Here is a 71,926-nt window from a genome sequence, read left to right as displayed (position 1 = left end):
AAAAGTGTAACAATCATTAGGGGACCACATAGTTGAGTTGTTTTGGCTGTGTTATATACTATGTGTCGGTGCACGCATATCTCTCACCGCGTTAACCAATTATATCAAATTCGGAACATTAATACAACGTTTCCCTCTTTATTATTACACTTTACAACACTACAAATCACACACTTTTCAATAAATTAGACACACAAATTTACCAAAAACAATAAACAATTGAGAAACTCAATTAGAAATTGACGAAAGAAATCATTGTGATTCCAAATCCAAAAGTGCTTCAAAGGAGTTTGTTTGCACAATCATTTGACTTTCTTTGTTTGTTTCTCTTTGGTTTTAGTAATTTGCATAATGCCATATTGAAATTGCTTGAAACCAAGCTAACTCACCCAAAGAAACACATTGTTTATTTAAAACAATGAGTCGTGTTTCCAATGTCATCAATTTTCCTTAAACTTTAATTTATCTTTTCTTATTGGAATAAAGTATTCTTCTATGGATAACAAACAAAAAATTTTATGAAAATTGTACATACAAAGCGTTGAATATCTATCATGAATAAGTTTTAGGAATCAAAATTTGAGTTTTAAGAACATCTACTTTATGGGTAAAAGTTTTTTTTACTTCAAGTCGATAAAATAATAAATTTAATGTAATTTCAGAAAAAAAAAACTATTATAAAAAATAAGCAGTCTCTATCGATTCTATAGAATGTTTTTATTTGACGATCTAAATATGAATGACCCTTATAATAATTATTTAGTTTTTACAACAATTATTTTACAAGTCAAACTTATTATATAATATTTTAAAATTTTATCTTTACATAGATTAAATTTTACGATAGAAACAAAAGATATTATCTAATGGTAATTCTGGGTACAAATTATATTTATAGGAATTTGTGATTAATGGCAATGTAAAAGAGATTTTTTTAACCATCCATTTGATTTTTTTTAAAGATTTTGTGATATTAGTATTAATTTCTCAATTCGTTTCACCTTAAAATTTTGTTAAGAATCTCACCAGGAAGAAAAAATAAAAAATTATATGGTTTACATTAATAAAAAAAAAAGGAAAGAAAGAAGTTAAATAACAAGAAATTGGAAACTCCCATATTTTGCATTGCAGAAATGGTGTTTGTGTGGAATAAAGTCAAATTCCTGTAGAAGCTTAAAAGGATGAAAAAGAAAGAAACCCATTTTCTTATTTATATTTTCCTCTGAAATCAAAATAAAAATCTGACTCCAATAACCAAGCTTCCGTCTATTGTTTCTTTCCTCTATCCATATTCAACTTTCCTTTTCTTCTTCCAAGATCACATTTTTCTTTGACCCTTTTGCTCCCTCTCTGAAATTCCCTTCTTCACCCACTTCCCCTTTAAGTCAATTTCATGTTTCTCTGTCTTAGATCGTAGATCTTGCTGTCGGTGGGTTGATCGGAGTAGATGTCGCCGTCAAACGGGTTGCAGAACGGCGGCGGCGGAGGCGGCGGTAATGGGTTGAGTTACATAGAACACCAGGTTTCAAAGTTTGACACTCTTGCTGGTGTGGCGATCAAGTACGGTGTTGAGGTAATTTCTTCTATGTGCTTGTTTTGGGTTCGGACTTCGAATTGGTTCAGGCATGGTAAAGTTGGTTGCTTTTTATATTTGTTGTTTTGGGTCATGTAGTTTCTTTTCTTCTTTTTTTCTAGGTGTGCTAAATTGTATTTTTTTAGTTTAAGGGTTTTAGATGTATATGAACAAGAATACAAGATAAAGATTTCGTGTGTTATGATTTAGTTTTCAAGATTCTCTGTATTTTTTGGAGGGATTGAGGTTTGTGTTTGTGTTTTGTTTTTTACCCTTTGGGGGTAAGCTAATCTGACACAACCTTCGGAGTCAAGTGCCTCAGTTTTTCCTCTAATCATTAGTAATGCCAATAGGGAGAGTGTGTTAAAGGGGGTAAACCTTATACTGTGTATGGTTCTTCGTTATTTGGGAGTATTTAATCCGCGATTACTTCGTGGTGTTTCACTCTCCACTTTTAGGATGTTTTTGGTGATAAATTGAAGATTATGGATAGGAAAATAAGGACAGGAATGAATGGTTCTCAGTTTTGACAGCTGTTTTATGGGAGAAAAGTTGGGAAATTGGGAACAAAGAATTTATCCCCTATCATCTTATGAATGCTTTCATTTGTTCTTTGCATTGGTTAGATCTTTACATAGTTATAGTTTGCCAAACACTATATGAACGTAATGCATTCTCTTTTAGAAATGTCTTTATAAGAGACACAGGTGATATTGTATGGCATGGAAAATCACAATTGTATTGACTGTTTTTTGAGATGCCTACACCTCACTCTGAATTACATTAATGCTCTCTGATAAAATGGTACTGAAATCTTCTGATAAAATTTCCTTGTAATGATTTAGGTAGCTGACATCAAAAGGATGAATGGCTTAGCCACAGATCTTCAAATGTTTGCACTGAAGACATTGAAAATTCCATTACCAGGACGTCATCCACCATCTCCTGCTCCTGGTCCACAAGATGAACCTGCCAAGTCGGGGTACTTTAGTTGTACTCATTTCAGTTTTTTTTTTTCCTTGTCAATTGCAATATTTAAATGCTTTTGTAATAACTTTGCAATATCTTCTATGATATATCTTGCAATTACAATATATCTTCCTTCCCTGATTTGTTAATGTAGCATGTTGTGTATATTATAGAACAATCTACTCCTTTTAGATTTTGACAGCAGTCCTTGCCCCAAACTTGAAATTACAAGTGCTAATATTTTAAGTGCAGTGAATGAAATAGCTGAATAGTCTAGATTGATTCTTAGAATTTGTTGCAGATAACATAGCTTCACCAGCCAGTAACTTTGATTTATATTTAAGACCCTGTGCTGGATTATGGAAACTCATTTTTAACTGAAACGCATTGCAGAGATTCTAGCGTTGAGAGGAAACCCGTACGCATCGGTCAATCTGCCATGAAGGAACCTCTCCTGTCCTTACGACTGAAACCTCCTCAACCAAATATTTCTCCAGCTATGAGCATTTTACAGAAATTCTATGGCCTCAAATCTTCAGATTCTAAAGACACATTCAATGGAACAGAAATGGCAGTTTATACACCCGTGAGTTCTGATCATTCTAGAGGGGAATGGCTTCCCAAAGCTTCTCCAATTTCAGACCTTTCATCAGCAACAAGTGATTACCCCAAGTCAACAAATTTAGTCTATGATCTACTGACAGGGGATGGTGATTACACTCCTCTTGCAGAAATTGTGGACGGGGGATCTGAGAAGTCTGATGAGAAATCTGTCCGAAGACGTCAGAAAGCTGAAGTTGATAATGGAGCCAGTACCCCAGAAAAGCTTTTGAAAGAAGGAAATGGCAATGGATCAAATGGTTTTTCTTCAACCGGAAAAACATTAGCCATGAGGCCGAAATCGGCTAGCCGAGCAGCACTGTTTCCTGATTCAGAATCAGGATGGTTAGATTCAATTCCAGTGGGGTTGGGAGAATCTATATTCACCGATGCCCTTTCTGGTGTGCGCAAATCATCCAGTGCATCAAGCCTCAGAGAGCAGGAAAGGATCAACTCAGCAACAGTCTGGCCGCCGGCAATATGGAACTTGAAACCAGACTTGCAAGCAGCCATTTCCAAGCCTATCTTTGATGGTTTGCCTATTCCAATCACTGGCCGCAGAAGCAAAGCTGCCCTTGATTAGTGTAAATTGATTCCCTTTTGAGCAAATTATTTTTTGACATTACATGAACATAAATTGCAACAGATGCACAACTGCTTCAGGTTAGTAAGCCTGAACAGAAGGTAAAGAAGAAAAAAAAAAGGAAGAAAAAACAAGATTACACAACTAGGATATTTATTTATTCCAGGCCTAGGAAGGGGTAGATGACCTCCTAAGGAGAAAAGTTTCAGCAGTAAGAAACTGAGTAAAAGGTGCTTGAAAATGCTAAGCAACTGGTTTTTCATGTGTACCAATAATGTAAATCGGTCAATCCCACCTGGGTTATAAAGAGTTATTTACATATTGATAATTTCCTTTGTTAAAGTGAAAGTCACTCTGTTCAGTGATTAACTGTATCATGTTATTATTATTGAATACATTATGTAAGTATTTATCATATTTTTTCTTCAGACCATTATACTGCAATAGGATTTAATTTGTTTAAACCATGTTTACAGGGTTACTTTACTGCAATAGGATTAGTTCTTTTACCCTGATTCATATATCTAACATGTGGGGTGTATTCTGTTATCTGTTATAAACAATGAAGCTCTTCATCTTTTGTTGATTATTTGATTCTGTGATTCTGCTATTTCAAAATGTATATGATGAAAATATAAAGCTCCATGAAGTGGTCCATCCAATTATGGGCACATGGTACAAGATCTGTTATCGCGTTCATACGCAAAGTATGGTGGTTGCGTTTTTCACATAAATGTACATTATTAAAGTTGTGATGAAACGAGTAAAGAAAAAGAGTTGAATTGAAATTAAACAACGTGTGATGAAGGGATTAATTAAGTCACATGCGTGTTCCCACTTTCTATTACACAAGATAATGACAGAGGCACATGGCCTAATCACATTACCGACACGCACACAAATATTATCATTGCTGAAGTTTAAAATGGGTGGCTATGATTTTTTTGATTTTGTTTTTTCGTAGGAAATGTATTACAAAGATTCTGTGTCAAACAAGCCATCACATTCCATGTCTCTAATCCTTTCACTCCCTCGATTCCTTTACTTTCCAGTGTATATTTGACAAACATCTCAGATTAATTTATTATAGGAATTTCTAGTTTATAGATTTAAAATGCTTGACATATCTTCTAATTTTAGCTTATCTAAATTTTCTCATTATTGTCCTATATATTTTAATACATTTTTTATTGTTTTTAACAATTTATATATTATTAATTTTAAGTTTACAGATACAATTAATTAATGTAGTATTTATACTATTTATTGATTACCGTTTAAGTTTTACGCCGTTCAAATTAAAAAAAAAAAGTCTAACTCTAAATTTTATTTCATAATGCTACATGAAAACTAAATACAAAAAATATTAAAAAAAGGATTAATTTAAATAAAAATTAAATTTAAAAAATATCTGTTGGATTAATTCATTTAAACAAAATGAATTACGCAAATAAAAAAAATAGACAACTTTCATGGTAAATATTTTATCGTAAGAAAATATAAACAAAAATTTAGTTATTTTAAACGGAACTAAAGTTGTGATTATATAAATATGTACTTTTTCAAAAAAAACATACAATTTTCATTTATATTTATCATCTAATTCATCCGTTAATTTACTAAACATTTATAATCTATCAAATTAACTTACTAATTTGAAACTTATAACCTATAAGCTTATTAACACTACTCAGCATAACAGCCACCAATTAGCTTAACAGTTAACTTTGCCACGTTAAACCTGAAAGGGGGGAAAACATCAACTCACGATCTATTATTTTAAAAATGAAAGTTTACATTATCCTGTTTCCTTCATACAACGTAGTATTTATATATTTGAAACTAAATATTAGGCTATTAACCATAGCAGAATGATTAATTTGGCTCGGTTCTAAAAGTGGTATTACGGCAATATTGTATAATCTGTGGCAAACATGTGACAACAAGCCAATAAGTTAAGTTGGCAGTAAGTCATAAACTGCAGTAAAGAGAAACAAAATCCACAAAATGAGCTCAACTAATTCTACATACTTCAAAAATGGTCCAGAATCTGTAAACAGATTTTCAACGCTCAAGTTCACTAGAAAGCTATCATTTCCCGCGGAGAAAACAGTCTTTGTTTTTTGCATTTTTGGGCATTTGGGGATGGGAGATTAGAGTTACCATCTGTTTTTAGGAGGTTTCACTTTATAAATACGAACTATCCAATTCTGTGTAGTGAATGCCTCTTCCAAGTACTCCAGCTTTATGTCCTTATTTCCAATTTCAACACCTCTAGCGCGATCATATCTGTCATTGCATCAAACAGAACATATTTACACGCATACACACAATATTATAACATAATCTTAACCTACATTGGATGAGTAAATTATAAAAAAGTAAATAGACTTATCAAAGTCCAAAATCTTAAAACATAATTTGGATATTTTTAACGAGTGTAATTTCCATATAGCTAACTAATCAGAGTAGCTTAGCTTCTTCATTCCCATTGTCAAAACCACTAATGTAAGGACACCTAGATTTTTTGGAGTCTTTGTAAATATTGTACAAACAAGAGCCATGGAACTTACCCAGGTGGCTTTCCATATTCTGTTGTCAACTCCCCAAACCGATAATAGGATAGCTTGTACCTAAGAATCATAGATAAGAAAAATATAATTAAATTCAACAAGTATTAATTCATCAAGTGCCTTTACATACGATGCAAATACCAGCAAATATTATCCTGAACTTCTGAAGAATATCCTTTCTCCACTCTTTTTAATGTGCTTAAAAGAACCTGATTCGCACTGGGGAAACAATAGGGTAGCATTTTCCCTTACTTTTACTTTAAATATTACTAATTGAAAACAGTTTGACAGTTACTTGGGGTTTTGGGATTCTAAACAAAAAATTAAAAAAAAAAACACTCCTTTTATGGTAAGAGCCTCTACAAAACATTGTTTTGCACAACTTCTCTTTTTAAGGAAAAGAGAACCCAAAATAAGGTAAATCAAATAATACCTAGGCAAACCCAAATTCCCTGGTCATAGACTGTTTACAAATTCCAACCTATAAACTTCTGTGGCCCTAGAGGACACGTGTCAACACTTAATTTTACTCCATGATTTCATCTCGTCAATTTTAGTCCATAATCCTCTATTTTTCACCAGAACCCAAACACAGACTTGTAGTGCTAAACTAGTAATGCTACAAAACTTACATGAGACAGTTCAACATCTTCGGAGCAGCTCCTTTATCTACTCGATATTCTCCATTCACAAGGTAATCAGGTTCCTTTATCACAGGGAAAACTCCGCCACCAATTCTCACCATCCAAAGAAATCTACACAAAATTTAGGAATATGTTTTAAAAGTATTGAAAGTGTTATTGCAGAGAAGATAGAGAAATACTAACACTGTACAAATTAAAATAAGAAACATAAAAATCAGAAGAAAAACTGCAATGTTAATATTTGGGACATACTGAATAAGTGTATATACTTACATCTTCAGACAGGAATAAAATTTTATAACAGAAAAATCTAATAACATACTATCTAAGTTCGACCAGTGAAACCATTACAAACCTAGAAATATTTGTGCATGCCAAAACAGGAAAAGAATTAAAGCCATAATTGGAAATATATATGAATCAAGTTTTCCTAGTTCATGTTTCAATCAAAATGGGCAGCCAATCTGCACAAACTTCATGATGGTGTATATAATTTTTTATTTTCTAGAACATATGAAGGCTAGTACGCACTACTGCTATGAAAGGGGAAGGTAAGACCCACAATAAAGAATAAGGACAGCCTAAAGGCACCAACTATTAAGTCTGAAAAATAGAGGAGTAATGCTACCTACAAAATACGGGTGGCTTGAGCTAGAGTGACAACACTTAAAACATCTATATGGTTTATTAGCTTTATCCCAAAAAAGAGGTGAATGCACACTTTATAAAAAAACTCCAAGTAACTGTTTTATGCTTAAGCATATATATACTCAACAACTCTAATGAAGCCACCTGTATGAGAAAACCTCTGAATGCAAGAATTTTCTATTTAGTGTTTTTCATGAAAAAATGGGCACACACATTATGTAAACATGGATGCAAAAGCAAAACAAAATACTTCATATGGTCTTACTTATTAATATCATCTGAAGAATAACCAGTAACACCACCAAACACGACTAATACATAGTCCACATCAAGCGATCTCATTATCTCATAAGCCTCATCCTCATAGGATGACATTGCTCGCCCGACAGTAGCTATGTGAGTGTTGTTCCAGGTGTTATTGTCAACAATTACAGTTCTGTTCCCCATGGCAGTGATTTGATAACCGTAATCCCACCACGACATCACTTTGGCATCTGGTGGAGTGTTCTGTCGAAGCCAAAAGTATGCTTCACGATAATCATCAAAGATGACCCTTTGGCCATGAGCACCCCTCGCAGCCAAGACAATTGAAGGAGATGAGTAAGCCTCTGATGTGACCCAAGTGCAGTGAATAGCATATCTACTCAGCAAATAGAAAGCACCAAGGAGTAACACAATTGCACCATTCCTTTGGAAAGGCTGGGAGTTGTCAACTACACCCTAAACAACAGCAATTATACACCTATTATTAAGTAGTCACATCAACATTCACTGTAACATTAAGAGACAAAAATACCATTTCATACAGTATTTAATATCAATCTGAAAAAAGATAAACAGGTGAAGTTACATTTAGTTTTTGTGAAAGAACATAGCAATTACCATACCAGCTGTCTGGTGCACATTGCCATTTTAGTAATTATTTTGGTTGAAATATACCAAACGACAACAGGTTCTTCTTTCTTGTAATTAAAGAAATGACAGCAAGTGGATAAATTAGAAGGACAGGTACACTCTGTACTGGATTAGCATGTGAAAATAAAGGAGAGAGACTTTCAACACAATGGAATGCAACTCGTCTGAAGAAGCCTTTCACTAAATGAGCTACGAAAAGAATCTAACCTTAGAAGAACTTTTTGCAGTGCTAGTTCCTTTAGTAGATCCACTTTGAACAGCTGGGCTCTTGGCCCTCACCACCCGTGTTAAATTTTTTATTGTGGCAGAAACGGCAATAGCACTAATGAGGCACACAGCAGGGGTAGCAACAAGAATCAACCGAACCATAACCCCAGCAAAATACATGCTTGTAAGACCATACATAACTAAAAAGATTGTGGCATCAGACAAGCGCTTGAAACAAAAATAGAGACCAGAAGGGAAAAGGAACAGCAAGATATGGAAATCAAACATGAAGGATGACCAAGCAGTTGGTTGATGCTCAGAGACAGATGCTATAATCGGAATGTGATCCTTGGCATAAGTTGGATCAAGCAAGGAGTAAAACCTCCCAGTCCATGGAGAAATATAACCAGACGCCATGCCCACTCCCAAAGCCACAGCACCAACAGCAACCGCACTGGTCACAGTGATCTTCAAAAAAGACTGAAAGAGCTTGGTGTCACTAAGCAAATGCCTCACCCAATCCAGGAAGAAAAACACCTGCAAAAGACAACCAAAGTTAGACACTAAGAGAAAAACAACTCCCATGAAAGCACAAAACTTAAGCACAGTTCCTAATGTGCTTTCACTCGTGTTCTTTAATCAAGAACTAAAGCATCAATTTAGCCATCTACATTGGACATTAATGCAAATATTTACTATGTTACCAAAATTGAAATTCTAATTTTTAATGAAGAAAAAGTTTTAAATTTTGGTCACAACTCCATCATGAACCTTGATATTGCAGGAAAATGAAGCCATAATTGAGGGGACAATTCCCTTGTAATCCTATATTGCAGGAAATTGCAGAGAAATGCAGCATCATTCCCAAAAACTTTGATATTGTGGTTGAAATTGCAGTCACAAATTCCAAAAAAAACCTAGGCATTGCAGCTGAAATCGCAATTGCGGACCATCAATTGTAGCACTCAATCCCAAAAACCTTGACATTGCAAATGAAATCGTGGTTACAAACATTCTTCTAAAACCTCATCAAAACTAACTAAAGAGCTGCATCTAAATTTTGTCCAGGATAAAATCCTACACACATTTGTCCGCAATTTCCTCTAACATGAAGTATCCCATCAAAACTGTCATCACAATTTAAAACCTTGGTGGCGCTTACACTCAGAAACCTGGACATTGCAGCTGAAACCACAGCTACACATCGCCAATTATGGTGCAGTAGTCCAAATAAGAAAATAAAACCTTGACATTGTGGCCAATTCGCGAACCCGGACCCGGACCCGGACCCTTTTTTCCAAAACTACCCAAACAACTGCCTCTATTTTTTGTCCCAGATAAAATCCTAAACACACATACACGGAAAGAGAAAAGAAACCAACCTGCAGCAAGAAAAACACACCCATTGACGCCATGTGCTCCCCGGACTGCACATGCTGGAACCCCACAAATCTAATCTGCATTGCCAGCAGCATCCCCAAGACATACATGCAGTTATACGCCACATACAACCTCAACGAGTACCTCCCAGTCACAAGCAGCACCAGCACATAAAGCGGCACCAAATTGATTATAAAAACGTAACCTCCCCACGCGGACACCATGTAGAAGTACCCAAACGCCGAACCCAAAGCCCACGCCAGCGACCCAGTGTTCACGGCCTTCACAAAGAGGTAAAAGGTCAGCAACAGCGCGAAGATCGCCACGCCCTCGTTGTCGTAAGAGCCAGCGACGGAGCGCGAGATGTACCCAGGACAGATCGCGATGAGCGCCGCGGCAACAATGCCGGCGCCGGAGTCCCAGACCTCCTTGGCAAAGAAATACGCGACGAGAGTGGTATTGGAGGCGAAGAAAGGGGCCGTGAGGACGCAGACCTCCCGGATGTGAACGAAGAGGCGGAGGAAGCGGAGTAAGGAGTGAATGGCAGCGGCGGTGAGCATGAGGCCGGGGTAAAGCGTGCCGCCGATGATGCGGCCGAGCGGGTACCAGGACTCGGAGTCGAACCAGTTCCAGAACTCGGCGAAGCCATTGCGAGTGAGGAAGAGCGTGGTGCGGTAGTTGAAGTAGGGGTCGAACTCGTGAATCATGGACTCATAGCGGAGGACGCTGAAGAGGCGCGTGATGAAGGCGAGGACGTAGATGAGGGCGAGTGTGGCGACGCGGATGAGGAGCTCCTGCTGCTTGGTCTTGAGCTTTAGGGTTTTGGGGAGCGAGAAGGAGCTGATGGAGGGTTTGAGATCTTGAGCCATTGTTGAAGATTTGAAGGTGAACAACAATGGTGGAATTAGGGTTTCATGGAGAAATTGGAAATGGAATGACAGTGGATCTGAATCTTGTGACGATGGAATGAAGAAGAGTCAGAGTCAACGGTTTGTTGGAATGAAATCCAGAGTAGGGATTGGCAAAGAACAGATTCCAAACACTACCTTTGGGTTTGGATCCAAACTACACTGCACACACACATACACTCTCTTTCTCTCCGGTGTCACTGTCCACGACACTCTAACATATAACACGTGTTTTTTTAAAAGAAAAACCTAGGATTTTTTATTTTGGTACTTTGAGGTTGTTTACTCATTAATACACTGTTTTCTAACATAAAACACTCATTAAACTGAATGTGTGAAACTGGTTTTCTTTTTTCTTTTATAATATACACTGTTTATTTTATATTTATGAATGATTATCATTATTAAAATGGATTTTTTTTTATATTTATACTGTTTTCGCTTTCCGAATTTAAGCATAATTTATTGTGTTTGTTAACTATCTTTTACGTGAAGATGTTTCTAAGAAGGCAACGTAGAATATGTTGGTGATACAAATGAAGAGAATCAAATTACTAGCAACACATTAAATATATCAATGATTAAGTGATCGATTGGATTTTCCATTTGCAAAGTTAAAATTAATTATGCTTAATTGTGATTGTTTAAGGTAAAAATGTGTAAAAACTCTATAAAATGTATACCATGTTAAATATGATTCCTTAATCACAAGTTAATAACATTACACAACCATTAAAGCATGGAACATCCCAAAAATATAACGCTAAACTATACTTAAGGTCATTACATTTACAATAAAATAAAACATACTTAAGGTCATTACATTTACAATAAAATAAAACAGTTACAGGAAGATAAAATTAATTTACAATTATTCTAAAATAATCATAAATTAAAAATTTTACAGAAACCTACACTAATACAACCCATAAAAGCAGACCGATCGGTCATACCAGAGGTGTATCATTCGAACGATCCTTCAAACATTGTATTACACCGAACGGTCCTATACGAAATGCAAAAACAAGTACAAGACCGAACGGTCTTACTCTTAGTGGAAACCTTCCTCTCCTGCCAGCACCTACTCCAGAATATCATCTGCACACTCTGCTCACACCCAAAGGGTGATCATTGCAAGGACAAGGACAACTGAATGGTCGACATGACAAGATCGAAAAATAAGGGTAAGCTAGTGTAATTTAATTAACTATGTAAACAGATAACTCACATAAATCTAATATAAATCAATAAGTCCATCTTGCAACAATCAATCATACATTTCCAACCATAATCATACAACAATGCATGCAATGACTGTTCACTTTACTCTGACTGTCCGGACTGTATGAATTATGTAGCTACGACATTCTTGCACTCGTGGACCATTAGAATGTCAGGATGAACGACAACTTAGTCTGACCATATTCATACTTTACAATTCCATAACCATTTCTGAGATATTCCTCCTTGGAACACTTGTTCATATCCATATAATACAAATCACATCATACTTCTTCATATTCATACTATTTCATTCATATCACATTTTAAATACCATACCTCATTAACCACATATTTCCTCACACATCACATCTTTAAATAAATATCACACATAATAGTAAAACAATAATCCCACCTTTGAACAAGACCTAACGTGAAAGATCAACATAACCTATGAATAAGACCGAACGAGAGAGCACTCCCAATATGAGAACATGACCGAGCAGTCATTTAGAGAATAAGACTCAAGCAGGAGTAGAACACTTGAACTTATATCATGCACTTATGATTTAGAACGAACAATATTGGTTTAGACCGAACACTATTAACTTAGTACAAGTACGATATTAAGCACTGGTATGAGAACGAGCGCTCATAAGAGACCACACAACTCAATAATATTGATCGCTAACACTATCATAAATATTAGTGCAAAACTGAGCACTATATCGAATAAGCGCTGGTCTAAGACCAAGCACTTACCAAGACAATACATGACCGAGCACTATCACTAGCATAACGGCTAGTACAAGACCGAGCGTTATCACTAGCCTAACGGCTAGTACAAGACCGAGTACTTAGTGCATCACCGAGCACTAATAAGACCAAGTATTGGAATCTGACCGAGCACTACCGAGATCGAGCGATCAATAACAGTTACAACCTATGACAGACTGAACGCTATATTAAATAAGAAAAATCAACACTAGACCGAGCGGTCATAACTGAGAATACACAATAGCATAACTCAATTAAGTCCTAACACCAGAGAAAAGTCGAACGGTCAATTAAAGACCTTCAGCAAACTACCTAATTCTGCAGAATATCTGCAGAATTATAATCAACACCCAACCCTTACCAATTTCACTCGACCACTGAACCAGAATCATACAGAAACCCCAAACCTCATGAACATATCATATAACAGTCCACACCCAAAATTATCGAACATCAAACAATTCAATTTCACATACATGCAACATCATCAAACAACCGTTCATACATCAAAACTAAGTAATTAATTTATCTAGCTTTCCTTACCTCTTAACCGGACCGAACAGCTCTACCACTTCAGAAATTTGCTCCTAACACCAGAATTCTCAAAAACCTACAGTTCACTGATTTTCGGTAACGGACCAACCCAAAATACCAGAAAAGTGATCAGAAATCAGAAGAAGAAGCTGATGAACACATGCAACCAGAAATGTGACTTGCATGTGTCAGACAGTTTCAGAATCCTACAAGAACCCAGAGATTGAGACTTACCCGTTCTAAACGAGACGTTGATCAGTGAAAATTGAAGTTCTTGATACCAGGGTGATTGAGTGTGGTCCGATGATTGAAAAGATGAAATGAGATAAAGATTTTCTAGAGAGAATGAGGAGAAAAGAAGAGGTTTGAGTTTTTAGAGAGATGCAGATTCTAAGAAAATGGGATGAGCTGTGCTTTGAGAAAATTGTATAAAATGCTTAAACTCTTTTAGTTGAGACATTTGTCTCTCTCTTTCAAATGTCCTCTCTTTTACAGAAGTTGTACTTGTAATATGGAATTTTAATTTTCTTTTATTTTATTTACTTACATAGGCATAACTAATTGTGTTAATAAATTTGAAAATAAATGAAATGGTTAAAACTCTGTTTCTCGTATTTGTGTAGTATGAGCTAAACTTTTTGTTAGGATTCTTGCTTCATCTTATAAAGAGAAAATCATTCTAACTTTTGTCACAATCAACTCGATTTATCAAATATTATTACAGACTTATGAAATATAATTGTTTATGACGTTTTTTTTTTCTATTATTATTATGATATCTTATCCTTATAGTCTTTTAACAAACTCTTAAAATTTAGTCTTATTATTCGTGTTAGTTTCTTGATTTTGATTCGAATAAATTCAGATTATATTTTTCAAAATACTACATATCTTTTGATAATTTATATACTTAAATTAAATTTTAGAAATGTGAGCAAATCACTAAATTTGAATTTCTGAGTTTAGGTCGATATATAACTACTAACTAATACACATTATTTAAATTTGGTTATAATATTAATTTAGTTTCTATTTTTTTTATTTTTGTAAATTTAATTCTATTTTTTAATAACGTTTTAATTTTTGTCAATTTAATTTAATTTAATTTTGTTTTTGACGTCGTTTAAATAATTAATGGGCTTAAACATTGTATGTTATATGTTAGTTTATAATTTATAATTTTTATTTAAAATTAATTTTATTTTCTATTTTTTTAATTTAAAAAAATAAATAATTATTTGTCAAGTCAGTATTATAAAAAGTAAGTGACATGTGTCATGGTTAATGTCATGTTTAATTTTTTATATTCAATTTAAATTTTATATTTATGATTTTTATTCAATCCAATTCTAAATTCACTTTATATAAAAATTAAATTTCATCTTAAATTAAATATAAGATACGTGATACTACTACTGTCATGACACAATACTAGTGTAATACGTGAATTTTCTTTTAAATTAAGAAAAATTTTAAAAAGTTAAAAATATATTTAAAAAAAAAATAAAAATCACAAACTAATCCACTTTAGGTTAATTATTCAAATTGTGTTAACCAATAAAATATATTAAAATTGAATTGACAAAATGTAACAAATTTAGTCTCTAAATTTTTTGTTGAATGGATTTAGATACACCATTCAAGAATTCCAGTAAGATAATTTTATCAATTGACATGAATCTTCACGAGGATAATATTGTTTAGCAATCAACACGCATCTACCTCTAGAGAAGATAAGTTCGTCATCACAGCGTAAATAGAGCCGTGGATGAGGGAGTTGCTCCCTCCACCCCCACACGTCTCTTCCTCCACCTCCCCAATTTTCTAAATTGCCAATTATATCCTTCTAAAATGACAATTATATCCTCACAAGTTAAAATTTTTTATTTTTATTATTTTAATATTTTAATTTATTTAAAACTTCTGATTTACTTCCCTCTGCACCTCTTCCTCTCTTCCATTTCCGTTTACCTTTCTCTCTTCCGTCAAGCTTCTTCTCCATTTCTCCATTTTCGTTTATCATTTTCTCTTCAAGCCTCATCAACCTTTCACTTCTATTTCTCCATTTCTTTCTTCTTACCATATATAACATTTAAAATTATAAATTTAAATATAAATTACTGTAAATAAAATAAACAAATAAAATAAAAACGAAACGTAAAAGGAACACTGCCTCTGGACGGATGACATCCTTCAACGGATGTCAACATCCGTTTAAGGCAAAACGGATGTCGACATCCGTTTCGCCTTAAACGGATGTTGACATCCGTTGAAGGATGTCATCCGTCCAGAGGCAGTGTTCCTTTTAGGTTTCGTTTTTATTTTACTACGTTTTGCGGCTCATGCAAGGATTATAGGCTTGGATATTCAAAGGATTATTGGAAGTATGGGAAGGGTTTAGGGTTTAGAATTATAGGAAGGATTATGACTACGTACCTGGAGAGGAACCACGACAAGGACACTACACCATAAACGCACTGCACCACGTATTGCACCGAGAACAAGAGAAAGATTGCTTGATAATTCTTTTCACAATCACCAAGCTTTGCAGAAAAATATTTTACTCATACAAGGAACTACGTAGGTTATCAGTGAAATATGTTATAAATGAATAAAATTAAAAAACAATAATTTTAAAAATAAAATTTTACTGAAGGGCAAAATAGTAAAAGAAAGGTGGAGGAAGGGGCAAAAAAGTAAAGGGGAGGTGAAGGAAGAGATGTGTGGGAGTGGAGGGAGCAACTCCCCGTGGATGATTATAAAAGGAGCCCAAAAATGCATTGAGTTTCTTCTTGTATGATTCACACAAAATTGGCTAATTTTCTAATTTAAAAATGTTTTATAAATTAAAATTTTAAACGATACTAATTCTTTGTTTTAGTAACATGTTTAAGTATAGGTAAAATAATAGAATGTAATATATTTGTTAAGCATGAATAGAAAGTAAACCTATTACAAAATTTCGAAAACTAACTCAGATGGTCTAAAATGCAACATCAAAGTGATCATTTGGTGATGTTACCTGTTAGTGGATATTTAAGTCTAACTCTAATGTCTGTCATCGTAACAAAAGTGTCTCTATAACAACGCTACCACAAATTCACACAATTTTATCATAGGACATAACTGACCCCCAGGTTATAGACTAGACATTTAATTTTAAGTCAATTTAGTTGCCCGAAATTCATTGGCAGAGGGTACGCGTTTACAAATCAAAGCAACGAAAACCGGAATTCAAAGAGGACGTTTCAAACTTCCGCAAATATAAAGCATCTTGAATTTTATTTTGGTGCACCTCTTCGTAACTTCCAAAACTAAAAAAGGGAAAAATAGCCCATCATTACCAATGGGAATCAAGAAATTTTGAACATGTTATAAATAATGTGCCCCAAAATGATTTGATGAAATTAAATCAACCCAAACTATTGCACCAAGCCCCTCTGCTTGAAAACGTCTAGCATGGCAGCTCCAATTTTGGCGGGGGATTCCACGACTGTCACCCCAGCTTCTCTGAGGGTTTTAATTTTGTCTTGTGCAGTGCCCTTGCCGCCCGACACAATAGCTATTTGTCATAGAAATGAAACACAGAATAAATTAAAAGGTGATACTGCTTAACGGTTCCACTAAACATGTAATTTCCCATGCTAATTTCACTTTCAAAATGTAATGATATTTTTAACGAGACCTAGAGACGATTAATCACTCGAGGACCATTCAACCTACATGGTTATCATGCTGCCACTCGTGACATATCAAACACAGTTTTTCGAACAAGTGAAACAGAAAGAAGGTTACTATCAACAAAAACAGTTGCTTGCATACCAAACTAACAAATGCCACATTATCTAACAATTAGATCTACTTTCCATCAGTTAGAACCAAAAAATTGGGATTTCAAATTGAAATTTAGATAGAATAAAAGTAGCGTGAGAATTACAATTTTAATATTTGAATTATACAATATGTGTGTATTTAAATTGGATAATTAGCCATCTCTTTGATTTGCATTCCAGAACTATCGCAGGCCCCAAGGTGATTAAAAGAGTGGACAAAACTCCCAATTAGTTCACAAAATACTATCTACCGCTCACGGCATAAAGCTAATGGAAACACTCAAAAAATACAATAAAAAGTTACAATACAATTTTAGTCAGCATTATTTGATTATTTGAAAATACCAACCCAAACTACAAACTGAAAAATTGGAAACCAAATGAGCAAGAAACAAAACATGTCCAAAAAGCTTGTCGCCTAATCATGATGAGTAAAGCAACATGCCAGAATGATATTTTCTCTCAGAAGCTATCAATTCCAAAAATGAAATCTTACCTCCAGCATGACCCATTCGACGGCCAGGAGGGGCAGTCAAACCAGCAATAAATGCAACAACAGGCTTCTCAGTGCCGCTTTCCTGTTCAGCCATTCATAAAATCAATTTAAAAACTCACAAATAGCCCTTTAGACAAAAAAGATAACAAGGAGCACGTTTTACTGCTTTCTCTATAAAATGGGGTATTTAACATAAATATCACCAAGTAACTACTAGTAAGTAATAACCATTTAACATCTTGTCACCCAAAATAGGAGATTCACATCTACCAAGATAAGAATTTGAGCTTTTTTTAATAAGCAAATTTGATTTTTTTTTTCTTTACATAGAAATGGTACATGGAATCAATGCATATCCTCTAATGATCTCTTTGCCCAGGTGTAGCTTTATCCATCCATGTACAGTTAAATATTTTTAATATGCTCCATCATCTCGACTTACATTGTCCACAATATATGATCAAATAAATAATTTTATACCTAATGACAGTTGAATTGATTGAGGGTCGGGTCCCTTCCCCACAAGACAGACAAAGTTATTTTGATTTATAGGATACAGATAAGTACTAAAAGAAATGAATCTATGCATCAGTAACAGTTAAAAAGGAACCTTAATTAGTGCAGCAGCATCCTCTTCCGCAGTTCCTCCTATCTCTCCTATAAGAATTATACCTGACTTGCACAAACAAAGAGTAACGATAAATTACAATGTCCCATTAACCTTACTAGAACACTTGATAGGAAAATAAACTATGGATGGACAGAAGACAAAAGTAGTTTATAAACAGAACACACGTTAATATTTTGACAAGATAAATTATGACAAAATACCTTCTGTTTGAGGATCAGCTAGAAACTTCCTAAGGCAGTCAACGAAGTTTGTTCCATTAAAGGGGTCTCCTCCTATACCCACACAAGTGGATTGTCCAAGGCCAACAGCAGTTGTTTGGAAAACCTGAATAGTTAAGAACAAATATATGGTTTATCCACCGGTAATAAAAGGAAATTCAATTTTCAAATGGTAGTAAATCCCAGGCACAATTATATTACTCAGTAATAGACAAGCATCATTTTTTTCATTATCTAAATGCTACACAATTAAAATTTGAAAAGATGTTTGAAAGGTTGGAATTTCTTCAAACTCGTCATAATGACAGTAAAATGTTCCAGAGAAAATAAGCAAGTTGCTTATTATGCCAAACACACCTGAGGGAAATAATCAAGACATGAATTATAATAACATCACAAGTGGAACAAAAGATTCACAGAACGCAGTCAGTGAAAAGTAGAATAATAGACAGAAATTATTCTAGTACAATGGTTCTATATTTTTTATATGTCACCAACACATCATTATTCATCAGCAGGGGTGCATCAATTTATAGTTTTTATTCTAATCACCATACATACAGCATAATCAATATCCCACACTGTTGCAATAAAAGAAATACTCTCCCTGCATGAAAACAAATACTCACTGCTTCATACGTCAAGGTACCAGAACGAGAGACAATTCCTATGCGACCGGGCTTGTGAATATATCCTGGCATGATTCCAATTTTACATTCCCCAGGCTTGATAATACCAGGGCAGTTTGGTCCTATCAGACGAGTCTTGGACTGCCTGTTAAGTGCTGCCTTAACTCGCACCTGCAATAGAAAAAAATATCAACTACAGTCATTATACTCAACTCAGCAGCATTGATCCAAAAGTAAAGTACACAAGGCATTTCAAACTAGCCCATTGTTGGATCTGATTTGTCTAAAGCAAGCAACTCACATTAAAGGGTAAGGTATGTAATCTCAACATGTTCGAATAAACTTCTCCATGAAAACTTGAGAGAAAATAATATAAAACAAAAATGAAATAAACTTCTAAAAGACGAAATCAGTCTATGCATAAGTTAAAACCAGTTTCTAGAAAAACTAAAATGAAAGAACTTCTATATATTAGTTTATATGTAGACACTAATTTTAACTTAGGAGACAGACTATATACCAAAATCAAAAGGCAATCACGATCACGAAAACACAAACCTTAAAGTGCAATGTTTATTTCACAAATTGCAAATTATGAATTCAGAATTTGCGAGAAACGACTTACCATGTCGTGTTGAGGAATGCCCTCGGTGATGCAGACGACAAGATCCAGCTCAGCCTCCATGGCTTCCATGATGGCGGCGGCAGCGAACGGCGGAGGAACGTAGATGACGGAGGCGTTGGCCTTGGTTTCCGCCTTCGCTTCAGCGACAGTGTTGAAGACGGGAAGGCCCAGGTGTTCGGTTCCACCCTTCTTAGGAGTTACACCACCAACCTGTCGTGTCAGTAGTTAGGGTTAGCAGACGCAAAAAGTGTGCATACGATGGCGGATTAACGAGAAAATAATGAAAAAACGAATGGATCGAAATCGAAATCGAAATGGAGAGAGAGAAAGGGAACCATGTTGGTGCCGTATTCGATGGCTTGTTCGGTGTGAAAGGTGCCGTTCTTGCCGGTGATGCCTTGGCAGATCACGCGTGTGCTCTTGTCGACGAACACAGCCGGCGTGGCCGCCGAGAATTGGCGGAGGCCATGGCGGCGCGAGGCGATAGAGGACAGCAATCTGGTGACGGCTTGTCTTCCCATTTTTGTCTCTGTATTTTGAGTGGAGAATGTGAATTCCTGTACTACTATTGCTGCTGTTTCACAGATCAAAACCCAATGCCCCCAAATACCTCCCTCCTTCTTGGACTTTTTACTTTAAAAAAGGAAAACACAATATTATTTAAAATGAAAAAACGTTAAATACAATGCCTTTATTCCTTAGTTTTTTTTTATGAAAGATTGTTCTATTTTTTTTTTCTTTTTATTTCTCCATTTTAAATTTTCAAAATTGACATAATTTTTTTCAATTATATATTTATTTTCATTTATATTATCCTTTAAAGTTTTCTTAACATTAATTAGAGAGAAAAATAAAAGAAATATAATTAGTAACTTATTTAAATTTACATTGAGAATAAAATAATTAAATTAAGTTTTTTTAGTAGTTTTGGTGAATAAAACTTATAATCACCAATACAATGATAATATGATTAGGATCTTATTTTACTTTATGTAAGTAAATTATAGTATCTTTTTAAAATCTTCTTATGGTTTTTGTTTTAATATAGTATTTTAAGACATATATTTTATTAATTTTTAATTCACATGTTAATTTCTCAAAATTTAAAATGTAAATTCCGTTTTTAATAAAGAATTTTAAATTTCATATCAGAGTGTATTCTAATAGGTCTCCCGTAATAATTCGATCTTAAACATGAAATTCTTATTATAATTTTCGGTATTTTTTATATTGCAATTTTTTTCTTTTTTATTATCAATATCATAATAAAAATAATTTATAATTTAATCTCGAGTAAATTAAAAATGACGACATTCTTAAAAATGCACTCCAGAATATTTCTTTTTAATTGAGAGAAAATTATTAAAAAAAAACTTTGTATCTTTGTATATTTCACTTATTATTGAATAAATTTATCTAGCAAGTTTTTATTAAATTTTAATCACCCATAATCAATAATAAAAACCCTACCATCGGCATTCTTTTAATAAATAATTTATATAGTTATAGCATCAAAGATTTGTTACACGCATGGCAAAAAATATCTGCAGTTACACAGTATACTCACTTATTAATCAAGTGAAGATGAATAGCAGGTATCACAAACTGAAATTATTCAAAATACTATTAATAGCATATAAAAAAAGTTAAGCATGAATCTTGCTGTGAGTAGTTAATAGGCTGAACTCAATGTCAAATACGTGTTATACTTAATTTTTGGCACAGACTAAATAGACTAAGACAGAGTCTTTGAATACTTATAGACCATGTATGTAGACTATAATATATAAACGTCTTATTTTCCAATAAAACATTGTTTTCATATTAATGTTTGTTTAAAATTTTATATTTGAAAGAATACTCCCAGATACTTACAGAGATCTGTTAGTATTTACAAAATTCGAAACTAAACCTTTTCAATAACCATGCAAGCACTAACAGGTACAGAAAATTACTACATGTATCCATTGTTATCCTTATTTTCACACAATAAAAATGTACTTACAATTACAAAATCACTTGTAAGCTCACTCCAATTTTGTAATGGGAGAGAAGGACTCGTTCTGTTTTTCTTTTCTTTTCTTTTTCTCTAAAGAATTTTGATTTGCATTGATAAACGTAAAAGCATGCCAAAACTAACGAAAAAAAAAAGTTCTAATTTGTACTCCGTTTAAATTACAACATTGCGCATTGGCTGAAGGGCGTTGCAGTCTGATTATGTGTTGCTAAAAAGATAAACAGGTGATGGAAAATTACTTGTCCTTGAACTCTACATTTTTTATTTCCATCACCATCAAACTAAAGGTCGATGGAAAAATACGAATAGCAAAAGTACAATTGACTTACTTCAGTTACAATTAGAATAAAATTGAATCAGAAATGTTATTTTTTTTCATTTTTTTTCTGATACATCACAATGAATTCGAATCAATCAGTAGGATCATATAAATCCCAATGAATTTCTTACAGGTAAAGATCATAAAGAAGAGGGGGTGTAGGATCTTATATTGTGTAAAGTGAAATACTTAGGTGTCATCATTGACCTGAATGGAGATCTGTATTTGAAATTTAAGGCTCCAGAAAACAGAAGGTTAGGGGAGGAACCAAGTTAGGTGTGCAACATAAGTTACCCTGGCGTGGCATAGTAATAATCAGCCAAACGTCATGGTGTTTCTATTATATCATTTTCACAGAACTTCCATGATCCATCGTCTTGCCTCTTCATAGCATACTTGACTTTGTAAGAGCTGCAATCAATCAATGAAAAAAGATAAGTTAATAAACAAATTATTAACACTATGCAGTGCTTACCAAGGAAAACAAATATCAGAAACATATAGTCAGGCAGTTGGGCATGTTACAGATAATAGTTAGGGTTCTTTTGCCGAGAACCGTCAATGAGTTCAGCTGCTTCCTCTAAGAGAGCTTCTATTTCTGCCATGTCAGCTCCATTTCCATCTGATAGAATGTCAGCTCGAATGATGGATAACTTGAGCAAAAGAAATCTCCAGTAACAGGATCTTTCTTTTGCAGCAGTGGCCAAACCGTTCCACTGTCAAGGATAACAACACGAATTAATTCTTTTCTTGAGTTACATGACTTTGTATTTCTTGAGTTACATGACTTTGTATTCGTTATAATTCCATTCTATTATTATATTTACAAACTACCAAATACATGTCACGCGTGTCATAAGCAATCAAGAAAATATACGGGTGGGGCTTGATGATTTTACAGTGAAGTAGTTCACTGAATGCCGAGATGAATTATTGAACAATACCAAGTTGAAATGGCACTTGACCACATCAAAAAGAGGTTAAAGCCACATCATGAGCTACCTGAGCAAGCATTGATTCGTCAAGAACTTGAGCTAGGGAACTAACTTCATGGCTAGGTCCCAAAGCTTCAGCTTTGATTGTTTGCCATTGCCTAACAATGGTTTCTGCTTCTTCCACAGGCATTGGCCTTCTGGAAATATTAATAGAAGACGAGGTACTGGTCGTACGTAAATCATGATTTCGAGCACCTGGTTGCTGCAACAAATGTATCTTAAACATCAAAAGGATCCTCTTCAGTTTGTTGGCCACAGTACTTTGCCTAATATAAGCTGGGCCTACAGGGTTGTCAGCTGAATCTGCAGCCCAATTAATGTTATCATTTGCTTTAGTAAAAGCCGAATGAGAACCAATAAGAGTCTTGCTTACGCCAATTCCTGACAACTTAATGGAAGCAAATGCAATACAACCCAATACAGTAAAGTATGTTATTCTTCCAAATATGTGTCCTTGAGGGAAGTAACCATGCCAAATTCCTGAACTCCGATGACTACCAAGGTTCCTTTTCACTTGAACTGGTGGCTCTATAGGATTGCTTACATTTTCATTTCTACCTGATAGCAATGAACTCCGCAAATCAGTAGGAGTCAGCTGCTTGACAGCAAACCCTACAGTAGGAGAAGAGCTCATGTATGAGCGAGATTCCTCAACATCTCTTCGTTCCAAGGAACCAGATGAGGATAGAGGTCTATGACATATAGTGGGCAACATTTGTTGAGCTCCTCCTTTAGAATTCTTGCTTCCAGAAAATTTCTGCTGAGCATTAAAGAAATGGCCCTACAGAAATGTTCATCAATAAACATTAATTTTCAAAATCAAAGTGAGAAACTAGTTGTTGCCTACTATAACTGATCTCACCAAAGCTGGAGAACAATCTTTAGTATCCGGAAATAATGCAAGAACTGAATCCTTCAGCCAAATTTCCTGCACAAGGTCAGCAAGGGGTCTGATATAAGAAATTAAAAAAAGCCTGAGATTTTATCAGTCTCAAGATGAAAAATATAACGCAAGACTTGGAGCATTAAAGATAAGCTGCTATGTCACGTAGAAACTTAACAACATCCATAAAGACTGTTCTATCGCCAAAAACACAAGTATTTTCTGTCAAAAGGAGTTTCTTCTAAGTCAAAAAATAAATACCTAAATGAGTATATCAGTCCGCCATTTGAATTCTAGGATAAACATTATATGAGCATAAATTGCTCCAAAATACAATACTCTTTGAAATCCAAGTCATAGTTAACATGTCCGAACAGCAACAAAAACAATAATAAACATGGTAACAAGAAAAATACCAATGATGGGTTTACGGCAGAAGCATCCATTATTGCCTTCCCCAAGACTGAATTATTTTTGGGATTTGAGTTTAACTCAAGTTGTTTAAGCTTTTCAACCACCTCAGCCTCCGTGCACTAGAATTTAAGACAAAAGTAGAGACAAATAATGCTGCAGATACTACAAGGACAAATTGGAAAGGGAGGAAAAAATAATTGCTGCTGGAAACCAAGATTCAAAATGTACCTGACCAAGTAGGAATAAGCAAAAAGATTCCTCGAATTTCAGATCAATACCCTCTGAAGCTATCAAACATTCACATATTCCTTTTGCTTTGTTAATCTGCATAAATATTTAACAGTTCAACATAAACAATTAGTATCAAGATGAAATTCAGAAAGACACTGTTTGAAAATGTATGCCATGAAAACAGTATTTATGAAATATGAACTATAACGGGAGGTATTATATGCCTACAAGATTCAGAGAGGGTATTACCAACTCTTTCTGCTTGCTGGAAAACCCAATTGCCATATGAGCTTTAAAAACTCTATAAAAACAATTAGAATCTATTACTGCCTTTAGATTCTGTGATTCAATCGTCTTCTTATTCTTTCGCATCACAGCTAAGTTATCCCAAGGAAGAAGATCAACAATCTCTTTAGCCAGCAAACTGTCAAATGCTTGGCACAGAAAGGAAGGCCAGTCCTGTACTTGGCATGAAGCTTCAACATCAAGACCCTGCCTGAGCAATTCACGCAAAGCTGAAATTGCACCTCGTCTTCTATCAACATGTTCAGGAGCCTGTGGCATGCTCAGTAGTTCCAAGGTGCAAGCTGGCGCAAGCTCTTCAAGAGATTCTTCAATCTAGAAACCATGACAAGCATCCTCAGGATTGTGTTCCATGCCTAATATAGAGACATGATGTGATAATTCAAACAGAAAAGTAGTTTGATGTTTCAGGGGTGGTTTCGATTGTTTCAGAAAAGAAAATCATTTTGTTTTTCAAAATATCTCAGCAAGCAGCCAAAATGTGACTCTTCTTCAAAATTAAGTTGAACCACCAATGCTACGGAATGGTATATTGGCCAGTAAAAAGTGTATGAAGTGCTGACACAAAGGAAGGAGAATGAAATTAAAATAGAATTTATAGAGTAATAAAGTCGCTAAAAACAAATAAGTACGCGAGTTCCTAAATATTTATATCATTGTATTCTCTGATTGTGCCTAGGTTGGCCATTTACAAAGTTGACCAGAAGTCTACTTTTAAAGTTTCTTCAATTATAGTAAGCAATAACAACGTAATGTTGAAATGCAAATAATCGTTTTCACTAAATATGTGCACTGAATAATTCTCAGAAAACTCACATACAGAAATAAAAGTTAGGAGTGACATTTTTTTTCCTTTGTTGACTTTAATGATCTTTATTCTTTTCTGTTGAATGAAGGGGGTAGGTTTTATAACCCAATCTTTCGCTCATAAAATGTTGACTTAAAAATATTTAGTGAATAAAGACTACTAAAAAAACTACCTGATATAGCAGTGTCATTTTCGAAAGAGATGGTTTACTTCTTAGAAGACACTGGGCACGAGCAAGAGCTTCGAAACCTTGAGATACTTTTTTCTTCTCAAAGCCAATCTTCGCAACTGCACACTTCAAGAAAGCACCAATGGTAAAGAAAGGGTAAATACTGCAACAAATTCAGGGAGTAATTATTCAACCTATCTGTCCACATGTCTTACCTCAGCCAGCGCCATAGAAAGAATCATATCATCAGTATATGGCTTGGCATTTTGGTGCTGAAGATTTGTCTGTCCTATCTCTAGCACAAGCTTTGATTCTCCAACCTAAATAACAGGAATATAAAAGTAATGGTCATAAGCCGTGCAAGTGAACCATTGGAACAAGAAAAACCAAAGAAGAACTATTCGCATGCCAGGGGTACCTCTTGAAGAAGGCAAAGAGCACCAGGCAACCAAGACCATGGAATTCGAAGTGAGGACTTAGGGGGAATCTTTTCCCTCAGGTTGCCAGCATATTCTGGCTCAAAAAGAAGCTTATCCCTAACATCCATCAGAAGATCCTGCAAAGCAAAATTAGACAAGAGCAACAACCAACATTCGGTACAGTTAATTTATTGGTATGCATGTCAAAGGCCAAATTTCGCACAAATTTACAATCAGCTGATCACAGAGCATAACTGGTCCACACCTGACGAGCTGCAACAACATCAACTGTGTAACCTTCATCAATTTCTGCATTTTTCAAACCCATAACTGCCTTAACTATTTCATCTTTCTCTGCCCGATCAGGAACACCAATGAGCTGCAAGATGACATAACTAGGTGATCAATGGTGAAGTATAAATCTTAAGAAAAATGAAACAAAAATAGGACCGGATTTTTCTATGCAAAAAAGATAGCCTAATATTTATCACTCTAGTAGTAAGCCTGAAATTATAAAAACTCATCCTAGCTGCTGAAAATTTCCAATCCAACCCCCAACACCTTCACTAAATGGAAAACAAAAATACAGTTACCCACCACTTCCAATGTAGCATAACTGCAGATAAGCTAAGCTCCGCACGCAAGTCTAACAATAAGTGCGTTTGGATAACCGCCAAAATTTATTCTAGTCCCAAAAATCATATCCAAAAATTGAAAAAGCAGAGAGAATTATTTGTTGCTTTGACTTTCATTGTGGAATCAGATCAATTATGAAAGAATTGAATCTAATATAAATTCCCATTGCAATTCACGCATCAAACCGATAAATGGATTAGTGGTTTACTTATCGTCATCCTCTACTGAGAACTTGAAAACATTTGCAGTTTCAGAAAACATTTTTATTCATAATTTTAATTTTCATACATAATTACAAAAATGTTACGCTGCCGGTACTTTATTTAACATTTTAAAATACTTGCATTAAAAAATTGCATTCATGTATCGTTAAACAGAATAAATATTATTAAAATATACAACATTTTCTAAATGGAAACCCACAACCAGATTCTTCCTTGACCTTACAAATATCTTCGTCAAGTGAAATTTTAACAAATTAAAAAAAAAAGGAAAAACAAAAGGCACACAAAACGACAAACGCAGTGAGCTCTATCACCTGGTAGCACGAAACAGGAATTTCAATTCCAACGCTGAATTTCGTCTGCGCATTGTCGGCAACGCGAGTATCAGCCGACTTCAACTTCCTCCTCTCGAGCAAAACATCGTTCTTCCCCGCACGCGACGAAACGCAAAACGACGCCGAATTCACTTCGCTGTGAGAACCGGCTAGCGAAACCTTGTAGTCACAAAAACCGATGCGAGCAATGCCGCGGAGAGAGGGAGCGATCGCAGCCGCGTAAGTGAACGCCATGAGCTCACACTCATTCCCTGACCTGAAACCCTAAGCAGCGAAAAGCGCTTAAATCAGCTTCCGCGACGCGCGTTGTTCCCATCGAATTGGAACTCAGAGGAACGCATTGCGCGAGGTGGAATCGACGGTTTAGGAATGGAACTGGTAGAGAAACAGAAAACGTGAGAACGAAGTGATGAGTGTGGAAAACGTTGGAAAAAAGAAGGGAGCGAAAATGCAACGGAAAATGAAGAGAAAAAAAAATGAAAATTAGGAATATTTTCAGGGAAATTATAACATGAAAATTTAGAACATAAATGTGTTAAGTGGAAATTTCTGGTGTTTCTCAAAGATATATCACCGATTGAGCTATATTTGTGGGATTTAATTTAACCTAATGCTTCTGACATGCTCTTTTGAACATAAATAACACGATAATGTCTTATCCTCCATTAATTATATATTAATTATTAATTATTAGTTATATGTATAAATAAATATATCACATTGAACTTAATTATTCTTAGTTTAATGTTGCAATATTTTAATTAAAAAAGTATAAAGTATGCTTCGTTTCTTTTTATATTTTAAAGAAAGCAATAAATAAATTACTGCTTAAAAAAAATTACTTCTTCATATGAATTACTAATTACTAATGTGAAAGCAATATTTAAACATGCTATTTTACTAATAATTGATAATTATTTACACCTATAAAACTATGCAAGGGGTTCATAATATAATTCAAGAGATTTGGGCGTTTTAATTATTGATTAAAAAATATTTCAAGAAATTAGTCTCAACATTTGTGTAGTTCTAATAGTCTTTTTACGTAAAATAAAAGTACTAATAGTCTTAAAAAATGAAATAAAGAAGATATAGGAGTGATAGATAGGAGTAGTTTCCAATTTAAATATAATAAGCTCAAACATTATTATGATCAAAGTTTACATATATAAAAAAAAGACGTTAATTATTTCCAAATTTTGTAGAAAGCGTAATTTTGGTAACGTTGTAGTTTGATAATAACTTCTCTTACAATAAGATAACTTATAACATGTTTTAAACAACTAATAAAATTATTATAGACACATATCGCGTTATTTTAACTAAATTTTATATGATATATTATTTTTAAGACTTTACTTAAATTTTCATTTTAATATAAAACATTTATAAATTTAAAATTTTCATAATTTTGTTTTATTAATATTTACATTTGTTATAATAAAAATCTATTTTATTACATTTTATTAATATCAAAAATATATTTTAATCGTATGACTCGGCATCTTAGATTTCATAACCTTGAAAATTTGTTAGACTCAAATCTTAGAAATAATCTTTTTTTAGAAATAATCTTAAACTTCAAATTTTAGAAATAATCTCTTTTTAATCTAATTTAAAAATAAGACGTCTGTTTGTAAAAAAAAATTAAAAAAAATCTATGAACTTTATTTTATGAATAGAAGAATTTACAATTTACACTTATTTTTCAATGTATTTTCATTTTTAGCTTTATAACACTAATTCATGTAAAAACTAACTTATTATACAAGTAAAACTAATACTCTTAACAGAATTTTCAAACCTAGTTACACTAATTTTTTTATTAATTATATATTATACTGAAATTATTTCATTTTTACGACTTCTTTTCTATCATTTTCTAAATTGACTTGTCTATCTACAAAGACACGTGGATCTATGTATGTTCAACATGTTTTGAATAATAAGCTAACATGTTCTTTACTTTTTGAAATAAGTAATGTAATATAATACTTTTTTAAAGCGGTTTCTAATATTATATACATAATATAAATCTTAGGATTTATTTTGAACATTTTTTTTTCATAAACATTGAAAGAGTAAACAAATATAAGAAATAATTAACTTTAGTAAAAAAAAGTCATTAATTTAAGAAATTAACATTTTTTTAATTTCGTTTTTATTATCTATATCTTTTTGTAAATAATATATATATATATATATATATATATATATATATATATATATATATATATATATATATATATGAGTGTGTGTGTAGGTATGTGAGAGAGAAAAAGGATAAATTATCAGTTTAATTTGAGTTATCAATTTAGTTATAAAGAAAAGAAAAACATTCATTTTAAATTTTAAACATGATTTTTTAGTCACCGAGCTTCTCGTAGACCTATTTTATTTTATATATGAATGTTAAAAATTCAATAAATATGACTTTATTTTTGCTATGTTTAAATCATATCAGTACATACTAATATTAAAATTTAAATGATAAATATGTATAAATTAAATTTTATAATAAAGAACATGTTATAGTTTTGATTGGAAGAAAAAAAATCAGTTATAATAAAGAAAATGGAATTTACTACATTAATATCATTGTTTGTTTCTTCCTTAATTGAAAATTAATTGTATTTTGTTATTTTTTTCCAAAGCCAGTTTACCATCCAATGTTTTAATAATAACAAATGGAATGAGGTGATGCATGCAAATATGATAAGTTAGTATCAAAATCATTTACGTAAACTTTTTAATGAGAATTTGAATTGTTGAATTATTAATAACTGGATTATAAACACTTAAAAAATAGTTAAGAGCATGAATATATTTTCTTTTCTTTTTATATAAATTGAATTTGAATATTTTCTTATTGAAATATAAAACTTATAAATAAATAAAAATAGTCAAGTTTTGTTTTATAGAGATTTTTTATTTTTTACATTCTCTTTAAGATTTAGAGCAACTTATTCGTATTTTCGAAAATAAGAGATCGTCATAGATGTTTGGATATGAAATTGTATGATTCTAATCTAACATAATCTGCTCATGAGTAAAATCAAATTTTATCTTCTTTTTTTAATCAATTTAAAAAAAAGTCTCTTGAGTTATTATAACTTAAAAGTTCAATATGGATATTTGTTTATTTAAAATTATCAATGTTGAGATTATTAATTTGAGTTTTCAATGTACATGTATAATATTATGTGACTGTGAAAACTATTAAAACTCTTCAATGTCAATAAGCTTATAATATGGAACAAACTTACTTTGTTGTTAGTATGTTAGGTTGGACGATTTTAAAAGTATGTGTTATTCTTCTCTAAATAGGTACAATTAAATATGTGTTAATGAATAATGGTGATGTTGTTGATTTTTTAAAAGTGATAGTGATTTGATACCGGTGAAATATATTTGTTTGTGTGAGTAGTGAACTAAATTGATATATCAACTTAGACAAACTTATTCATTTAGATGTTATTTTAAAATAAATATATCAACTTAATATTAGAAAGCATTTAAAAAGTTCAATTAAATCCACTTTGAAGCTTTGATATATCTATCGAGTATTTTGATTTGTGTAGATTATTTGAACAAGTCATTCTCTTTATTAACCAAAATCTATCAACTGAGTATAGATCAGACATGTGTTATAATTTATTGTGAGATATTGATTTAATGCAAGTATGTAATGCAATTGTAGTTATTATGAATGAGAAAATACTATTGTGAATGGTTTTAGAATGTATATTGAATGAAGAATAAAAGATTGAAATATTTATAGTCTACTAGACTAAAAAAACATATTAGGTGGTGCAAATTAATGGAATGTCCTACAATTGTAAAAAATTAGTGGAATGTCCTACAATGGTGCAAATTATATATTTATATATATAACCGAACTAATTAAAAACTAACTTTTATCACATACATAAATAAATAAGTCAAACAAAACATAACAACAAATGATTAAACTATAAAACATAGAGAAGTAGTAAAAAGGAAAATGATTTGAACAAAAATAACTATGCAAAACTGTATGACAAGCAACTTGAAGATAAAAAGAAAATTATAATATATATATATATATATATATATATATATATATATATATATATATATATATATATATATATGTGTGTGTATGTGTGTGTGTGTTTTTCTACTGAAATGGGATGAGGACGACACCTGTGAAGTGCCTGTCTCCGCTGAACGTCCGCTTCGCTCCTCACTATGTATAACCGATTGGTGTGGGGTGATCTGCGAATACACTCGATGCTCAAGTCAAAATCTGTGTAGGTCTATAGTAATTCAATTATGAATCAAATTAATCCTCTTTTTATAGAGTTTATAAGAATCTGACAAATTAATTTACTTCTTAATCATCATCAATGCAAACCTTAACCACTCAATAATAGTCGTTGCAACATTAATTGCATATTAACTCTGCTCAATTGTTGTCTTGATCGAACGAAGTCATGCTTCGTAACGCGACCGTCTGGCCCATTTGCCTTAGCACCCAGTATGATTGGTCGGGTCTAACCCTATAGCAACAATGTATTATCATCTTCATCAATACATGTACTGTCATTCTTTCTTGTACTATTATCGCGAGTGAAAATCACAACTACCAAAATAGAAGGACGAGTTAACATCAATAATCAAAACATCATAACCAACATACACATCAATTATGATATAACAACCAAATTAAACCTTACATAGTCATGTGTCTCACAACGTTATACAATTACTCCTATTGTTTCACATCACCACAAAAAAATGTTATCTGTGCAAATAGGACAACCACAAGTGAACTCAACATCAGAAGTCGATTTGTAACTCTCACACGCAACTTACCAATTTAAGTGTCATCTCCCATTACTTTCCTCGGAAACTCCAACGAAATATACATATATCATTTCCTATTACTCTCATGGAGAGCTAAAATGAAGTATACACATGTCACTTCTCATTAGTCTCCTCGAGAACCCTAATGAAGTACATGTTCAATATAACTATAATATTACCTTTCACATAAGCACACATTTAGGTTTCCAAATACATTTACGTTTTTAAACAAACATATATTAACATGTTATCATAATCATACTAAATAATATATACCCCACAATTTAGACTCATAAAATACACATCACATACAAAAGAAAAAATAAGAATATAAGTTTCCCTACCTCACATTCTTCACTTTTCCTTAATTTGACGTGTTTTCTATTAAAACATCCCTACACTTTTTCTTCCACCTAAATTTAAAAGAAAAATATAACATTTAATTATCACTTATTATTATCTAATAATATTATATAACAATATATAAAAGCTCATAACAACTAACCATGTATAACCATATCTAAAGATATATTTTAATTTATAACAAATATTAACTTATATATAATAATATCTAATAATATTTTTTTTATTAAATAATTTTTCACTAAATCTTTATTTAAAAAAAAGTTAAAATAAAATTAATCATTTGAATTATAATTAATAAATCATTTTATTTCTTACTTAACTTATTTATCATATCTATATATTTTTTTAATTATTAAAATTTCTACGATTATTTTAAACCTTCAGAGCAAAAGAAACAAAATGCATTTGAATAATGTGATTAATTTATACATTTCTCATTAAAAAAAGTTACGTGTTTCACGTATATATCTATGTCTATTATAAAACTAGTCACTTGTTACTATGATAGTTAAGAAATTGATTAAAATAAAACTTCCAATTTAGTTGGGAAAGAATAAATGAATAAAACACATAAATAACGAGTTAAAGATAGAAAGGATATAGGAAAAAGAAAAAAAAATGAAACATGCTTAAGTAATTGAGGGGATAATTTTATCCAATAAAAATAGTAAAATTTCTTTCTTCTAAAACTTTTTTGTGTGTGTTTATGCCTTTTAATTAAATCAGTTTAGACACAAATGTTAAAAACCACAATAAGTAATCATTCAATTAAAAATATTTTGTTTTCTTAAAAAAAAAGTTTAAACAATTGAACCAATTATAAATAACTTTTTGACCTTATTATTAGCTAAAATAGTTTCTGTAATTATAAATTAACATGAGTAATATATCTATCTTTCAATGCTAAACTAAAACCTAAACATAACTACACTTATTTAACTAATTTTTTTTATTAGACGTTACATGAGATTGAAAAATAGTTTTTCAAAAGAGCAAAATATCGATTAAACAAAATAAAATAAAATGTATGCAATTTGTTCTTGCCGAGGAATACACCCACCAAAAACGAAGTTCCCCTGTTCCCGCGTGTAACAGAGCATAGCAGGAGCAGAGGCAGAAGAGACCACTGAAGAAGCGTACGCACTTGACCCTTTAATGGCGCGGGGGAAGGCGAAGAAGAAGGAAGAAGAAGACACTGAAATCATAAACCCAGAAACGTTGGAGCGCAAGAAGCTCAAATCTTTGGCCTTTGCCAACAACATTCTCTCGGAGACCCCTGCTAGCAGCTCCGTTCTACTCAAACCTTCCTCCGTCGTGGCCAAGCACCACGGCAAAGACATCATCAAGAAGTCTCAGAGGAAGAGCAGCAGGTATCTCTTCTCCTTCCCGGGGCTAATTGCTCCCCTTGCTGGTGGCAAGATCGGTGACCTTAAGGATTTGGGAACCAAAAACCCTGTTCTCTACCTCGATTTCCCCCAGGTGGGTTTTTGATCTGGTATTTCAGCTTTTGAATACAAGTCGGGGTTTTGTGGGGTTTGGCTTGGTTTTGAGTTTCAGGAACTGGGTTGAGAAATCTGGAATTTTTTTATTTATTTACTGTAATTTGGGTCTCGTTTAATTTGATAGAATGTCCTTTATTTTAGGAAACACTGAAAACAGGAAAAATAAAAAGTTTAAGCGAGGATCTTTTTTACTATTTGCTATATGAGCATTTGAAAACAGAAATAAAGTGAAAGCTGAGTTGTATTTTTGTAATAAAAAGTGAAGATAGAAAATAAACGAAGTGAACATTTTCTCAAACTAAACATGGTTGCAAGTGTAACTCGGCTTGTTTCACCTGTTGCTTTGGTCTTCTCTTGGTCTTGATTGGCTTATTTGGAGAAATGTTAAGGAAGGGGATTTATCATGAACCTGTGAACATCAAGCTTATATGCTTGAGTGACTGTTAGTCACAGTGGATTTGGTGTAGGCTAATGGCAGGTCATAAGCAGAAGTTAAGGACAACCTGTGAAGAAAACCTTAGTAAACTTTTAAGGGCTTTGCCAATCATTGTTCTTACTATTAGTGACTGTATCGACTGAAACCATAACATGATAATTCCGGGACTAATAACAGACGAATGTTATCGGTCAGAGAATACTCAACGATCTAAGGAAAAGAAGTAATAAGTAGAGGAGGAAGAAATTAGGAGAAAAATTAGACAGTAGAGGGTATACTTTAGATACAAATTACCTCATCCCCTCCTTCCCTCTATCATCTCTTAATTCTCACCAAGACTCACCTCATGCATTCTCTTCACTTGGGTTTAGCTTCCTTGACCTACAAGTTCTTACTTGGCCCTAGTTTCTTGCCTCTCATATCTTATTGCATTGCTTCTGACTAACTCAGCTGAACTGAAGTGGCTAGTTGTTGTAGTTCACAAGTCTGGTTCAGCATCATTATAATTGATAACCGGTTGCGTGAAAACCTTGTTTAGAGTGAAGTGTCTTCTTTTATATATCTATCGTTTTTTTCTTTCAAATTTTGGAGCATTTTTAAGATTTCTGATTTGGTACTATGTTTTGTATTGGTAACTGATGATGCATTTTCACTTTCACTTTTCAGGGTCAAATGAAGCTTTTTGGGACCATTGTATATCCAAAGAACAGATACTTGACTCTACAGTTCCCTAAAGGTGGAAAGAGTGTAATGTGTGAGGACTATTTTGATAACATGGTTGGTTTTTTTATCCTCCCTGGTTACTTTTTTTTTCGGCTTTTTAGACATTGATTATTGTTTAATTACGAGGAAACTTATAAATGCTTAGTCAAAGAAGTTGCTTGTGCATACTGGCCTATCATAGCCTTTTATTTCATAATTTTATATTGGGTAATTGGGGTTTAGTAAGCATACTTTCTTTCTTGTTACATTCTTGATATCTAAAGGTAGGGGCTCCAAGGAATTCATATTATGGAAGATAGATGAAAAGATGCATTGACTTCTGAGAATATGGGGAAAAGTGCTGTCATGATTCCCATTTCATGCGTAACGCAGTCTTAATTCCTGCATTTATGATATTAGAGTTAATGTTCATAGTGGATTCATTTCTCTTTTGAAATATACGTGTGTCTATATCTGTCACCACAGGTATTCTTCCCTTTTTGTGTCTTCTTTTGACTTCTTGTAGGTATAAGAATAAAAATTTTATGCATTTCCTTTTTCTTCATTTACTAATTAGTATCTTCTGGAATTGCACCTTTTGGGTACGTATGTTCCTCATCAGAAATATCTTGATTTTATTAGATTGTATTTTCGGATGCATGGTGGATTGGGAGGAAAGATGAAAACCCTGAAGAAGCCAAACTTGATTTTCCTAAGGAATTCTATGAGGTTAGGAGCTGTTACAGTATAATAGTTGTCTGATCACAAGAAGCAACTCTTGTTTTCCTTGTTTGGCCTGAAGAGAAAATGGAGTCCATTTTTGTTATCCACTCTGCGAATGGCCTATTTCAGGGGCATCAAGCTGAATATGACTTTAAAGGGGGTGCCGGTGCAGCTTCTGTAGTCAATCAAGGGGTTCCTAGATCCAGGATTCAACATGCAGAACCAGAGTCACCAAAGACACCCTCTGAAAATGAATTGTCTTACAGTGAACTAAAATTAGAAGATACAAAGGAATCGGGTCCATCCCGGCAGTCAACAAGAACTGCAGGAAAATCATACAAGTATTAGCTTCTTTTATATTGGTTTATGCAACGTGTGCCATTCCAGCTACAAAGTTATAAGAATAATTGCTGTATTATGTTAAGCAAAACATTATTTGCCCAAAAATTTAGTCTGTTTTTGTTTGACCATTCTAATATCTGACATGAGTAAAACTTGTAGCAAATCTTTACTGAAATTCCTATTCATTTAGTTCTTTTGTTGGACCAGATTTGCTGAGATTTCGGCCAGTGATGATTCTGGTGAAAACAGCCCTGACATTTCTGATCATGAGGAGAAAGTGGAAGAAGTTGATACTGCTGTAAATGATCATAATAGCTCAAATATCCTTAGAGTTTGGTATACCCTTAAAATTGTGGGTGAAAAATCTTATATGTGTTTTTTCAAGCAATTATATAAACCTCGTCCCTGTATTTTGCATATCATTTCTAAGGCTACACCAAACTATCCCAGATGCTTTAATAGTTGGTTGGTTGTGTTCAACTTTAGTTTTCCTTTTGATCACCTGGCCACCTGGAATTGATAAGTTGCTTGCTCTTATATATTTTATATTATCATTGAGTTTGTATTTTATATTCCTTAATTCACACATACAGAAAGAAACTGTAGTTTTTGACCTTGATAAGGAGGATGATGCACTGGGACATCCACTCAACCAGGAAAATAATGAGTCAGTGTCTCAATCTACTTCAGTCAGTGCATCTACTAAAGTTAAGTCCAGTAATCGTGGTTCCCTTGTCCAAGCTACTATATCCACATTATTCCAGAAAGTGAATGAAAAGGTAAGCTTTTGAAACTGTTTGAATCTGACCCAGCATTACTAGCTTCGAAGAACAATGTTAAATTGTTTGTTCATCCCTTATTCATTTTATAAGTATATAACATTTGTATGCATGCATTAGTCCCCCAGTTAATAAATTCCTCTGTAGAAGGTCCGAAGGGGCTGAGTTAGAGAAACCCAACTCTGTTGTAACTTGCAATTGGAGTTTCTTCTGGGGATATAGGTCTCTCAATTTCCCTGAGTTGTATCTTATATTTTCCTCCGGAGGAATTCTTTCCAAGAGTGTCATAGCAAAGATTCACACTTTCTTGCATTCTTTTTCTTTCTTGACCCACACCTAGCTAGCTGTACCAGTACTTTACAACATGTCAACATTAGGTTCCTCTTGTTTCATAATATCTACGTACTAAAATTATGGTAAAATAGCATATAAGATGTGTGATGATGCTTTGAAGTTGCATGTTTACTCTCTCTAAGCAACTATGGCATAGGTTATTTTGATCTCTTGCTAGTCATTAGGCTACGATACTGTTTGATCTTGTATTGGAGGTTTAGACTGAAATCCTGCTTTTTACCATGGGGTCCAACATTCTTCAAATGCCTTCTCCTTTTGATATAGTTTTACTGTTATTGTTAAGAAGATTCAAGGACATACCTACTTACTATGTTGGGGTATTATAATTGTTCTTGGTATAGATATCGGTGGGACTGAGATTAATATAAATGCATGCAATATGAGCTGATGATTTTTTGATGCATTGCCAATAATTGATAAACCTTACACTCTAGATGAGGTGGTAGAAAGTTAGAGCGTGAAAAAGGATAAAATGGAAGAAAATTAGAAAGGAAAGTGAGATGATTTTATTTGTTATTAGTAATTTTTTTGTTGCTTTTAATATATTATTATTATTATTATAGAAAAATGGAAAAAAAGAAAACCACACATAATTGATTATGTACACGAAAAATACAACAAAATACATATTATTTTGTGCACGTAATTGATTATGCAATCGATTATGTGCATGCAAATCTTTACTCATTGGTGGGAAAAAGGAGTTTATGTCTAAAATCTGGTCCCTTTTCATTTCTTCACAAATCAGTTGATCCAAACCACCTGAATCATCTCTAATCCACTTTATTTTCCATCTGTTGCTAGGGGCCCTGAAGCAAACAAAACATTAGTGCAGAGTGAATTTCCCATCAAACACTGAAATTAGACAAGTTCATCTTTATAACTATGAATTTCACGTACTTCATATGATGGAGACATAACATGATATGATATTGATACAAGAATATAAGAAATTGATAAAATAAATAAAAGTTAGATATGGGCTAAATAAATAAACATGAATTTTAAATGTAAAAAAGTGCATTTTACAGAAATGCAAAATATCTGCAAAGAAATATTGGTCATTTCTCATTTGTTGTTGACTATATCAATCAGCGATAGTCTCAATTAACAAAATAAAAAAAACTAATGTTAATCATTACGTGTGTAAGTGGCCTGGTTTGGGTAGAGTTTATCTTCTTTACCCTTTTTATTTAGCAACCTAAGATTGGGTTGGGTTTGATCATCGGATTAAATAATTGAAAGAAAAGAATCTTTTATTAGAAAATGCCTCAAATAAATAATTTTAATGTTTCTTAATGTTGGAGATTTCACATTAACTAAGGATGGGGCCAATTTACATCATATAAATAAATGCAAATCTTACCTTACAAGTTGGTTTTGTAAGGTTTAATTATACTTAAAGCTTACTTCTTAAGATGGTATCAACGTCATCTAGAGCATATCCTAGTGAAGTTGGTTGTTTGTTGAGCCTACTCGTCATCCGCTATCAAATATCTAGTTCTATGCTCGAGATGTATATACTTCGGCACGATAGGATATTTTAGAGATCCCACATTAACAAAAATGAGACCAATTTGCAGTATATAACCAATAGGAGTAAAATCTAAAAGTTCCTAAAATATTTCGGCAATACTTATAATACTCATTATAAAATATAAAATTAATATATAAATAATGCTTTTTATTCTATGTTTATTGTGTGGTCAAGTTGGGTTGAGTTCATCGAGTTTGAAATTAATGAACCTGTTACCTATCCCAATTCTAATTGGGTGTACTAAATAAAACCAACCTAAGTCACAAAAATGTAGTTGAGTTGGGCGGCTTCTCAGAGTCGGGTGCAACCTGCTTACAACCCTGTTAATCATAACAAAAGAGCTATTAGTTAGACGTCTTTACTTTGGTCATATCACAATATCTCCCCCCTTTTAATACGATCCAGAATTATTTATATATTTTTCCAACACATGCTACAATGCCACAAAGTATTAGTCCTATTCAAATGAAGTATTGGATCTATATAATTGTTTAATTTTGATATAGCCTTAAGGGTATAGAGGAAAATATAGATCTATACATAATTTGGTTCCTATTTAAAGTATTGGATTTATATTCCAAATGTTTTAAATTTCTAAATACATAATGGAAAATTGGACGATAATCCTTGGATAGGAATGTCAAACATGCGTAAATTTCTAAAATCATAGTAGGAAATTGGAGGATAATTGTTGGGTACAATAGGAATCTAGGAATGTCAAACATTTATTGGTACAAACTGGTACTTTTTCATTTTTGGAATATCTGGGCTCATAGCTTATGTTGCAATAAATATACATATCAGTGCACAGTGCTTCTAAGTGGGAATAGGTGGGGTTGATTTCCTGCTTATTTGTTTTAAGTAAAGTCTGAACAGAATTTTAGTTTGTTTGTGAAGCCAACATGTGTTCAGTTTGGTTAGCCGAGTTCAAGATTGGGCCCACTTTGGACTAGTCAAAACCTGTCAATAATAACTGGTTGAACTAGCTGATTTACACAATCTGTTTTATTTTAGATTTTCTTGGATAAAAAAGCTGTTTGCGCTGCATTCAAGATGTGCTAGATGGAAGTATTTGAAAAAATGAGCTTTGAGTGGCTAATCCATCCAATACACACGCACATATGTTCTTGCATTAGGATTGTTTCTATGGCTCTTCATCCAGTTCAACCAGGCAATTTAAATGGTTGAACCAGGACCAGAAGTATTGCCAGCCCACTGTCTGGCATATTTTATAAATGCTGCTTTTAAGAATCTATTGTAAACTTTGAAACTTAAATTAAGAGCTTGGGTTGAGCCACTGGCATTTTGCAACTTATGTTGCTTTGGGAATCTTCCCATTCTGTCCCAAATTTGTTAAACAACACCTGTTATCAAATGCCTGTGATTATGCAAAATAATAACTTTCACACCATTCACTGAGCTATTGTTATTTATGTGATTTCTTTCATGAAACCTTTCTAAGAATAGAAAAATGCTTCATGGTTGTCTAAATCTACGAAGTATTTCTGCATGACTTAGGAAACCCTAATTTTACAATGATTTTACCTTTTTGATATAAACTGTTCTGAATCATATATATCATGCTTGGTATGGCTAAACATTGGTCAAATTGATTATCTTACAAAAATCTTATATTTTTCAGAAGACTACAAGAAATTCAAGGAAATCTCCATCATCAAAAGGTTTTACTTTCCTAGTTTTTTTTTTTACATTATCACAGGCAATATTATGATAATTGAATAACAAAAATTATTAATATTTTTCAGCTTCTGGCCAAAAGTTGCAGCCTGCTGGTTCAAAACGAAAGATTGATCTGGTTGAATTTTCTTTCTTCTGAATTTCTTGAATCCCTTTGTCCTCAAGTGGGAATAAGAGTCTTCCTTAATTGGTTATAATCATTTCATATTGGAAAGGATACATGCTGAGTTATTGGCTATTGTTGTAGGATGAAGGACCCAAGAAAAGGGGAAGAAAGCCTAGGAACAAAACTACTGGTGAGTATTCTTCCTTTTTGCTACATATCTTCTAATGACTACGTGTTGCTATCATTATCGAAAGGTAGTAATTCAAAGTGAATGATTGTGCATCTCTTCATATTTGGTAAGACCACACTAGGGAGATATTCATTGGTTCCTCATAGCGATGTTTGTAGTTATAACAAGAACCCAGTCAAATATAAACTAGATGCATCTTATTGAAGCTGTATTGTGCCACCACTAGCATTGCCTTGCTTTGTGATGACTGTTTTTGTTTCCCAATAGTCACCATGCCCTTTGCTCCCTAGCAGTCACTGCTTGTTCAGAGCATTTTGTTTTCCGGTACCTCCTTCCTAGCATTCTCTTACTTTCCTGAGTTGTCGTGTCCTATGAGCATTTTTGCTTTCTGGTTGTCATCGTGCCCTCCGGTAATTTTACTTTGTAGCAGCCGTGGTGTCTTCTGAGTAGTTTTTGTTTTCCGGCACTTGTGATTTGTGACCGTTTTTAACATACCCGTTTCATATGACACATGTTCGAATTTGATGAAGAGTATTAGAGATATGATTTGATTATGTTAAATATATGATTTGATTACATTGAATACGGAGATATTATATGATTTGATAGAAAAATATTTATCAAATCAAATCATATCTTCCTATTTAATGTAATCAATCATATTTCTAACGTAATAAAATCATATCTTTGACCCTTCTTCTCAGGTTGGAAGTTATGTACAATGAGACAAACTTGTTACAAGTGTCATCAATACAAGACCTCTTAAAAGGCTTAGTTAACATGTCAACAACTACTTGGCTGCTGGAGGTGCCAAAGTAAATAATGGCATAGCTAGAGTATATTTCCGGAATTGACTTTCTCTATTATGTCAAAGTGACCATCAATCTTTAATATGCTTCGTTTAATCAAATCTTTAACATAGGCAATATTGAAGGTTGGATTTGTCCCAATGAAGAAATTTTGGTTCCAATGAAGGGGCTAAAAAAATTGGCAATCTTTTCAATTTGCATTTGTTTGGTTGGAAAGAAATGCTACAAATTTCACTAGTCTATTTTTATGATTCATTTGGAACAGATTTGTCCAAAGGCCTTTTTAAGAGGTTGTCTTTGGTAGGTCTTCAATGTTATTAGTGTTGTGTTGTAATACGTGTTTCACGTGCTTAGTCTCTTGCTATCTTCTTTCTCAGTAAATTCTTTGTTCAACAAAAATAATAAAATTGTCAGCAATATAATGATCAAGTAACGATAAGTTCTAGATTAATATTTTAAATAATAATTGATTTAAGACTTCCTATTGTAATTAGTCTTTCATTTTGAGTGGCCCGGTTGATGCTGTCGAACTAATATATCATTATGCTTGCTTTGTGATTGTATTCTGCCAGCATATAATCAAATCAATGGAGGAAAACGAAGGATTATTGCATGGTATTCTAATTGTTGTAGTATCTGTCTAAATATTTCAGATAATTTATATCCAGTTGCATTCTTTTTCATATAACTACCAATATGCATTTAAAGCTGGTCTTAAAAAGAAGCTGTTGCATAAATAGAACTTCGGCAAACTTATCATGCATGTTAATTTTCCAGGTGAAAAAATCAAGGCGAAAAGCAAGCAATCCGATGTAAGTTTTTTTCTCAATCCATAGCTTTAAGTGATTGAATCTTCTTTAAGCGGGTTCTTACTTTTCATGCTTAATCATAATGCACCCAATCCGGCTACTGATAGGGAAGTAATTTGCCAACCCTTCATCCATTTTTTCAAGCGATCAGCTATGCTTTCACAATTGGCAGCACTAATTTGTCTTCTCACTGTTAATTTCACATTTGCTTTCACTATTTAAACTTATCTACTTAAATATATGCTTCTAGGATCACTCCTGGTCTGATTTGTACAAATATTGAAGTCAATATCATTGTTCAATTTCATCCCTGATAATTCTATACTTCTGTTTTATTTATTTTTTCCTTTTTCACGTATCATTGATTTCACTAGAGATATTCCAATTTTAGACTGGCATTGGTTTGTGCTATAAGCATATAAGTATCCATATAGTTCCATTGATATTTTCATCTGGTATCTCTGAAATTTGAATGAGCATCAATCTCCCTAATATGATTACTTGATGCTCTGAAATATCTTAACAACTATAGGAAACTTGGTATCAGTTTTACAGTTCTCTTTGAACTACTAGTTTCATATTCACATGATAATGTAGGATGAAGATGATGATGACATTGAAGAAATTTCAAATGCTTCAGAGGTATTTCCCTAACTTTACACATGCCTCTATTCACATGGATGCATGTAGCTACACAATCTTATAGTTTCATAAAAGGCATGGGGCTAATCTATATACTTTTTGTGCTTATAATATTTGTTTTGTTAAGGATAATGGAAGTGATGAAGAGTGGACTGCTTGACCATAATCTAAGTTGTGGTTGCTAGGAACAAGAAATGACAAGGCAAGGTCATGCAAGTGATGTGATGATACCCTTTATTTCTGTCACTAAGAACGTGACAACTTGGATTTGCTTACCATGTGGTTTTGATGGAATTATGAGAATAGGTATAATACCAATATCATGAGGTTAAGAGGAAGAGAGAATATAATCTGTTTAATGTATACTGTTGAAAGTGATGTCATTTAACTCTTTATCTCATTTGGGAGTCATTTGATGTATTCTAATCAATTTTAAAGTGATGTCATTAGTAGAATTTGACAGATTAATTTTTGTCTGAAGTATAAATTAGTTAAAGTTGTTTCTACTCAAAATTAGTCTAGGAATTTCTAAATTGACACTAGGCATTAACTATTTATGTAAATTCACATAATTGACATTTTAACGTGATTAGTGAGAATCTATGTAAAATCAAAGTCACATGTTTTATTGACTTTTGAAAGGAACTAGATGGGAGTAATAAAAAAAAAATGAGTGAACCTGGTTGATTCTCTTTTCTTGGCTTGAATTGAGTCAAAATATAATTTTAGAATTGATGACAGACCTCAGTTTGTACACAATTTTCTCACTTCATAACCCTGGTTTCTTTTTTCCTGTTTTTTTTTTATATATATCAAGAATCAGTTCCGAATACTTTAAACTTTTTGAAAAATTATGAGTAAAAGTTTGTTAAAATGAGAATATTTTTTTAAAAAGTTATTAACACACCAGCTGGTATTACATATCTGTTTACTAACCTCATGTTCATTAAAAAATTAATTTATCATGGTGCTAAGCTCTGTTTTTTGCCCGAATCATTGAAGAGTTATCTATAATTGTCCACAAAGTTAAAAATTTGAAAAGAAAAGAGATGGACTCTTTTATTCAACTGTCATTTTCAGAGCTTCATACAATAGTTTAATAATATGATCGTTTCCTCACTAAGCCAAAGTTTAATAATAGATCTTTTGATGCAAAAAGGAAAAATAAAATAAAATAAACAGTGTCTTACCTAAACCAGAAACCCACCAATTTTTAGCAGTGTTCTTATACGGCACAACACAATAAATTATTCTCAATTAGGGAAAGGATTCAGAAGTCAAGTTTGTCTCCATAGTTCATCTTCAAAAAAGGTGTTGCATCGTGGTTCATGGCCACGTCTTTTAGTCAAATAAAAACAAAACTTGATAACGTTTATTTGAGTCAAATTAAACTTGCTAAAAACTAAAGTAGTTGGAACTCAACAATCCATGATATTTCCTATTCTTCTATCATCCATAGTAAAGGAATTAAGTCAGTTTGGTCACATTCTGATCATTCCAGATTATCAATAATATATATTTAATTCCTTTAAAATAACAAATTCTGCAAAATGTTAAAGTATTATTTTTTAAGAATTTGTTTTTTGCAAATCTGTCATATTGAAAGGAGGATTTCAATAAAAATTAATTATTGACTAGATTGGTTAATACTTTTTACAATAAAGTATTTTTCCACTAATTTTCCTTTGAAAGTTTTATAGGTTTATGGAAAATTTAAGGATTTCATGAAATCAGGATGTTTCTTTCCATGGAAGATGCTAGTTGTGATAAACCAAAACTCAGTCCAGCACGAGGAATTTTAACAATTTTAGAAAATAAAATTACATAATATTTAAATTAATTATAATTTTTTTTTTTATTTTTAAATAATTTGTTTCGATAGAGTAATAAAAATATCTTAGATTTAAATTTTTTTGTCAACTTAACTTCACCTTTATACAAGTCAACTTGAATAAACCTTCTGTGCGAGCCAACTTGGCTCAACCTTCAACGCAAACCAATTTGGCTCAACTTTCAGTGCGAACTAACTTGGCTCAACCTTTAATGCGAACCAACTTGGCTACACCTTCAATTCAAACCAACTCAACTAGATCTCAGGATAAGCTAACCGAACTCGGACTTCAACACAAGTAAACTCGACTCGATCTTCAACTTGGACCTACTCAGCTCGACCTTCAGCTCAAGTCGAATCGGCTCAACATCAACCAAGTCAACTTGCTCGACTTCGATTCGACTGACTTAGTTTGACTTTTGACTTCGGCCAACAAGCACGGCTCGATGTTGAACTTTTGGCAAGCGTACCAATAGTTAACTGTAGTATAATGATTTTTAAGTAAGAGTGTCGATCCCACGAGGAACAACTTCAATTAAATAGATAAATTTATCTAAAACAACATATATACAAGGGTATTCAAACTGATTCATAATGGATTTTGATAATTTATACTATGTTGCGTAAAAGTAAAATATTAACAACAGATAAGTTAAAGAAAGTTTAATATGAGAAGTTGGTATTGAATTCATCTATCTCACTCGTCTGCAATCTGAATGAATATAAACATATAGCAACTAAAATTACCAATATTGATGCAACACACAAAAGTCATTTATACTGATTCCTCGCGTATAAAATTCATAAGATCAGTTCCTTGAATATTGATTCCTCACATATCCAACATTATATTCAAGTGTTATAAGCAATTGATAAACTAAAATTTATCCCTAGCATCACAGATATCAAGTATTCTTGTTCAGATCAGATTTTTGAAATACTTTTCAGTCAAAACTAAAACCCACATTCATGAAACTATTGATCAGATAGAATCAAGCACTAAGAGCAGAACAAAAATACCAATATTGAATAAAACAGAAATGCTATATATAAATATCACCATATTACATCCGAGTTCGAATCGATTACATTCAATCCCAAGAGAAAAGATCAACCACTCATCGTAGCCATTAGCATTCTAAGAGATGAAGAAGAAGATCCTACAGCTAAAGTGAAAGAAAAACTCTTTGGGTAACTTCTTTCTCCGCAGCTCTCCGTCTCCCCCTTTCTTTCTGACTCGTGAGTATATATATTGCGCGAAGTCTCGCTTAAGCTAGATGATTATCGCTTAAGCGAGAAGAAACTTCTTGGAGAAGATAGTCATTTTCGCTTAAGCTAAATTATTTTCGCTTAAGCGAGAATGACTTTTAATCAATGGCTTCCTGGATGAATCTAGCTTAAGCGAGATCATTTTAGCTTGGGCGAATTGTTGTAGGATTTGCTATTCTCTCTTTTCTCTTCTCTCTTAATTTACCTGGAACATATACAAAATAGGGATCAAATGTTTTCCTTTTAATCAACAACTCGAAAACATATGATTACATTTCATCTTTCTTAGATTAGGGAAAATTGATACAAATGTACACAATTTAATACAGAAGTGCCAAAATTCCATATGAAAATTTACTACTTTTTTGCACTTATCACTCGACCTTTGGCCTGAGCTGGCTTACTCAACCTTGTGCCTCAACTTGATCATCGGTCTATGCTGACATGACTCAACATTTAGTTTGGACTACTCAACTTAATTTTTGACCTAGTGAGCCGACTTCACCTTCGACTTGGGTCTAGCAGCTTGAGCTTTGACCTGAGTCAACTTGCTCAACCTTCAGTTCAACTTGACTCAACTTTCAAATTGAATTGACTTGGTTCACTTTCAGCTTAAGTTTAACTTGACTGAACTTTCAAATTGAATTGACTTGGTCCACCTTCAGCTTAAGTCGACTTTACTCAACTTTCAAAACTCGAGTCAACTCTGTTCAACTTTGGCCTAAGTCGACTTCGACCGATTTCGATCCGGATTAACTCTGTTCAACTTCGACTCAGATTGACTCTACTTGACTTTGATCTGGATCGACTCTGCTCGACATTCTACCCAAATTGACTCAACTACCTTTTAATCTGAATTGATTCAACTTGACCTTTAGCCTATATCGACCCCTCCTTTCTTGAATTTTTAAACCTTTCCTAAATTGTGATCTACCATAAACTCGAGTCAACTCGACTTTAGTTCCAAACCAACTTAGTTTGATTATTGTAAAAAATAAGCGATAATAGGGTGAAAAAGATTCAAATTTTTTTTTTCAAATTTCTCATACTTTTGAAAATATGTGAAATTTCTCTATTTTATTTATTTAAAATACTTTGTAAAATTCTTTAAATTTGAATTCCTTTCTAATTCCTTTATCTAAACAAGTTATTTTAATATAAAGAAAAAGTTATTTTAGTATAAAAAAATTTAAATTCTTTAAATAAATAAATTATCCTTTTAAATTACTTCATCCAAACACAACATAAAAGTTATTAGAACACAACATAAAAGTTCTTAGTTGAAAGTAAATAACTCATCAAGTGGAAAGACCACTCAGCACTTAAAAGGAGAGTAAAGTTATCCCCGTATCACCAAATGTTAAGACTTTTAGAGTCTTTGCTGCATAGGCACTTGTAACCACATTTGTGAGCAGTTTTCTGCCACATTAAAGACCGCAATGACATGCAACTGCAACAGCAATTTAAAACTTTGGTGGTACACATAAATTCATGGCATGGAGAGGAAGCATATTTGAAATGGACATGTTTTGGGAGCGCCATATAAAACAAATACAATCTGAACATATACTCTTTCTTTCTGACATTTAAATACACACTAATTTTCCTTCTACTGTTGTTTTGATCAACTGTATGGCTGCAAAAGTTTAAAAACACAAACTGCAGTGATGTTTCACAGATTTACAAGCCAGACACTTTTCACAAGATACCAACCATGTCCAATTCAAACAAGACCTTAACTCCCTAAGAAAGTATCAACCTTCACATTTGTTGCTCTGGACAAGAACTTCATACAAATTGGTGGCTTAACTCCTGCAAGAGCAAGTATTGAAGCAGGAAGAGTCCATATTCCATCCCCACATATCAAACCAGAAGCTACAGCCGGTGCAAAAGCATCTGCCTTAGCCTTGTTAATCCTCTCCCACACATACAATATCAGACTTCCAACACACATGTCAATGGCAAAGTATGGCCCTATGTAGAAGGGTATTGCCATGGCCATTGGAAGTGGAACAAACTTCCCTTTCTTGCCAAGAAAATCTTTGAACAAGTTTATGATAACTGCTGCAGCAAAGAATATGTAACAAAGCAAGAGGCAGTTTTTTGGCAGAGAGCCAAAACCTTGCACCCCCAATATGGCCATATTACGGTATATGATTGCATATGGGGCAGGATATTCACTTGTAGACTTCCCAAGGTCAGGAAAAGCTTTGTAGAAAATCCAAAACACAGAAGGAGAAATTACACAACCCATTGTTGTGCCGATTAGTTGGCTCACAAACATGGAGCGTGGTGAAGCCAGTGTAAGGTAGCCAGTCTTAAAATCCTGCATCAGGTCTGAGGCTGTGGAAACAATGTTCATCATCACTCCACAGGCGGCTAGACCGGCAAGAACTCCACCTTGTGTGGCACCGGCCCATGCTCCAATCGTGAAGATGGCCAGCTTTCCATAAGTGGATGCAAGGGACCAATCAGTTAGTCCACAACCATAAGCATTGCAAAATGCCAAGGTGGGAGCAACCAGATAGATCACAATTATGTAGTACCATTTTAGTTGGTGGAAGATGTGTGGCAGAGTGGCTGTTGAGATGGCAGCAATAGCAACATAACCTGCAACTGCAAACCATGTGGGAATTTGATCTTTAAGGAAAAGTTGGGTGCGGCGCCGATCATCATAAGATAGCTCTGGACTTGAGGGGGAGTCTTGATCAGCAACTGGAAGAACATTCTCCCGTTTTCTCTCTTGGATTTGATGATACAACCCCCAGAGGGTATGAGTTATCACCTTTACGAAGTTATATAAACCATCTCCTAGGAGCAAGGCAATAGCTATAAATACCTGAATTCAAGGTACAAGGTAAATCAACTTAACTGATAGACATTGGAAAGAATGTAAGGAATTGTGGTACTTTATATCAATGAACTTACCCTATAACCTTGGATGCCATGAAGATTTGATTCACCAAGGCCTTTTTCATACCAATGACCCTCGTTGGTTTTTATGAGAGGCCACATTATTCCCCAAGAAAGAATTCCCCCAAGAAGCACTGATATGTTTATGATATAAGGGCAAATCATTCCAACTCCAACATATATTGCAGAAAAATCAAAATAAAACCTACAAATAAGTTGAGATGTGATTAGCCATTCTGGATTAGTACAAAATTTGAAGTATCTTGCTTTTATAGAATGAAGATCTGAGAACATACCTGTTTTCATATGCTTTAAGCCCCAATGAAGGGAAGGCTTGAAATCCACACTGGTCAGTAGCTGTATAAAACCATTGAAAAAAGCCCCATAAAAAACTCATACTGAAGAATTTTCCCAACATTTTTACTTGCTTCCTGGAAGAGTACAAAAGAAACAGTAAATTAGTTTGAATGTATAACATCCTATGCAGTCACTTCTAGTAAGATTGAGTCAAAGATAGTGCCTACTTTGCAAGTTTGGCTCCTTGAGGAGTGTGGAAGCTGTTGATGAGATGTGCAGTTGCAGTACCACTTGGATATGTCAATTTGAAGTCAATGATCATAATCTAACACATAACAGAAGCATAACTTAGCCATAACTTGATTGCAAACGCAATAAAGTGATAAGGATTGAAAAAATGAAACCGAGCAGGTTTTCTAAATTAAGTTTGTATGGACAGCCTTCTCAATAAATAACTAAAGATGAAAATAAGAATGTAAAATGAAATTATAAAAGTTTACTCATTTATATCTCTAAAAGCTAATTTTAATTTATGGCAGAAGCTAATGAATTCATTACACTTTCTTATTCTCTTTTTCTTATGAGTAGAACTCATTGAGAAATTTATCTAAGCATACCCTTAATATATTCATTGTCAAATTTTTATTAGGAATAAAATGGAACATTAATGAACAATGCAATTAATATTTCAAGAATGTGTCAGTGGCTTACCTTTCGGAGAGGTACAACAGAGAAAAGGCCGAGAAAGCTAACAACAAAAAGAAAAGCTATAATCCACCCTAAACTTGGGTCCTTAAAATCACTTGTATCAGTGGATTGATTAGCTATTTCTTCACTCATTCCAAAGAGGTAACTTCCAAATCCTCCTATTCATACAAATCAATCACAGAATGAAAACTTTCATTTAACTGAGCTAAGCATGAAATCTATGAAAAAGAAGAATTCCTAGATTACAAAAAATTAGTTCTATGTAGATAAATTTCTTCATAAACATTTATAAAAGAAGTTAAGAAAGGGAAGGAAATAAACTTCTCACACAAGGTTTTGTTTTAACTTCTCCAAAAAAGAAGTTTATTTTATTTATTCTCCTGCAATAAGTACTTTTGAAGAAATTTAGCTTAATGGGACCTAAGATTCCTTTCACATGTATAACATCAACATCTCACTCTAGAGTTTGGGTATGTTCTGAAGTCCAATTTTCCAGAAACCTAACACAACATTTAAACCAGATTTGACAGTTTGCAATGCTTCATTTCAAAATATGATGCAATACATTTAATGATACAAGATTGAAAATTTATTTTTTAAAGAATGATGGAAGATGAGAAAAAGTGACTAAGAATTTCTGCTTATGTTCGGTTGAAAATGGTAGAAGGATACACTTATTCAATCAAATAAACTAGGTTTCCAAATTTATTGTCATAAGTTGAAATTCAAAACAAAGAAAAAGTATCTTTCAAAGCATGGACAAATTTGATGCCTTTGTCGGTCATCCATGGCTTTTCCACAGTTAGCATATTCTAGAAGGTCATGTCTGACAGTGAAAAGTAGTAACCTTTGATAACAAAAGACTGTGACTGGGGGAGGGAGCACTAATGATATCATTCTGGAAAAAAAGTTCCTTCAGATTTATTAAAACAGTGGAACAGATAGAGTTGACTCTAAAGTTTGGAAATCTTAAAAAAAAAAGAACACAGTTGATTCTATACTGATTCAATTAGCCACTGAAGTGATTACTACTTAGATTTTCTCCTTTGAAAATTTATCTGGAAATGATTTAGCACTGAGAAAGTAATTCCGTTTTTTTCTCAGAGGAATTAAATTACAGACTAGGTCAACATGAGAAATTAACCAAGGTCTTGCTCAAATCCAAATCCCCACAAAAATTAGCACACTGTTGAATCTGAAAAGGCACCAAAAATCCAACTGTTTGATAAATTTATAGTTAATTTCCCAAAAAAAAAAACCCTTTCACCCCATGGAACAAAAAGGGTCAAAATCAAAACTCACAACAATTAACCATTTAAAAAACAATAGACATCAACACCATGACAACAGTAAACAAATCCAGAAAAGTCAGAGTGAAAAGAAGAAGGTACCGCTAAAGGCTATGCCAGAAGAAGCCACAACACAGGTTTGGATGACAGTGTTCTCTTGCCTTGTGAAGGGTTGTCTCAACATGCCAGATTTTTCCAAGAACTTGGTCCAAGTCTTCACAAAGAAGAACCCCAGAAGGCCAGCAGAGACGTTGAGAGAAGGAATAATACCAGTGGTGAGGTTGAGCTTCATCACAATGAAACTGAACAATATGCTGAGTACAAAGCTGACCGCAAAGGCTCTCCGAGTCAATTGGTTCCTCCATGATGGCACCAGAAGATGCTGGAACACCCTCTCCACAGAAACTTCTTCCTCTTTGAGTTTGATGCTACCCTTTTGGCTCAGTCCCCGATCAAGCTCATCTACATGCTCAACTGACTCAAAACCATTCTCCACCACTCTATCCCCACTTCCATTTTGAGCCATGATTTGTGGATTTTCCTTGGAAAGTGGTTCAAATCCCAAAACTTTTTTTCTGGGAGTTCGGAATCTCCAAGGATGGTGAAACTTCCTAGATTCCACTAGCCTCCCCTTGTCTTAGGTTAAAGTTTGTGTTTCACCTTTATTCAAAGGTTGAGTTGGAATGTGCATGGTGGTTTACTTACTGGCATTTATTGATGGACTCATAGACTTCAATATCAGCAGCTAGTGGATGACAGAGAGAGAGAAAGAGAAAGAGAGAGAGAGAGAGAGAGAGAGAGAGAGAGAGAGAGAGAGAGAGAGAGAGAGAGAGAGAGAGAGAGAGAGAGAGAATGTGAATGTGATAACTAAGAAGTTTGAAGACAAAAATTATGTAAAGCTACAACTTTGATAGATGGTGGAATAGACCAGCACACAACATCCTTAGATTTTTGAGACGTAAACACCTTCCATTTTTATTTTCTTTTTATGTTTTTGTTTTCATAACTAGGACTTTCGTAATTCTCTGATATAACACAAAAATAATTTTTTTTTTCTTGCATATTCTGTTTTTAAAGGTTTTTAATGAAAAAGGGTTTTTAATGAAAAATTTAAAATAACTCTAAAATAAATACATTTTACACATCCAAATCTAACTTAATAACACTAATTATATTTTCCTTTTTCTGATAATAGTTAGTACTGTTTATTTTTTATATTTTTATTTCAATTTCATAATTATTATTTTTCTAACATGCATATGAATTTCACTTATTTTCTACTTCTAGAATTATTCTGTCGGTAGTTAGTTTAGGATTGAATTAAGTGTATAGTAAAAAACGTGATATTTAACAAATAAAAAAAAGTAAGAAACTATTTGATACTTTTGGTTTTGAATAATTGGGAAGCATTAATCATGAACTGTTAAAATAAAAACTAATATTTAATCACTCTTCATAAGAAAAATAAGTTTTTTCTTTCTTTTTTTAATTTTGACTAGTAGAAAATTCGTTAACATTTTCGGAGATATATTCTTTTAGTTAAAAGATTGCTTAAATTAACTTACTTTCAAGTTTTAAATTTATATCATGAATAATTAAATTAATATATAGATAGAGATTTATATCAAAAGAATATTTTTGGGAAAAGGAAAATAGAGAGTCAAAGCTTAAGTTTGAAAAAGTCGTTTATAAGCTTTAAAACTAAACTTGAAGAAACGGTTTAACAAATGTTAACGTTTATTCACACAAACTTTATTGTCATTAAATGGTTTTTCAGATACAAAAGTAACGAATAAAATCCTCAGTAGAAAGAAAAAGAAGGGGTCGTTAAAGAATCCTAATCACTCATTTAATATGAAAATTATGAATACTTTTTTAGATACCATTCTCCATTAATATTATTTTAAAAAATTTCTAGAGACAATGCATGATCATGATTTGTGTCAACCAATGTTAGTCTAAAAGTTTTTAGTTCTTTTCACAAATATTGTCTTGTATATTATTTTTCTATTAAAGTATCATTAGTTATTTTATAAAAATTCAAGAACAGGAGAGTTTAATTTAAATAGTCAAGACTTCAATATTTCTTTAACTCAACATATTTAGATTGGATTTAACTTATGATTATAATTTCAAACAATAGTTCTTTTTCAATTTTTGTATAATTCTAAAGAATAAAATCAATTCATTACAAATTTTCTAATAACCTAATTAGTATTGTATATTACAATATCTTAACTTTATTTTTAATAAACATAAAAAATCTATAAATAGTTAAACAGAATATTTTTATGACGTAATGAAATACTCATAAAAACTTTACATTTTCTATAACGTAATGAAATATTTTTAAATTTACAAAATATATATAAAATCGTGAAAACATTAAAATAAATCTTAATCTCACATACTTTAACAATTAAACTCGTGTCAGTGGGATGATACAGGATTTTTTACTGATAGAAAAAAATCTTTAGGATGCATATAATTTTTTTTTGGTTATATTTTTGTCATCTGTATATTATATATCTATATATTATATAGTATGAAGAATGAATGTGGAAAATAATAGTGAGTTGGTCAACTTTTGGGTGAATGAATGTGTAGAATAATTGGTAGTATTTTGGTGTTTGTTATTTTTCCATGGCTGTTCCACCAAATGGATATACATTTTCTAAAAATGGTGTCAGAACGTAACCCTATATCTTCATTCATTGCCACAGGTTTAAAGCTAATCAAATTTGTCTCTTATAGACTACTTCATATGCATCACATTCCTACATTGTTGTATTATGCTAAATGATCTAAAATGAAATTAAATATTAGTCTATGAAAATTTAGATAAACTATTTCAAAAACTGGTTTTACAAGATTAAAAATATACAAGTTTAAATTATTATGAATAGTTCATATTGAATATAATGTTTTAGGGTTAAGCTAGCTTGATAAACTTTATAGAGGAAGAATTGTTTTGATGGGGAGAACCTAAAACCACACATATGATTGATTAATCCAATGACTAAAAGTTGTGACGCATGATGAATTTTATTCGATAATTCGTGCAAGTATATTGAATTATATTTTATTTATAATCCGGTCAAATCCGATTTAACCCAGGTTAATATAGATGATTTGATATTCATTTTAAGATTATTTTTATATTTGTATTATGGATAAATTATATTATGTTTTTTTTTGTTTAAATTAATTTGTAGAAATTAATTATAACTTATTAATTGATAAGATAATCTTCAATTTTTTAGAAAACCTTTTAACTTAAATCTTAATTTTTCTTAATATTTTTATTTTCTTCCCGAATTTTTAATACATTCATGTTCTTTTTGAAAATCCAACACTAATTAATGGAGTGATTGATACGAAATATACTTAACTTTTTTAGATAATTTAACTTTCTGTCATTTTTCGATGAAGTAATATATTTATTTCTCATGCAACTCTTATGGCATGTGCTTTTTCTTTCTTTTTGTTGAAATATTCTTTAGTGAAGATGTTAAAATTGTGTCTTGATCGTTAATCAGACCTTTGATTGTATAGATAAAATGAATTTTCATGTGTGAAACTATCTAAGAGAGGAAGGAAAACCAATTTAATTAAAGATTTAAGGTCTTATTGTTGAGTTAAAAAATATATGGTATGAATGTTGTCCTTATATGCTTACTGAAATTTGGAAATAATCTTTATGAGAGGGGTGATTTAATTTGAACTGTGAAATTATGAAATTGTGGTGAATGTGAAAAAAAATTGATGATAAGTGTGATTGGTAATGTATTAATATGAAATTTCATAAATATGTATCGAAGAGTTATTATATAAGATGGAAAAGGAATGAGTGATGTTATTATGGTAAAGATATTGTTTCGATTTATAGGATTGGATGTTTTTGGTGTAGAATAATAATTTTCCTTACAAGCCTTGAAAGTAATTGAACATAGAAATAAAAACCCGTGAATTTGGATTAGCTGCAAGAGTTATGAATATATTTGTATTACAATAAAATAGTATTGAATGTGGCATCATATTTGTATTATGAGATTCATGGTATGCGTATATGATTGTTATAAAGTGTGAATTAGAAGTGACTTATAGTGTTGCTAAATGGTTTTATTGTATGCTATTTAAGATAATTATGTTTGTATGTATTTATGTTTGTTAGTTTATGTGTATATGTAAAGTTTTTAGTATGTGTGGTAGTCAAAATAGTATTTTCAAGGAAAATGCTAATTTAGGTTGAGTCCAACTTTAGGAGGTAAAATTATTCGGACTCAACTAGTATTTTCACTAATATAGAGTTAAATATCTAGGTGATTTGGTGATGTAAGTTGAAATAGACTTCAAATGACATATGGTATGATATGAAAGAGGATCATACTTAGGGAGCTAGTCAGGTTAACTCTGTCATAACTTAGTTGGGAACAATAGTTCCGAGTGTTGGACACCAAGGAAGAATTTGGAAGCATGACAAGTGCAGAATTTCATAACTCCATTCAATACACTAGTTTTCCAGCAGAGTCTAGATTTTGGTTACTGTTTGGGCTGATAGTTGTTTAATTCATTGGAATGAGATATCTGGGGTTGATACTTGGTATTTGATTTGACGAATGTGACCTATATGTAATTTTTTACCGGTTCATATAATGAAATATTATTCATGAGTGAGTTATATTGGATTGAAGTAGTGGATTGATTTAATTGAAAAAAAAGGAATAAGTTAAGGATTGAGTTCCATGAAAGATTTATTTTGATAATCTATTAGAAATTATTATTGCTTTTACATTAATCTTCTTCTATAAATACATTAGGTGAATTATATATATATATATATATATATATATATATATATATATATATATATATTTTTTTTTTATGTGTGTCTTTAAAGATGTAGTGAATAACTGATTTGTTATATATGAGAAAATAAAACAAAATAATTTAAGATTTCCTTTCAAATATACTTTGATATTTTTTATATTTATTTTAATGAATTACTATTTTTAATATACTATTTTTCATATTTTTTTAATGCATTAGTTTACTTTTTACAATTGTGTTGTTTATTTTTTTATACAATGATTATGTAAACATACATAATATATATATATATATATATATATATATATATATATATATATATATATATATATATATATATATATATATATATATATATATATATATATATATATATATATATATATATATAGCGTTGGAAATAATTAACTAAACTGAACTAAACTACAGTTAAGTGTAGTATATTATATTTAATAAAGCTGAACTGGTTTTTACTAAAAATTAATTAACTTGTTTTATAGTTTAAGTTAAACAAACTGAACTTTAATAATTTTAGTGTAGTTAACTGGGTTAACTATGTGAACTGTATGTCTTTCTCCATTAGATTTTTTTTCTTTCGCGGTCAAAGATTTTCTGCCGCCATCGCTGCCCTCTTCCTCCCTGCCAACACATCCAAGAAATCCCCCTTCGTGACACGTTTCCGAATCATGCGGTCGAAAATATCATGCAACCTGACGTATGAAACCACCACATGTCCCTTGACGCCCTGCAAATCAAACGGCTTCAACAAAGGAAAGTAGTCTGAGAGGTTAACCCTCCCTGCGTCCTCCATGATCCTCCACACCAGCTCCTTAAACTCTGGATCTACCAAATCCTCCGGAAACACCATGTTCAATACCAGGTTCAACATAGTCGTGAATGCCAGATTTTCAATTGGAACACCTTTTTCATTCGAACATTGCTTTCGAAGGTGCTCAACAAGTTATATGAGACTTTGTGTCATGTTTTCATCTGCAGGTTCATGTGAAATCAGTTAGTGAATTTCAGGATTTGTACTCCACTGTATGTTTTAGCTTGAAGGGAGCTTGAAATCAGTTAGTATATTATGTCTCAACCAATTTTAAGTGCAGTATACTTATGGAATAGTTTCTGCCATTTTCTTTGTATTATGAAGGGAGATTGAAACTCATTATTGCCCTCAAAACTGCAATCATGTTCTCTGGAATAGTTTCTGCCATTTTCTTTGTATTAAATGCTCTAATATGGGGACAAAAATGGTCTGGAGTAGTGCCATTTGAAACAATGTTTATTCACTGGGCTGCACAATAAATAGTTAACTAAACTGTGAATTAAAAAACAATTTATTCAACAAAACTACAATGTAATTGAGTGAACTGACATACACACACGTACTGGAGGAGAGATAATAGTTGATGATGATATTAACACGGATGATGGAGTAAGAAACTTAAGAATTAGTATAAAAATACATGTTTAATTTTAAAAAAAATTGTATTAAGTTACAATGTTTTAAAATACCTATGATTTATATTTTGAATGTGTTTTGAAGTAGAATGTTACCTAGCTTTAAGAATTATAAAATGAATGTTGTCTCCAATTATTATTACAAATATCTTATGATTATTGAATATTTAATGAATATATATTTCAAGAAATTTGGATTCTTACAATTGACCTACTTAAAATCTAGAATTAATTTTTGTAAATATTATTATTTTTTTAATTAAGTTAATACTTAGCATTATAATTGAAAAAAAATAATAAAAGTTTTCAAAATCTTGATACAAGTGACCTAATTCAACTTGTTGAATAGTAGATTGGATTGGATTTAATGTAAGAAAAGAAGCAACTTAATCCAAGGAAATACGTTTTTAGTAGGTTAGATAATCCGTTTGCCAAATCCCACTTAACTCAATTCGGAAACACCCTTACCTACCTATGATGCACCTTCTAACTAAGTTTTCTTTCCAAAATATCATTTTCTTTTTAATCTTAATAAATATTTACTTTATTGAGTGTCTTTTGAGATATTTTAGATTATTAACACAATTATATATATGTATATTTTGTCTACCTTATATAATAGGAATGAAATTCAAAGTTAATAATTTTTTATGGACATTTTGATCCCTTTATTTTGTTCAAAACGCAATTCTGATCCTATTTTAAAAATAGAGACGTTTCTATCATCATATTTTAGTCTATAGTTTTGGTCCAATCCTTAATTTTTGTGTACATTTATTTCTTTAACTTCTTATATTTTAATGTCTAGGATTCAATCAACTCAAAGAAAAAAAACAAAAACATGAAAATTTCGAGGTTTTTACCGAAACTACAGGCTGTTTAAAATTATGAATTAGATGTCTCTATTTTAAAATGGAAGACCAAAATTACACACTGATTAGAATAGAAATAAAAATATATTTAATTAATTTTTTAAAAAGAATATTTTAAAAATTGAAAACACATTCAAAACAAAAATTTATGTTAAGTTTATAAGAGAAACTTGTTTTCGTAATAATAACATCAATTCAAACTTAAAGAACACTAATTTAAAATCAATTTTAATAAAAAAAAATGTTCGGTCAAGTCAACATTATTTTGCCCATTCCAAAGAAATAAAGCCAAAAAGGTCCACAAAATTGGTTGGTAGATGGGTGATTCCTTAAACATGCGAACATAAATTCGATTTCTTGTATGAAAAAACTTTGTTAAGAGAAGTAAAAAAACTATTTTATGATCTTTACATTTTAGGATATATATTAATATTTTCACTTTCAACCATAAAAATATTGCTTTGGAAAGAAAACAGTAACACTAAAAATAAAATAATGATAATAATAGTAATAATTTTATTTAAAATTCATCATACCACTCATCCAAACAAATAGTTACAAACATATTAGAATAATATGAAAACAATTAAGGTTTTGTTTACCTTATATTGTACGAAAGATTTTGTATTTTTTGGCATAAAAAAACAATAATGAAGTGTGGTGAAGTAGGTTCCAAAGCCATAAACTATGCAAGTTTCACGTGAAAACCAGCTGGCTAATGATGGTAATGGTGATCTTTGCATTTATTTGTTTTTATTTCTTTTTCTTCCATGTCTCAATCTTCATTGATTTTTGCATACTAATTGGATCCCATAAACAATGCCATAATAACCCTCTTTTATTTGCTAATTTTTCTTAGTAGATCACACATAGTTGACAAAAAGATTATAGAATTCACAACATAGTTCTCGCCAACTTTTTCCACTTTATATATAATAAGATATTCTTCTAGATCACATCGATGTCATAATGATCTTCTAATATAAAAAATAATAAATCTTTGGTAATCTATAAACAAATAGGCTTAGAACCAATAATGCATATTATAAAAAACAAGATCTTTTTTCATAAACAACTATTAAATGAGAAAGATGACATCATCAAATGTAAATAAATTAAAATATTGATTCATTCATAAATACTACATAGGTAAACTTTGCGTTTAATTCAATTTTAATGTAAAATGAAATTTGTACTATTTATATAATAGGATTAATAATATTTTTAGTTTATTTAAGACTTTTAACATGTTTTCATATCAAGATATATATATTTTGAATGAATTATCTGATAATGTGTAAAACAATAGAGTTAATAGATAATAAATTTTGTTAAGATAAATTTTAATTCATGACTTTGAAATTATATAATTAAATTAATTTTATTTATAATGATGTGAGTCTTTCAATAAATATTATATTATAGTTAATATTAGACATAAACGTAAGATTGCAAATAGAATATTATTATGTCTAACGTTTAGTAAAAATTAGACATAAAGATAATAAGATTGTGTTAGCTTAAGTAATGAATATCATGTTTAAGTTTTAATAGTTGCATTCAATATTTGAACAGAAACTTTTCAAGCGTTATTAACTTTTATTATATGTAATCTAAATTAAAAAAGAACCATATTACTATGTCCTTTTCTAGATGGGAAAATATCCACAACGCAGATTATATTAAATATATGGTCTGATTGCTATTCTAACATGATTTTGACTTGTTTTGTTTTGTACTCACAATTTTCATAGTGTTTGTAAACATGGATTATACTTTTGTCTCTAATATGGTTTTATACATACAGTCAAGCATGTCTTGCATCTTAATTCTTCATTAACACGTCATGATTTAAACTTATTTTATTTGCGTGATTTCCGTCGCAATTACGGAATCAATTTTACCATTTTCAATAATAATATTTAATTTAAACATGATTGTCTTATATTTGTAATCTGTTACAGAACGGGGAGAAAAAGAATTATATGCTTTCGATTGTTTTGAGTGTAGTTAAATCAAATTATTTATTTCATATTCAACTAATATCTATTAAAAATAGTCTATTTTGGGATATAGTTAGTTTTCATTTTCTTTTACCAGAAATAAAGTTTTCGTGTCAATGCATAACTGATAGTGTGTGAACTTTTTTGTATAAAAATGAAATAAAGTTACAGTGTTTTCATATTAATTTATTTTAATAAATTTGTTTGTGTGATAAAATATGAGTTTTATATAAGAGAGAAAAGTATGACTATTGTCAAATTATAAAAAAGAGTAAAATAGATTGACTAAGAGGAAGTTTTAGTTAGATTAAACATTTTTTTCTCTCATTTTTTAATGGGGTTACTCCCTACACCACCCTACTTTGCTCTCGGTACCACCACATTTTTTTTAAATTTCAAAATTATCCTTTATATTTTAAAATATCCTACACTCCCACCTCTTTTATTCAACGGATGTCAACATTCGTTGAAGAAAAAATTCTTCAACGGATGTGCCACATCCGTTGACAGATGTGCTACATCTGTTAAGTTTTTTTTTTTTTTTAATTTTTAGTTTTTTAATTTATTGTATTTTAAATTAATATATAAATATTATTTAATTTTTTTAAAATTATTACTTAATTATTTATAAATTAATTTTATTTTATTTAATAAAATAATTATTATTAATTTAATTTATGTATTATTATTTAAATAATAATTAAAATATTTTTTATAAATGTATTAAAACGGATGTGGCCACTTTTTCTTTTAGTTTTTTAATTTTTTATACTTTAAATCAATATATAAATATTATTTAATTATTTTAAAATTATTACTTAATTATTTATAAATTAATTTTATTTTATTTAATAAAATAATTATTATTAATTTAATTTATGTATTATTATTTAAATAATAATTAAAATTTTTGTTATAAATCTATTAAACAGATGAATTAGTTTTTTTTTTTTAGTTTTTTAATTTTTTATATTTTAAATTAATATATAAATATTATTTAATATTTTTAAAATTAATACTTAATTATTTATAAATTAATTTTATTTTATTTAATAAAATAATTATTATTAATTTAATTTATATTATATTATTTAAATAATAAATAAAATATTTTTTAAAAATCTATTAAATGGATGTGGCACATCCGTTGAAGTTTTTTTTTTTTGAATAAAAACAATAAATTAAAATATAAAATATGTAAACGGATGTTGACATCCGTTTTATAACAAGGGCAAATTAGATATGGGGTAGTGCAGGGAGCAATTGGTGGTGGTGGAGGGAGGAATTCTCTTTTTAGTGTTGGATAATTGGTGGATTACTCCTGTCTTTATTGGAATTTTAGAAGTGTCAAAAGAAATACTTAAGTTTGTTTGATATATGTATAAGAAAGATGTTATATGTCGTGATAATATAAAGCATACATGTTGGATTAACTTGGAGTTGAAAAAATGTAAAAGGATTAATTTGGAGTTGAAAAAATGTAAACGAAGCATTTGATGCTTTGGCATAAAGGATGGTTGAAATTTTCATTAGTTTTATTTTCTATTGGTTAAGAATGGGTGTTTTAAGTTAATATTGTTAAAACGATGACCTATGTTAGGTAAAATATTATGAATTTTAAGATATGTAGATAAAATTTATATATATTAATAAACTAAAAAAAGTGATTATTTTTCTTAAATTGTTCAACCAGAAAATTTAAAATTTAATATTATAAATTATAATTAATGTTTTTTTGTATTTATTTTTAAAACATATATTTTTCCAAAAAACTTAGAGACAGTAAATAATTTTTATATTAAATTTCAAACGGAAAACTAAGACTAATTCAATACAACAATATATTTTAGCATATAATAAATCACATATCAAACATACAAAAATGAATAACCTATTGCAACATTATATAAAATTATATTCTCATATTAAAAATAAATTTAAGACAAAATAAATATGATCCTAGGAAAAAGGCGGACAATAATGGGAAACAATGTAACTATTTGTGTTTTGGAATGGACCAAAAGCTCATATAATAAACAATACCTGGACAGAAATATAAAAAAATATATTAGCCTCATTAACTAAAAAAGGTAAAGAACGAAGGAACCAAAGTTTACCATGGAGAAACATGTTTAAGAATGAAAGACCACTAAGTAGGAGTTTAGACCATGTCAATGAGGCAATGACGGCGGTGTTGGAGGCAATGATCATGATGTACAGAGTCAATTGAGCAATATTAGCATAAAGGAGGGGGCGTTCAAGAGCAACGAAGAAAAACGAAAAAGAAATTATAATGGGATTTTGTGAATTTTTCTTTTTTTTTTACCATTGTGAAGACATATTGCCTTGATTATTTTAATAACTGAAGCAATAAGGAGTCTATGTCCTTGGTTCTATGAAGAACCAACGCCAAAATCATCCCAAATATTTAAAAATAAAAGTTTTGGAGTCATTTTTGACTTTTGGCTCACACCTTTAACATCAGATCTTTGTAAAACTGAAGAAAAAAAGAGTCTATGACATCGGTTCTTTGAACAACTGAGGACATATAAGCATTTTAAAATTTGAACAGTTTGAAGTTCAATCATAGCATGCAAAATCAGGATCCTATGACATCAGTTCTGCAAAGAACTAAATGTCTATACCTATTCAGAATCTGAAAAGTCTGACACATCTCTCTACAAGGGAGAATGATATTAGGATCTTATGACATCGTTTATGAGAAAAACCGAAGTTTCAATTGTTTATTAAGTGAAGAAAAAAAGGAGAATATGACCTTAATTTTATATGTTAATTTTAACATTTTTATTTTTAAATAAAAAATATATGGTGAAGTGATATTGAATTGATTTTTTTTAATGATAAAAATGTAAAATTTTAGATTTAGTATTTAAATCCATCAATTTAAGATAGTGATTATCATATGAACTTATGGTTTTGTAATTGCAGTATTGATTTTAATAATAAGAGTAAAACCTATAGTTAAGTTATTTATGAATTTAATGTTTGAATTAAAGAAAAATTATTTGAAACGAATTGATAGGCTTTTGGAATCATTAGATTAAGTCTAAAGCTTCTGGAATGATTAGATTAAGTCTAAAGGCTTTTGGAATTATTAAATTAAGTCTAAAGGTTTTTGGAATTATTCATACAATTGTTTTGGTGGGAAAAAACACACATAATTATTTTTATATATCTAATTTAGAATTTCTTTTGAGTTTTTGTAATTGTTATGATAATTTGAAAGTCAAAAGAGTAAGTAAATGGAATTGATGACAGAGGAAGGTTCGAGTAAGTGTATATATATATATATATATATATTTATTTATTTATTTTCTCAATGCTTCGACTTTTTTGTGTGTGGTTTTATATGGAGTAAAAAGATGTCATCTTCTAAATGGTATAATTTCAATATACTATATGTATGGAATGTCACTAAAGATTACAACATATTGGTAATAATATTTTAATTTATACTATTCATTGATAATGTTGTTATTATATTTATCTTGCTAGTAATATAATAATGTAATTTGTACCGTGTTGACGACGTTTGATACATATTTATGTGTGTGATATATGTATAATACATTTTAAATACTCAATTATGTAACTAAGATATTGTTGTTTGAAATTTGTAAACTTTATTATTATTTTAATATGGAAAAAATCCAATTGAATTAAGGAAAAAATATACATTATTTTTTTTATCTCGCTTTTCAAATTATCTGGATAAGAAATTATATATAATGAGATTATTGTTTTCTATATAGTTATAAAAAATCGCGCATAAGAGAATTAATAATTCGTTGATAATATAAATTTGTGAGTTAAATATGTTTTTAACTTTTTAATATTCAGTATTAATCTTTATTTAAAATTTTGATCAATTTAGTTTTTTAATTCTTGAAATATGCGAGTTTAATTTTTTTAATAAAATTTTATTAAATTTATTTAACGTTTTAATTGCATTTCACGTTAACATTTGTTACTTTATTGTTTTAAACGTTAATAAGATTGTGTTAAAAGAGAACTAAATCTATATTAATTATTTAGAGTTCTGAAAAAGAATTAATTTCAATTTTCATTAAAAATTAGAAAACAAAAAATATATTTAATTTTAATGTTTTTTATATGATCACACTCTTAATATTAACATAACTTCGACAATTTATATCTATGTTTACAATCTTTAGAAGCAGCTAAACTTTAGGTTATTAGAATGTTGTTCACCATGATATAATATAATAAAACCCATTTGTAACAGTGTTTATTTAAAATTAATTATCGAGCACGGAATATCTATTATTATATTTAAACAGATATTTGGTGGCACTGAAAAAGGGAAATATTTTGTTAGTTATCCAAAAGTGGTATTTATGTCGACATCGTTAACTCACCGTCCACCGTTCTCAAATTGAAGGCAACAAAAGGAATTCAAATGCAGTTGAATAACATGTACAAACGAATTGATCTTATTGTTTTTTTTTTATAACTAATTGAATGAAATGAATTGATAATTTTGGTTGTTTTATTTAGAGCAATCTCTAATTCTGGTTTAATTTTCAGTTCTGTCTATATTTGTTTCATAAATTTCAATTAAACCATTTCTAAATTATCTTAACTGAATACGTTATATTTCAGATTTAATTTGATTAGAATGAATAAAACGTATGTAAAATTAAAGACTGTAGAAACTGATGAGTTTTTAAAAATAAAAAGACCAAATGTTTTTAAAATATGTGAACAATGTGAACTGAAAAAGAAAAAGCAGAAAAATAAATTGTGTTGAGTAGTTGAAAAGTGGTAGACACAAAAATGGACCATTATAGTGAGAAAATCCTGAATTTGGCTTGGAATTTGATCGCAGTGGGAGACCGTAGAATATATCCTAATATATGGAAGCGCAAATCTTTCAGCCAGCCATTGATTTTAAATTTGTGTTCATACTTCCTTTTTTTATTGATTGTAGCGTAAGGGAAGAATTCAACTTAAAAGGTTAGATCACTCTCACACCCACTGACTGATATTGAAAACGATTTTTGAGGTCAAATTGAACGTAATATTTGTTTGAAGATGTTAAATATATAAAATACATTAAAATTAAAGAACACATACTATATATATATATATATATATATATATATATATATATATATATATAATGTATTACTACTAATTAGTTTAGTAATCATTAATATAAACAGATAATTTATATATAAGTATAAATAAGTTTACATAATTATATTAACATAAGGAATATAAATAATCAGTGCAAAATAAGGATTTAACGTGTTGCGTTAAATGTTAGAAAACGATGAAAATCAAACGTTAAACATTATTGGTATTATTTTTGTAAATAAAAGTTTAATTAAGATGTTGGATTTAGACAACAATTTGTTACAAGAAGTTGGATATTGGGAAGTCCAATGTCTTATTAGGTAAATTTCAGGACAATTCTTGGCACCAAGGTGAAAATATACTTACATATGATATTGGATGTCCTAGTTTCATAGGTTAGAAAATTACACAACGTCGGAATATCATTTTTTAGACGTTATATGCTAGTGAATTCAATAAAAATTTGGCGGAAGGTTGAAAATTCATTCACTTTATCTTAACGTGAGACCCTCTTCTTTGCTCAAACGAAGTTTGACTACCAACATATATAATCTTTCTTTCATTTTATACAAATGAATGTTTATTAACCACTTTATGTATGATTTTCGTTTGTTTTGACTTATTGTTTTCGTGTTCTCCTTCATAGGCGCATTCTCCTTTCTCTCTCACTGGCGGCAACACTTTATTCCGATGAACCCACCTTTAAGAAGGTTAGTTTTCATTTTCAAGAACTTGTTTGTTTTATTGTTGAACTTGTTATTCATACTAAACTACACGTTATAAATCAAAGCTTTAGGGTAAAACTGAGAGTATATCCAAAACAACGCCAAATGATTTGAAAATTTGTTCAAAGCACCAAAATATCATGAGAAGTCCCCACAAAAAGTTTTAGATCAAAATTTAAGTCTAAGTATGTGAAATATTTTTGCAAGGTTTGGAAAAAACAAAAAAAATTCACGAAAAATAGAAAACGACATTTTTTTTTAAATCTAAAAGGAATAGCCAATTACACGAGCTGCCACGATTGAAATTTTTTTCTACCCAAAAATCTATATTTAATAATAGCGAATCGGCAAACCAGAGCAAATGTTATGGTTGTTTAAAAATCTATTGCAGTTGACTTTCTAAATAAGTTTTATACATCATAGTGACCCAAAGTAAGGGCTCCTGGTGTTTTTTCCTGAACTAGGGCTTCTAAGGAATAGTAAAAACAATACAACCAAAACCAATAACCATAACTATTAAAAGCAAATATCACAAGTTAATACTACTATTGTTATAACTTTTGTGCTTTTGCTTATAGTTCATAGTTCATGTTGTATAAAATACAAAAAACTAGATTACATTTTAATAAATCACAATTAATTAAAAAAAAAGTTGATTAACGTCGGACAATGGCAAAAAAAGACGTAAGGTTAGATATTGTCTTATGTCTGACATCAATTAATGTCAAAAATTGTTGTACGTCTGATGTCAATTAACGTTGAATTTTTTTAAATCTCACGTCAATTTAACGTCTCCCGATACGATGTCGGTATTTTTTTGGATGTTAAAGGACAAAAAAACAAAGACGTCAAAACCTTTTTTGTACTAGTGAATATACACATGTGCATATATAGAAAATATTTATATCTTAGAACCTTCCTCAATCTTATAGCTTAGTATTCCCATCTAAAATACTTATGCAATACATGGTAACAATATGAAAAACAGAACCATTATCGGGGTAAATTTGTGTATTTAAAAGATCACAAATATAAGATATGTCAAATATTCTATTAGTAAATTTAAGCAATTAAATATTGTGTTAGCTATAATTCAAGCATTATTATAATTTGTGCAGATTTGTAAGTTGACGATAAGAAATGATATGACCCTTATTTTATATATATATATATATATATATATATATATATATATATATATATATATATATATATATATATATATGGTAATAAAGTTTTATTTCTATAGGACCCTTCTATGTATATATATGGTAATAAATATTAGGAATGTTTTATTTTTATATTTTGTAATATCACTCCTTTCTAACATGTACTTAAAAAAACTAAAGCTACTTTACCACCTAATAATAGAATTACGAACTATTATTCTCATCTAACATATTCTAAATAAATTCTCTCAATGCAATTTTTCAAGATCAATATATCAATATGTAAATGAATCATTTGCTTACTCTCTTTTAATAGTAAACCAAAATATGGAGTTCTAATCTAAAAATTGCAACCTCATCAAACATGATATTGTTTAAACCTAAGCAAGTAGTTTAGAATTGAAATCTTAACTATTTGTGTCAGCAGGTAAATTGACATTTCAAGCTTCTTTATTAAGCTTTAAACCAACATGTCAATGTACGTTGCATTGCTTGAACTCAAAAATATTTCTTTCTTTTTGACTTGGTAGCAACAAGTTACTTGTGCAATGGTTCAACAAGTTTCAGTTAAGTGTTTAATTCGCAACAACAAGTAAAGCTTGGAAGAATAAGTTAAATGAGATTTCCCCTATTTAAAGAAGCTTCTAGAGGCCATTTAACAAAGAAATGCCTCTACCTTATCCATCTTCCCCTTTTCTAAGAGAGTCACAATCAATATTTCGAAGACAATTGTATAAGGCAAACAACCATGTCTTCCATTATACACCAAAAGGTGAATGCCTCATCATGCAAACCTTTTTTACAAAGACCACCTATTATAGTGGTATAATTATATACATTTAAGGGATACCCTCTAATGAAAAGATATTTAGAGATCTGTAATGCCTTGTTAAGTTCTCATCTTCTGCACATCCTATCCATGAGGATGTTCCAAGAACAAATATTAGGATGGATTTCCTTTTCGATCATTGTGTTGAATAATTCAAATGTCCTCTCTGGACGAGTGATAGCAATTACCTTTGTTTTTGTGTATATATTTTGGTGAATAAATCAACTCCTTCATAACTTTTACCTTGTTTTATCCTCAAGTTTAGTGTGTTTTCTAGTTTTCTTGTGTTTTAGTTAGTTTATGCTTGTTTTTACCTCTAATCTCTTTATTTGAGTGTGTGAAATAAATGAATAGAAGACAATTCTAGTAGAGGAAAACAAGCAAGAACTCAAGGGAACATGTTTTGGGACAATAAAAAATCAATTTGAAGCAAATACCCATGTTGGACACCTTTGGAATTGCACAAGAACTTGAATTTTAGAATGCTATCAAAACTGTCTGTAGTTGAGCGACAGGTGAACTATTTGTTTCTGGAATATTGTAGCTAAGGTGTAGCTGGTGTGCAGCTGAGCGCCAGCTCTATGGAATGCTACTACGGGGTTGTAGCTGAGCGCCAGCCCTCTAGAATGCCACGGTTGGGCTGCAGCTGAGCGGTGACGATGCTGACTTGTCAAAATGGGTTAGTTAAGCATGGTTCTCACGATTTTTGGGGCCTTCTTCTCCTCCTACACTTCATTCTTCACCTAGAAAGATTGGGAGAGGCCCTTGGAGGCTGTTTGGGGGTGTTGGGAAGCTCTCCCACTCCTCCTTGGGTCTTCAAGCTTCATCAATGGTGAATTTGCCCCTTTTGAGTTGAGGAAGAAGATGTGTCACGAATTGGAGATGAAATAACGAAGGGGAGGCGCAAATGGAGCAAGGAGCAGCTGCCAAGAACCTTGGGAGAGGCTGTGCATCTTTTCTTTGGTTCCAATTTCTTCCCTATCTCTTCAATTTTGTAGAACCCTAAGTTCTCCACCGTGGAGGATTTTTCCTATTTGTTGAGATTATTTGTAAAACATGGAATTCTTATGTATTTTGTGATGTTAATGATATATGTTTTTCCAATTCATGTTAGTATTCAATTTTATGCTTAATGCTTGCTTTGGATTGATCACCCATGCATGAATTGTGGTTCTTGATGTATTGAGAAATATGATTTGAACCTAGAATTGAAATTGAATACCTATTGGATGGAATTAAGATGTTTCTGAATGCATGAGAATGAAATGGATGAATTCTAGTCTTGACAAATTGTAAATATGTTAAATTCCTTGCACACCAACTGTTTGATAAAATACCAAAAAGAGTTTCTTGTGTTGTTTTGTGCACTTTTATGTCCAATTGAGTTATAAAAGGAAGAGTTGTCATGTGTTGCACAAGTTCCTTGGGAGAGACCAATATTTATCACTTGCTACGCTGCGACCGATGAACTTGCCGTTGGTTTTGTAGCCAACAACGATAGATTTTGTATAAAGCATCAATCAAACAGTTGTAAGTTACTACATTTGGGTGTTGATTTGTAGCATGCATCTCATCAATAAGTTGTCAAACATGTGTTGATATATGTCAAATATTGTATTAGACAATCATATATTGTGTTAGGTGTAATTTAGGCATTATTACAGTTGTGAGATAATTTGTGCAGTTGTCATTCCTTTAATAGATTAAAAATTATAAGATCCTTGTATGTATATATATGATACACTATTCTTTGAAATAATACATCAAAATTATTCTTTAAACTTTTTATACATAGTTCATTTAAGAAAGTGTTTTATATTAATACATGGTAAAATTGAAAGAGAGGATATTAATACATGGTAAGATTGAAAGGAAGAGTGTGAGAGGATGTGAGTTAAACTCCTTCAACTTCGTCCAATAACAAATTGGAGATATAAGATTGGTTTGGTGGGTTTGGAACACACTCACAGAATCTCAATTCCATTAGTTTTCATTTTAAAAAATCTCTTCCTCTTACTTAGCGAGCTCATAAGGTTGCCTAATGAGATCATTTGAGAGTTTTCCTAAAATTCAGTATGCCCAATAATTATTCTCGCTCATCGAGCCATGGTTCACATAACAACCATTTTTCTCAACGAAACCAAGCCTTATCTAATGACCCAACCATGCTAAGCTCTCTAAACTTTTATAGAAACATTTTTGCCTAAGAATCGTTCTGCTTGCTTGATGATCAAATCCCAAAGAGTCAACTTCACTAGGCTCACCCAACGAGTGGAATGTCTTGAACTCTTTGAAATTTCAAATTTTCACTCTTACTCAACAATTGGTTGACTTATCTAGTGACTCAACATAACTCAGAAATCTCAAATATTAATGACTCTAATTGGTTGTAGATGAGAAATTCCAATGCTTTCTCAAGTAGAAAGTGACCTATTTGAACTAAAATAACCTTTTATTGAATCAGTTTGACTTATTGATAAATCAATTCAGCTTATGTTAAGAGAAATCATGTCACTAGTAAAAGCAACATTTAAACTCGCACAATAGGCCTCGGTTTAGGAGAAATCGAAGCTTATCAGAATGCGATGACATTTTTATAGTTTAGTCAAACTTATATGCCTCGGCTCAAAGGGAACTGAGGCATATAAGCTGTATTACCTTGGTTTCAATTCCAACTGATGCCTAATACCCTAAAAAATTCAACTACCCCACTGCAAAACTGACTTCCCACGTCTGACAGCTTTTCAGATCCTGCCTACTACCTCGGTTTTGTGGCGAACCAAGGCATATAAGTTGAATGTAATTTCAAAAATGTCATTTTATGTTTTATTTTTATTTATTTATGAGGTGTATAGGCATTGGTTGCTTTGTTAACCGAGGCATATAGGCATCTATTGTCTCGGGTAAGTGAAGAACCGAGGTAGTATAACTTTTTATACTCTAGAATGCGTTAAAAATTTTAACCTACTGTTTAATCTTCTTCTTCCTCCCGCAAGAGCTCTTCTTCCTCGCGCACCCAAGAAGTCTTCTTCTTCCTTGTGCAAGC

General features: G+C 31.6%; 6 protein-coding genes across 10 annotated transcripts; 2 read left to right on the top strand and 4 right to left on the bottom strand.

Annotated features, from left to right (window-relative positions):
* Positions 1–1,124: 1,124 nt before the first annotated feature.
* LOC108346167 (uncharacterized) lies at positions 1,125–4,140 on the top strand. Its single transcript, XM_017585190.2, has 3 exons — positions 1,125–1,573; positions 2,419–2,555; positions 2,936–4,140. Exons 1-3 carry the CDS (start codon positions 1,448–1,450, stop codon positions 3,723–3,725), a joined length of 1,053 nt encoding a protein of 350 aa, XP_017440679.1. The 5' UTR covers positions 1,125–1,447; the 3' UTR covers positions 3,726–4,140.
* Positions 4,141–5,604: 1,464 nt separating this feature from the next.
* On the bottom strand, positions 5,605–11,205 carry LOC108345734 (dolichyl-diphosphooligosaccharide--protein glycosyltransferase subunit STT3B). The gene is made up of 6 exons (XM_017584458.2): positions 10,095–11,205; positions 8,713–9,249; positions 7,856–8,310; positions 6,931–7,053; positions 6,299–6,358; positions 5,605–6,014 (listed from the first exon to the last, which is right to left on the bottom strand). Exons 1-6 carry the CDS (start codon positions 10,959–10,961, stop codon positions 5,885–5,887), a joined length of 2,172 nt encoding a protein of 723 aa, XP_017439947.2. The 5' UTR covers positions 10,962–11,205; the 3' UTR covers positions 5,605–5,884.
* A 5,581-nt stretch (positions 11,206–16,786) lies between these two features.
* Positions 16,787–20,589, bottom strand: LOC108343805 (succinate--CoA ligase [ADP-forming] subunit alpha, mitochondrial). The gene is made up of 7 exons (XM_017582195.2): positions 20,300–20,589; positions 19,965–20,174; positions 19,340–19,510; positions 18,693–18,816; positions 18,472–18,533; positions 17,862–17,943; positions 16,787–17,094 (listed from the first exon to the last, which is right to left on the bottom strand). Exons 1-7 carry the CDS (start codon positions 20,483–20,485, stop codon positions 16,955–16,957), a joined length of 975 nt encoding a protein of 324 aa, XP_017437684.1. The 5' UTR covers positions 20,486–20,589; the 3' UTR covers positions 16,787–16,954.
* A 1,631-nt stretch (positions 20,590–22,220) lies between these two features.
* Positions 22,221–28,323, bottom strand: LOC108345980 (plastid division protein CDP1, chloroplastic). Of its 2 annotated transcripts, none has more exons than XM_017584863.2 (12): positions 27,697–28,323; positions 26,788–26,901; positions 26,522–26,659; positions 26,319–26,423; positions 26,107–26,229; positions 25,073–25,441; positions 24,821–24,916; positions 24,595–24,711; positions 24,158–24,223; positions 23,303–24,076; positions 22,826–23,016; positions 22,221–22,711 (listed from the first exon to the last, which is right to left on the bottom strand). In XM_017584863.2, exons 1-12 carry the CDS (start codon positions 27,949–27,951, stop codon positions 22,627–22,629), a joined length of 2,433 nt encoding a protein of 810 aa, XP_017440352.1. In that variant the 5' UTR covers positions 27,952–28,323; the 3' UTR covers positions 22,221–22,626. The 2 variants fall into 2 exon arrangements, with proteins under 2 accessions (XP_017440352.1, XP_052722968.1); XM_052867008.1 differs by lacking the exon at positions 27,697–28,323 and adding an exon at positions 27,120–27,273.
* Positions 28,324–33,958: 5,635 nt separating this feature from the next.
* On the top strand, positions 33,959–44,006 carry LOC108343832 (DNA-binding protein RHL1). 3 transcript variants are annotated; one of them, XR_008244767.1, is made up of 13 exons: positions 33,959–34,410; positions 35,536–35,646; positions 36,214–36,300; positions 36,424–36,635; positions 36,844–36,957; positions 37,229–37,415; positions 40,949–40,988; positions 41,073–41,122; positions 41,252–41,300; positions 42,682–42,724; positions 42,887–42,921; positions 43,516–43,560; positions 43,688–44,006. XR_008244767.1 is itself a non-coding variant. In XM_052867007.1 (12 exons), coding segments are annotated over exons 1-11 (1,212 nt in total). In that variant the 5' UTR covers positions 33,959–34,086; the 3' UTR covers positions 43,518–43,560; positions 43,688–44,006. The 3 variants fall into 3 exon arrangements, 2 of the variants coding, with proteins under 2 accessions (XP_052722967.1, XP_052722966.1); XM_052867007.1 differs by lacking the exon at positions 42,682–42,724 and having other exon boundaries at positions 41,252–41,304; positions 42,890–42,921; XM_052867006.1 differs by lacking the exon at positions 42,682–42,724 and having other exon boundaries at positions 33,960–34,410.
* Positions 44,007–48,152: 4,146 nt separating this feature from the next.
* On the bottom strand, positions 48,153–52,724 carry LOC108345741 (probable metal-nicotianamine transporter YSL7). 2 transcript variants are annotated; one of them, XM_017584474.2, is made up of 6 exons: positions 51,970–52,724; positions 50,582–50,736; positions 50,098–50,195; positions 49,870–50,004; positions 49,589–49,778; positions 48,153–49,499 (listed from the first exon to the last, which is right to left on the bottom strand). In XM_017584474.2, exons 1-6 carry the CDS (start codon positions 52,391–52,393, stop codon positions 48,396–48,398), a joined length of 2,106 nt encoding a protein of 701 aa, XP_017439963.1. In that variant the 5' UTR covers positions 52,394–52,724; the 3' UTR covers positions 48,153–48,395. The 2 variants fall into 2 exon arrangements, with proteins under 2 accessions (XP_017439963.1, XP_017439964.1); XM_017584475.2 differs by lacking the exon at positions 50,582–50,736 and having other exon boundaries at positions 51,970–52,110.
* Between the last annotated feature and the right edge of the window lie 19,202 nt (positions 52,725–71,926).

This window comes from Vigna angularis, chromosome 8 (assembly GCF_016808095.1).
Source record: "Vigna angularis cultivar LongXiaoDou No.4 chromosome 8, ASM1680809v1, whole genome shotgun sequence".
Taxonomy (NCBI): domain Eukaryota; kingdom Viridiplantae; phylum Streptophyta; class Magnoliopsida; order Fabales; family Fabaceae; genus Vigna; species Vigna angularis.
Note: the sequence above shows the minus strand (reverse complement) of the source record. Positions and strands in the feature narration are given on the sequence as shown.

Coding starts and splice junctions, on each gene's coding strand:
- LOC108346167 (XM_017585190.2), top strand. CDS start 1,448: ATGTCGCCGTCAAACGGGTTGCAGAACGGCGGCGGCGGAGGCGGCGGT. Junction 1,574..2,418: donor CGATCAAGTACGGTGTTGAG/GTAATTTCTTCT, acceptor GTAATGATTTAG/GTAGCTGACATCAAAAGGAT. Junction 2,556..2,935: donor GATGAACCTGCCAAGTCGGG/GTACTTTAGTTG, acceptor AACGCATTGCAG/AGATTCTAGCGTTGAGAGGA.
- LOC108345734 (XM_017584458.2), bottom strand. CDS start 10,961: ATGGCTCAAGATCTCAAACCCTCCATCAGCTCCTTCTCGCTCCCCAAA. Junction 8,311..8,712: donor CTGCAAAAAGTTCTTCTAAG/GTTAGATTCTTT, acceptor GCTGTTGTTTAG/GGTGTAGTTGACAACTCCCA. Junction 7,054..7,855: donor TCTTCAGATGATATTAATAA/GTAAGACCATAT, acceptor AATTTTGTGTAG/ATTTCTTTGGATGGTGAGAA.
- LOC108343805 (XM_017582195.2), bottom strand. CDS start 20,485: ATGGGAAGACAAGCCGTCACCAGATTGCTGTCCTCTATCGCCTCGCGC. Junction 18,817..19,339: donor GTACCTTGACGTATGAAGCA/GTGAGTATTTGT, acceptor TTAACTATTCAG/GTTTTCCAAACAACTGCTGT. Junction 17,944..18,471: donor ATGCTGCTGCACTAATTAAG/GTTCCTTTTTAA, acceptor ATGGCTGAACAG/GAAAGCGGCACTGAGAAGCC.
- LOC108345980 (XM_017584863.2), bottom strand. CDS start 27,951: ATGGCGTTCACTTACGCGGCTGCGATCGCTCCCTCTCTCCGCGGCATT. Junction 26,902..27,696: donor TTCCTGTTTCGTGCTACCAG/GTGATAGAGCTC, acceptor GTCATCTTGCAG/CTCATTGGTGTTCCTGATCG. Junction 26,424..26,521: donor CTCTTTGCCTTCTTCAAGAG/GTACCCCTGGCA, acceptor CCTGTTATTTAG/GTTGGAGAATCAAAGCTTGT.
- LOC108343832 (XM_052867006.1), top strand. CDS start 34,087: ATGGCGCGGGGGAAGGCGAAGAAGAAGGAAGAAGAAGACACTGAAATC. Junction 35,647..36,213: donor AGGACTATTTTGATAACATG/GTTGGTTTTTTT, acceptor TGATTTTATTAG/ATTGTATTTTCGGATGCATG. Junction 36,301..36,423: donor TTCCTAAGGAATTCTATGAG/GTTAGGAGCTGT, acceptor GGCCTATTTCAG/GGGCATCAAGCTGAATATGA.
- LOC108345741 (XM_017584474.2), bottom strand. CDS start 52,393: ATGGCTCAAAATGGAAGTGGGGATAGAGTGGTGGAGAATGGTTTTGAG. Junction 50,196..50,581: donor CTGTTGTACCTCTCCGAAAG/GTAAGCCACTGA, acceptor GTTATGTGTTAG/ATTATGATCATTGACTTCAA. Junction 50,005..50,097: donor CAAGGAGCCAAACTTGCAAA/GTAGGCACTATC, acceptor GTACTCTTCCAG/GAAGCAAGTAAAAATGTTGG.